We start from the raw sequence: 72,089 nt of genomic DNA on the forward strand, positions 1-72,089 counted from the left end.
CAAATCAAATCAAAATGTATTCGTCACATGCTTCGTAAACAGCAGGTGTGGACTAAGAGTTAAATGCTTACTTAACCACCCTTCCCAACAATGCCGAGAAAGCCATTAGAAAATGTAAATGAGTCATACAATAAAATCGTTATCACATCATTCATATTAAATTGTCAATTTCATGCTTTCTTGCATATGGAATGAGATAGATCGTCCCCTTCCTCTCCCTTCCTCTCTCTCCTCCTTTCTCCCCCCCTCCTTCCCACCCTCTATCTGAAAGGACGCAAGGAAGCGCAGAAGTCATTTTAACAACGAGATGTGCAGGAAAGCTCATATGGAGGTTTGATCAGAGGAGCCAGACTTGGGGAGGTGTTGCGGAGTTCGAAGTTTCAAACACGGGCTGACAATTTTGCGTGACGACATACTCGTGAACTATGAAGGAACTTGCGCGCGCGTGCTTTCAGTGAATTTGGATAATTATGGTTTGCCACAGACATTCATCACCCAGCTGAGATATCATTGAATGCATCTGAATCGTGTGTGTGGGATCTTTATTCAAGACGTGATGGATACAAATTCTTTGGCTGTGTTGAAACTTCTACTTGTTGGAATTTTGGGTGAGGTTTCTATGGTATTTTATTAGCATATTATGTAGTCTAGGATAGTTTTCTAGATTATTAAAATAAACTATTTCTTAATGATTTAATAGTCTATTTTTTAGCATGTTGCGTCTGTTTTAAATGGGTTCATATCATGGAATAAATGAATGAAAAATGCATTATAATAATTTCCAGATCCTTTTGATTGAAATCTGCTGTCATTGTTCATTCTGTAGCCAATAACACATTTTAGTTGCATGACCTATCATCTTTAAAAAGGCTGATAATAAATATGAAATGAAATGGATGTTGATCAATCACTTCATGAATTTCATATAATTTCATCATATATTTGATCAAATATAGTTAATAGCCAACCTAACACCATCTGTCTCTTGACCCTGGTGGATATGTAAATGACTGTAGGCCTATGATAAAATGCCATTAAAATTCATTAAACAATATAAGAAGCTCCATACCAGTATGCTGTTCAGAAAATATTTCTTTAAAGGAAAATTCCACCCCCAAATGATATTTTGGTATTTGTTTCTTTAGTCCATTGTTGATATAGTCCCAAAATGTTTTGCATGTCAGCAATCAAGTTTTCAAGATATATAACTTTCATAATGCAGAAATACAGCCGATATGATAGATTTTGCATCAAAGGATGTTCTGTTTTACATCATATGATGCAAAATGCATCCTACCGGCTGTATTTCTGTATTTTGAAAGTCATATATCTTGAATTTTCCTTTAACGGATGATGACGATGGATGTCGATTGAAAGGGGCTAATGCAGCCTATACGATTGTCTATAATGACAAGCAATCATTCATATCTTTCAGTTACCACAAATTCATGTTTATATTTGTAACATATGTTACAAAGATAAACTTTGTTGTCCCGGTGTTGAGATTAATTCTTCTTTGGGGAGGATTTTTTTCTGGTTCTCTCATCAGGGGGAGACTTGGACAGGAACCCACCTCCATATACCCAATAGCTTATATTCAAAGCTGAGGCCCAAAGATTATGGGTCAGGGATATACTAAAGTCCCGCAAAATAGCCGATGTACAGTGGAAAATGGCAGGTTTTGAGGTTTACAACCCAAATGGGACCTCTTACATGCATGCATGATATCCTCAAAAGCTGCATGAATCCAACTGTACGGGGCACAGGGGGACTATGATTTATATGTTGTAAAATGTATTAACGAACGATTATGTCATTACATCAGTGCTGCAGCACAATTAGCATTGCTCCACTGAGTAAGGTCGGTTTACTTGAATTAGCAGATAATAATGGTTAGGCTATAAAGGGGCATCGAAATTCCGTAACCAAGGAAAAAGCCTTAGGCTCTTCAGTTCTGCAGGTTGTGGCTCCTGTATTTGCATGAGCAGTGTCTTTCGCCTTGAGTTGGCACTCAATCAATAGCACTGCTCTGTTAATGGGTCACCGCCTCCGATAATGTAATAGTGCTGATGAGCGAAACCCCCAGTTGGAACCCAGGCCTCTGGCTTGGCTTCCCACTGTCACAGCAAGAGGGCAGAGTTGGAACAGTGTTGTGGCTCAGCCAAGGATAGTGTAGAATGCTCTTTGTGTGTGTGTGTTTGTGTGCGTTTGTGTGTCTGTGTGTGTGTTTGTGTGTCTTTGTGTATGTGTTTATGCATGTTTGTGTGTGTGGTGTTTGTGTGTCTGTGTGTTTGTCTGTGTGTTTGTGTGTGTGTGTGTGTGTGTGTGTGTGTGTGTGTGTGTGTGTGTGTGTGTGTGTGTGTGTGTGTGTGTGTGTGTGTGTGTGTGTGTGTGTGTGTGTGTGTGTGTGTGTGTGTGTGTGTGTGTGTGTTTTTGTGTGTTTGTGTGTGTGTGTGTTTTTGTGTGTTTGTGTGGGTGTGTGTTTTTGTGTGTGTTTGTGTTTGTGTTTGTGTGTGTGTGTGTGTGTACGTGTGCCGTGGCTTTCCTCTCACAATCCTGAGGATAAGCAAGTAACACATACTGTCGTATCTCTCACAATAAGCCAACATGTTTAGCATTATTATTCTCTGCTTACTGGTACAGTCAGTAGTTTGAATATATGGGCCAGGAATAAATCCAGGTTTCGTTTGCATGTGTCTGTGTGATGTGGAAGTGGGGTACGCTCACTTGGATTGTGTGGGTGTCTGAAAGAGAGTACTCTGTGTGAATTGAAACTGAGGTGAACCTTCATTGCACCTCAATAAGGGTTTTAAGTACACTGTAAAAACAAATCCTGTTGTTTTTACAGTAACTTACTGGCAGCAAATGACCTGTAAATTACTGTAAAAAAGGTACAGTATGTTACCATAAATTCCAAATAAATGCTGGTTTAACAGTACATTAATGTAAACTTTACAGTAATGTAAATCAAATCAAATGTTATTTGTCACATGCGCTGAAAACAACTTGTGTAGACTTTACTGTGAAATGCTTACTTACGAGTATGTGGAGTGTATATATAGACTAGTGAGTGTGCGTAGGGTCAGTGCAAGATAAGAGTTAGTGCAGATAGTTTTGGTACCATTAATTGACTATTTAGCAGTCTGGCTATTTAGCAGTGTTATGGCTTGGGGGTAGAAGGCATGTACTGTTAAATCAAAGTTTATTTGGAATTTACGGTAACATACTGTACGTATTTTTACAGTAACTTACAGGTAACTGGCTGCCAGTAAGTTACAGTAAAAACAACAGGACCTTGTTTTAACAGTGTACTGAAATGGAGTGCTGTGCTGTGTAAGTTTTCTGTGCCTGATTTCAAACTCTAAATGGGGTGGCCATACCTGTGTCCTCTGTCTCACTTACACGCACACACACACGCATACACTTTCTGCTCTTTGTCTCCCTTCCTATCACTCTTATACACAGCAGGCCACAGAGCCACTTTGGCAATGGGCTGTCCTCCTGCATGACAAGGGTCATTGGCACTAAAACAGATTTTCTAAATGAGCATGGCTGACAAAAAAATTAATTTCCATTAATTAACTCTTGTGCTGTGACTTACTAATAAGGCTGACACAGATTACGCCTAGTCTTACATTTACATTTACATTTAAGTCATTTAACAGACGCTCTTATCCAGAGCGACTTACAAATTGGTGCATTCACCTTATGATATCCAGTGGAACAACCACTTTACAATAGTGCATCTAACTCTTTTAAGGGGGGGGGGTTAGAAGGATTACTTTATCCTATCCTAGGTATTCCTTAAAGAGGTGGGGTTTCAGGTGTCTCTGGAAGGTGGTGATTGACTCCGCTGACCTGGCGTCGTGAGGGAGCTTGTTCCCTTCTTAGTCTTGGACTAAGAAGACATTTCGGAAGAGAGAACCGCCATTGAACTTGTTTTTTAAAGTCTAGGTCTAGGCTTAATGTGTTAGAGATAAGATTCAGTGGTGTAAAGTACTTAAGTACAGATAATTTAAAGTACAACGGTTTTTTTTTTACTATTAATATTTTTGACAACTTTTACTTTTACTTCACTACATTCCTAAAGAAAATAATGTTATTTTTACTCCATACATTTTTCCTGGCACCCAAAAGTACTTGTTACATTTTGAATGCTTAGCAGGACAAGAAAATGGTCGCTATCACTCACTTATCAAGAGAACATATCTGGTCATCCCTACTGCCTCTGATCTGGCGTACTCGCTAAACACACGTCTGAGTGTTGGCTATCCGTATTAAAAAAATCTTTAAAATGCTGCCGTCTGGTTTGCTTAATGTAAGACATTTGAAATGATTTATACTTGTACTTGTACTTTTTACTTTTACAGTTGTACGGGGAGACAGATATCGATGCTGGTTCTCATGGAAACCATAGCCTTGCCAGCTCAACTGTTTGAAATCTCCCTAAACGACTTTCTTTTGACTTCCGGGTCCCTTGTACGTCAATGCTTCTGGTGGATTTAAAGCATTGTCATTGTATTATGTCGCCATGCAACTGCTAGAATGCCTATGGTATTTTATTTTTTTCTTAGTATTTAAGTTCATGTGCTAATAGACTGCCTTGCAATACCAGTGTTGTTTAAAAATATATATCTGCCAGACATATTATGTGTGGTATTTGGAGAGAACTGAAGGCAGAAGGAGGCTGGAGGATATTTTTTCATTTTTCATGAATGGAATAGTTGACTTGAAGCAGTGACTTTCAACTAAATGCCTCAGTGACTTTTCCCCACTGTATTTTCTGTTTGTTTTCTCTTCCCCATATTGGAATGAGTTTAAATTTCAAGGGCTTTTATTGAGTGGCTCAGAGGCTTCCGCTCCAGCCAATTTACCATGTTGTCATTTTAAGATTCTTTATCTGTAACCAACAGTCTGCATTGGTAATATTGACTGATCATGGTGATGTTGTCACACACCCATTGTATTTTCAGTTAACAAAAGGAAAGCATTCCCATTTGGTTGTGAGATGACATTATCTAATCCTGTCTGAATATTATTGGAATGGTGTCAGGTATGATATTCCAGAAACATCCTCAGCACGTTCAAGCAACATCTCCATGGCTTTTTGAGAATGATTGTCACTGCAATGTTTTTTCAAATGGGACATTCTCAGAACAATTCCATCCTAGACAATTAGATGTTAGAGGAAAAGGATCATTATGTGAACCCAAACATGTTTTTAAGCTAAAACAGAGAAAATACGCATGATATTTGGTCAGGTATCTGTGTTTACATGTGTCCCATTGTCTACACTCCCCACAATAACTTTCCTCTCCAAACAGGAATGGGTTAATGCTATAGCCTCTTTGGAATGTCCCTCCTTGCTTGTAGTGACCATCCCTCACATGATTTTAATTCAGGCTTTCTCTTTCCCCCGGCTATGCAGCGTTTATTTCGGTCCCTTTTCAACATGGCCATTCATGACAACCCCTTCCTGCTTTTGTTTGCGAAATCCAGAGAGCCTCTCTCTGTCTTCAACATCCGTGTCAATCCTCAGTCTGTCACGCCCTGACCTTAGAGATCCTTTTTATGTCTCTATTTTGGTTTGGTCAGGGCATGAGTTGGGGTGGGTATTCTATGTTCTATGATTTGTATTTCTATGTTTTGGCCGGGTAGGGTTCTCAATCAGAGACAGCTGTCTATCGTTGTCTCTGATTGAGAACCATACTTAGGTAGCCCTTTTTTCCACCTGTCTTTGTGGGAAGTTGACTTTGTTTAGGGCACATAGCCTTTAGCTTCACGGTTTGTTTTGTAGTGTTTATTGTTTTGTTCGGAGTCACCTTTTATTCAATAAAAGAAAATGTACGCTCACCACGCTGCACCTTGGTCCTCCTCCTTCAACAGCCGTGACACAGTCGCCTCTTCCGCTCCACTTTCTCATCCAATCCCCCTGGCCCAGTATCACAATCCCACTTTGAACCTTACCCTATGACTTCGGATTGAGGTTGTGGTTGCCAATCCACAACATCCACGTAATCTTGAGCCTTTAGTGGTTCACTGGTCCACTTAGTGGTTCATTCCCTCAGTCAAAGCAGAAGTCGTGCACAAGGTACAGATGTAGGGTCCTAATTTGAGGCAGTTTGCTACAGCAGGAATATAATCTTGGAGCAACAGGAAATGGTCATTATTATGTGGATTATAATTAACTGACATTAACTGACAAGGGTTGATACGTTTTCCGTAAGGAAAAATCTAGTCAAAGTGGAAATTACAAACTTCACAAGCCTTTATAAACCTCATACAATACAAGTTTTACATTTGCAATGCAGGAACGTTTTCCTGCAACAGGGTGATCAAATTAAGATCCTAAATCTGTAGTCTAATAATTCAGAACCTCTTGGGGCTAAATGGAAGACATGTATTAGCAGTTAGCAATTAAGAACAATTTCATAATATGTACTTTTGTTCATTATTTAGGCGAATGACTGGGGCATTCTAGGGCATTTTGTGGTGTTAAGTCATTAGATGTTATCACGTCTGCCCAGTTTAATTTAAGTAAAGTTGATTGAGTTGACTTAAAAGATCACACCCACCATGCTCAGAGGTACATTTTCTATTTGGATTGATGCCTGTCTTCCACCAAGGTGTAGTGGCCTGATTGAAATGTAAATTATGTTGTCCAAGGGATTTGATATGTGTGATAAAAAATTATCAAAGGGCTTTGATCAAAGCATTCATGATGAATGTTTAATGTGTATAAATCATCTAAGAAGATCTAAGAAGACGATCATAACATCGATGTTGGTCATTAATGTTGGAAATGTATGTTTTACTGGTCCTCTTGAATTAGTTATCTACTCTTTTTGCAGCAATAGGTTTTGTACCTATGTAATTAGCGAGCAAAACTGGCTGCAATGATGTATTAAGACTTCATGGTCAGGTTGTATACTGGTTTTAAAAGGACAACCAAAGTAGTATTTATTTCCTATGACATCTTGATGTCGTTATGAAAAAGACATCTTTACCTTGTCTTAACAGAGACCAGTTTGTTGTAATCCAGTTATGTGGCCAATAACCAGCACAATTTTAAAATCACAGCAGAGGTAATTTCAACGTTCTCTTGCAAAGCTGAAATGACGGAATCCAGCCCTCCAATTCTCCCAAGTGCAAATCAATAAATAAGACAGGTCTGGGAACATTGCTACACTACTCTGGTAGCTTATCATTCTTTTATACCATTACTGCTCTCAACACAATAGTGTGACAATGAAAAATGTGCTTTTAAAAGTATGTGACTTTAGACACTATGTGACTTTAGGTGTAACAGTATAACTTTAAACCGTCCCCTCGCCCCGACACGGGCGCGAACCAGGGACCCTCTGCACACATCAACAACTGACACCCACGAAGCGTCGTTACCCATCGCTCCACAAAAGCCGCGGCCCTTGCAGAGCAAGGGGCAACACTACATCTAGGTTTCAGAGCAAGTGACGTAACTGATTGAAACGCTACTAGCGCGTACCCGCTAACTAGCTAGCCATTTCACATCCGTTACATAGGCATGGAACAGGACTTAAGTCAATTGGCTGCTTCTATTGGGTTGTATGTGAGCATAGGTCTAATAACAAATGTAAATAGGATATTTGACTTATGTGCGGGTATAGTATTTGGCTTAGTAAGACTGCAAAGTTGGCAATATAACAGAAGTAAAATGTATTGCAATAGCTATAGTACAGTACTAAAACATTTAATCTGGATTGATGCCATCCGCTTATTATAATTTATTTGTTTTTCAACAAATCAACCCCAATTTTCATCTAAAGATTGAGAATGAATTGCAAGAGATATCAATCCTAGTCCACATAGAGAGTTTCTCTATCTATCCCAACATGGCCAGCACTAAATGACAGCCTTTTTAACCTTTAGAGCACAACCTTAGCAGGAAGAGGTGTGTACTTCAATGAGTGACAGACAAGCTTCAAATAGATTGTAGAATGACATTGGGGAACCTTGGCCAGTCGAAGTTAGTATCACAACTACATCCTCCCATTGTTGCTGTGACACAGGGTGCATGCTAGTTTCTGCGCCTGTGGTGAGAGTCCATTTATTAAAATCACAGTTAATGACAGCAATTTGGACAATGGCAAATTTAAGAGCAGACTATTTCAGTTACCTGCACTAATGGCTTCTATATTTTTGATGAAGTCATCGAGGACCGAAATGTCAATATTATCAACCAAAATGAATTGATAAACGTCCCGGTTTGTTTAAAAAGTGACAGTGGTACCTTTATCCTCTCCATTTTTGCTCTGTATTTTTTGCACCCAGACAACCTGTACTCAAATAGGATCTCATTTGAAACAAACACCCCCTTTTGCAATTGACTTCAATGAGCTCATTCTATGACATAATTTATTCATTGAGGAATTGCAAATGACCTCAGACCATAAGAGTGGTTTGAATGTAATGTAAGATGCAATGCAATGTATGATGAGAACCATGTACTTGATTAGAACTGCATCATGGACTTGACAAGTCAAACACCCCCCCCCCTCTCAATCTCTCTCTCTCTCACTATGACACCTCCACATGCATCCCAGCAGATCATTTGCCTTCATTGATATTTTTGTCTCCGCTGAACTGTTTGTTTCAAGTTAGCAGCCGCAGAGCTCGAGCAACTTCAAAGTACCAACTCAACTTGAAATTAATAGAAACGCCACAGGTCAACATTAGCATTGATGATGTTTAGCACTAACAGAAGCATACAGTGAGTTGAGATCGAGCCGAAGAGCCTTGCTCTCTGCAAAGAGACAGCCATACTGCCAAGGGAACAGGGAGCTGTAGCGTTGTCCTTTTTTTGACAGCTGAGGCTATACTTGAGAGGCTGAGTAAGTCTCCTCGCTCCATTTGTGAAGTGGACTCCAGTGCCCGGCGAAGCATAACGTCTTGACCCCTGCAGATAGATGACCTTGGACTGCTATCGAACAGAGTACAGACTGGTTATTTTCTGATTACATTTGGTGTCTGGCCCTGTGTTAACCTCTTGCAGCCTCAAGGAAATTACTGGGAGATTAGAAGTATCACATCTGAGAAATTAGCACTTTTAATTAAGCCTGGATATGGTCTCCGAGAAATTTCTCCCATTAAACGTTCCTTGGCTAATTACAAGGAAGCTATCAAGAAGGATATAGAGCAGGGGTGTCAAACATATGGCCCGTGGGTAGTTTGAGTAAAAACAAAAATCTCTATGTAATAATAATCTTTAAAAATTAGCTCGATATACTTTAAAATGACTAAAACCAAATTGAAACTGTGTAGAAATGAGAATGGCCCTACATTCTTCACTGTGTCCAGCTCGCTAATATTCACAGTAATATAAGCTATACAGTGGATGCAGGACTATGTCTTGCCAATTTTGATGGTAAGGAAACATAAAAAGGTTCAATGTGGCCCTCTGACCTCATTGAAGACCGAATGTGGCCCTTGGGGCAAAATGTGTTTGACACCACTGATGTAGGGGAACATATCATACTGACGATATGTTACCCCCCTGGAACAGGAAAGGGCCTGCCATGCCGAAACAGGAAAGGGCCTTCCCCAAACTGTTGCCACAAAGTTGGAAGCACAGAATTGTCTAGAATGTCATTGTATGCTGTAGCATTAAGATGTCCCTTCACTGGAACTACAAGGTCTAGCCTGAACCATGGAAATCAGCCCCAGACAATTATTCCTCCTCCACCAAACTGTACAGTTGGCACTATGCATTGGGGCAGGTAGCGTTCTCCTGGCATCCGCCAAACCCAGATTTGTCCACTGGACTGCCAGATGGTGAAGCGTGATTCATCACTCCAGAGAACGTGTTTCCACTGCTCCAGAGTCCAATGGCGGCGAGCTTTACACCACTCCAGCCAACGCTTCGCATTGCTCATGGTGATCTTAGGCTTGTTCCACCATGGAAACCCATTTCATGAAGCTCCCGACGAACAGTCCTTGTGCTGACGTTGCTTCCAGAGGCAGTTTGGACCTTGGGTGTGAGTGTTGCAACCGAGGACAGACGATTTTTAGGCGCCACATGCTTCAGTACTTGCCGGTCCCGTTCTGTGAGCTTGCGTGCCTAGCACTTCGCAGCTGAGCCGTTGTTGCTCTTAGACATTTCCACTTCACAATAACAGCACTTACAGTTGACCGGGGCAGCTCTAGCAGGGCAGAAATTTGACGAAATTACTTGTTGGAAAGGTGGCATCCTATGACGGTGCCACGTTGAAAGTCATTGAGCTCTTCAGTAAGGCCATTCAACTGCCAATGTTTGTCTATGGAGATTTCATGGCTGTGTGCTCTATTTTATACGCCTATCAGCAACGGGTGTGGCTAAAATAGCCAAATCCACTAATTTGAAGGGGTGTCCACATACTTTTGTATATATATAGTGTATCTAATTGTTTCAACCACAAGACTATATCAGGCATATGGAGAGTTGAGGTGGGGGCATGCGCGGAGGTGTTGACAGTCACAGCATTGTTCCCATATGAAGATAAAACCCAATGAGAAGTCTTATGCTTGATGGCCCTGCACTTGGCACAATGCTATGCTTCTATTTTTATTTTCAGAAACTAGCATGTTGGTTCTATAGCTTCCCTAATAGCCTACAAAATTGATTATGTGGTTGCTAGGAAGCGACTAATTCAAATAATGTCTCTTCAATTTGAAATAGCCTTTTCTTTTTCTTTTTTTTTAGGCTCCAGAAGAATGTTTATTTTCGAGTCAGGATGCAAATGAATTTCTCAGCTTTCTGAATGATATCCTTGTAGTGTGGAAGAGAGACTGACATGGGTTTACTAGCTCCAGTCTTATAAAAGCTGTGTTTTAATTTATCTATTTAATGGATGGATTTGGCCCTTTGACTCACTGCTGTGCAAATGTAAACCAGGAATATAACTCAAGAGACACCTCATTGGTTAATGTGAGACTTCAGATTTCTAGTTGCTGCTTCTCATAAACCCTGTCATCCTATTGCCAAGTGAGAGGGAACAAGGCTGTAATTAAACAGTCTCAACAATCTCAACTCACATATGCATTTGTAACCGATGTGAAATGGCTAGCTAGTTAGCGGTGGTGCGCGCTAATAGCGTTTCAATCGGTGACGTCACTCGCTTTGAGACCTTGAAGTAGTGGTTCCCCTTGCTCTGCAAGGGCCGCGGCTTTTGTGGAGCGATGGGTAACGATGCTTCGTGGGTGACTGTTGTCGTTAACAGTTAACCCACTGTTCCTAGGCCGTCATTGTAAATAAGAATTTGTTCTTAACTGACTTAACCTTTAAATAAAGGTTTAAAAAATATATGTTTTTCTACTTTCCACAAGAACAGCCGTCAACTATTCAGTGTACCCAATGTGACAGTCAAAGCTGCATTTAAACTGATCGTGGCAGGGCTTTGGCATTCCCCAGCCTCCACTATCTACCTCAGGGAAGGCTGTGTACCTCTGACACTATCAAATGGTTATGCAGGCAGCTCAGCGGTGTGTTGTCGCCTTGGCCCGCTTGGTTTACCAGAGAGATTTCATATTCATGGTGTGTGTTCAGAGCTAACTCATGCTGGATTGACTGTTGGATGTTATTTTGGTCCTGGCGTATGTTTGCAAAACCATCGCTGAAGTGTGACACAGGAGGGAAAGAGTGAAATACCTTCCTCTTCCTTATTAACCTACAGATACAGTGCTTTCCATGACATTGAGTGTGTTATGAGTGTGTTATCAATGTGTTACCAGTTTGTTATTAGTGTGTAATCAGTGTGTAATCAGTTTCAGTGTGTTATCAGCAGTGATGTAAAGTACTTAAGTAAAAATACTTGAAAGTACTACTTAAGTCGTTGTTTTGGGTATCTGTACTTTACTTTGCTATTTATATTTTTGACAACTTTATACTTTTTCTTCACTACATTCCTAAAGAAAACTATGTACTTTTGCTCCGTACATTTTCCCTGACACCCCAAAGTACTTGTTACATTTTGAATGCTTAGCAGGTCAGGAAAATGGTCTAATTCACACACTTATCAAGAGAACATCCCTGGTCATCCCTACTGCCGCTGATCTGGCGGACTCATTAAACACATTTTGTTTGTAAATTATGTCTGAGGGTTGGAGCGTGCCCGTGGCTATCCGTAAATTGAAAAAACAAGAAAATGGTGCCGTCTGGTTTGCTTAATATAAGGAATTTGAAATGATTTCTACTTCTACTTTTACTTTTGATACTTAAGTATATTTGAGCAATTACACTTACTTTTTATACTTAAGTATATTTAAAACCAAATACTTTTAGACTTTTACTCAAGTAGGATTTTACTGGGTGACTTTCATTTTTACTTTTCTATTGTGTTATCAGTGTGTTATCAGTTTGTCATCATTGTGTTATCAGTGTGTTATCAGTGTGTTATCAGTTTGTTATCAGTGTGTTATCAGTTTCAGTTTGTTATCCGTGTGTTATTTGTGTTTCCATTCCAGACTTTTCATACGAGATGCAAAGGCCCCCATAGCAATTTCCAGAAACTAAAACTGTCAATTGAAACCCATAATAGCCAAACTCTTTAAGCTGGGGAGAAAGTGAGCTGTGAGCCACCTATACAATCGTGGGGGAACACTGTGTGGGTATAAGGGAAGCTGAATGCCTTTGTGTCTGGGATGTACATAGTATTGAAGGTTTGTCAGGAGAGGGGGGGACTGATTTGTGAAAACACTCATTGTGACGACCCTGTATTTGTGTCATGCCCCGATACCGTTTGAACTTATCACACGTAGCGATCACAGACCCCTCTGCTTTGAACACATATCCTGCGGGAGGAAATTTCTAAATTTAGCGTAGTTATCCCCCGGGTGAGACTGAACTAAACAGCATAGTTTTTGTAATCACAGATCAAGTAAAAACAACTGTGGGTTCACTCAGAATGCTTACATTGTATTTGTGGTTTCGAGTCAATATCCAACAATGACGAAGTCTACGAGACTGTCCGTTTTAATGTGATCAGCACCTTTGATACATCATAGACATTCTGAGTGATTCCGCAGTGTGGTTTACCTGTCTGTGATTGATTGAATTTGGGCATAAGACTGTCACTTGAAGGAAAAAACAAGGAACATAGTAAGAAAATGGGGGGAGAGTGAGACAAAAATCAAAATCAAATCAAATCAAGTTTATTTTATATAGCCCTTCGTACATCAGCTGATATCTCAAAGTGCTGTACAGAAACCCAGCCTAAAACCCCAAACAGCAAGCAATGCTGGTGTAGAAGCACGGTGGCTAGGAAAAACTCCCTAGAAAGGCCAAAACCTAGGAAGAAACCTAGAGAGGAACCAGGCTATGAGGGGTGGCCAGTCCTCTTCTGGCTGTGCCGGGTGGAGATTTTAACAGAACTATGCCAAGATGTTCAAAATATTCATAAGTGACAAGCATGGTCAAATAATAATCATGAATAATTTTCAGTTGGCTTTTCATAGCCGATCATTAAGAGTTGAAAATAGCAGGTCTGGGACAGGTGGCAGTTCCATAACCGCAGGCAGAACAGTTGAAACTGGAATAGCAGCAAACCCAGGTGGACTGGGGACAGCAAGGAGTCATCATGCCTGGTAGTCCTGACGTATGGTCCTAGGGCTCAGGTCCTCCGAGAGAGAGAAAGAAAGAGAGAATTAGAGAGAGCCAAGATTTTCAAAATGTTCATAAATGACAAGCATGGTCAAATAATAATCAGGAATAAATATCAGTTGGCTTTTCATAGCCGATCATTAAGAGTTGAAAACAGCAGGTCTGGGACAGGTAGGGGTTCCATAACCGCAGGCAGAACAGCTGAAACTGGAATAGCAGCAAGGCCAGGCGGACTGGGGACAGCAAGGAGTCATCATGCCCGGTTTGCCGTGACGTATGGTCCTAGGGCTCAGGTTCTCCGAGAGAGAGAAAGAAAGAGAGAACGAGAGAATTAGAGAGCATACTTAAATTCACACAGGACACTGGATAAGATAGGAGAAGTACTCCAGGTATAACCAACTGACCCTAGCCCCCCGACACATAAACTACTGCAGCATAAATACTGGAGGCTGAGACAGGAGGGGTCAGGAGACACTGTGGCCCCATCAGAAGAAACCCCCGGACAGGGCCAAACAGGAAGGATATAACCCCACCCACTTTGCCAAAGCACAGCCCCCACACCACTAGAGGGATATCTTCAACCACCAACTTACAATCCTGAGACAAGGCCGAGTATAGCCCACAAAGTTCTCCACCATAGCACAATCCAAGTGGGGGCGCCAACCCAGACAGGAAGATCACGTCAGTAACTCAACCCACTCAAGTGACGCACCCCTCCCAGGGACGGCATGAAAGAGCACCAGTAAGCCAGTGACTCAGCCCCTGTAATAGGGTTAGAGGCAGAGAATCCCAGTGGAGAGAGGGGAACCGGCCAGGCAGAGACAGCAAGGGCGGTTCGTTGCTCCAGAGAGGGAGCAAAAAGCGATCAAGGTGAAAACTTAACGAATGCGTGAGAGAGAGAGAGAGAGAGAGAGAGAGAGAGAGAGAGAGAGAGAGAGAGAGAGAGAGAGAGAGAGAGAGAGAGAGAGAGAGAGAGAGAGAGAGAGAGAGAGAGAGAGAGAGAGAGAGAGAGAGAGAGAGAGAGAGAGAGAGAGAGAGAGAGAGAGAGAGAGAGAGAGAGAGAGAGAGAGAGAGAGAGAGAGAGAGAGAGAGAGAGAGAGAGAGAGAGAGAGAGTGTGTGTGTGCTCGTGTGTATTCTCTATTAGGTCCTTCAGTGATACTCTGGTTTTGAAGAGGTGCGAAATAGGCTTCAAATTCCCACGTAACAGGATTGCTACACAAACTCATTGAGGGAGTAACATGCAGCTGGGTCAGAGAGGAGGATAGAAGATTGATTATGTGTGTGTCCCACACTTGGCAGTGCCAGCGCCAAACAACCGACATGGCATGAAGTCGGATTGGAGGTTTCACGCTGAACCATATCGCCTCTCCTCCCTCTCTGTCCTGTGCTGTGGTAGTGTATGCACTCTAAGCAGCGTTTCTCAACCTTCTCCTCCCTCTCTGTCCTGTGCTGTGGTAGTGTATGCACTCTAAGCAGCGTTTCTCAACCCTCTCCTCCCTCTCTGTCCTGTGCTGTGGTAGTGTATGCACTCTAAGCAGCGTTTCTCAACCCTCTCCTCCCTCTCTATCCTGTGATGTGGTAGTGTATGCACTCTAAGCAGCATTTCTCAATCCTCTCCTCTGGGATGCCCGTTCCATGAATTTGAAAACCGAGCACCGTCTTCCTGAGAGCTACAAGTACCATCTCCCGACAACCAGAAGGTGCTTCTGGAGTATGTTGTGTTACAGTGCAGAGGGTTGTCAATTTCCACTCTGTCAAACAAGCACACCTGATTGAACTTGTCAGCTAATCATCAAGCCCTTAGTCGAATTAGTCGAATTAGGTGTGGTAGTCAGGTGTACTAGTTAGGTGTTCTAGTCAGGTGTTCTAATCAGGTGTTCTAATCAGGTGTTCTAGTCAGGTGTTGTAGTTAGGTGTTCGAGTCAGGTGTTCTAATTAGGTGCTCTAGTCAGGTGTTCTAGTCAGGTGTTCTAGTCAGGTGTTCTAGTTAGGTGTTCTAGTCAGGTGTGGTAGTCAGGTGTGGTAGCCATGTGTGGTAGTCAGGTGTGGTAGTCAGGTGTGGTAGCCATGTGTGGTAGTCAGGTGTGGTAGTCAGGTGTGGTAGCCATGTGTGGTAGTCAGGTGTGGTAGTCAGGTGTGGTAGTCAGGTGTGGTAGTCAGGTGTGGTAGCCATGTGTGGTAGTCAGGTGTGGTAGTCAGGTGTGGTAGCCATGTGTGGTAGTCAGGTGTGATAGTCAGTTGTTCTAGTCAGGTGTTCTAGTCAGGTGTGGTAGTCAGGTGTGGTAGTCAGGTGTGGTAGCCAGGTGTTCTAGTCAGGTGTGGTAGTCAGGTCTGATAGTCAGGTCTGATAGTTCAGGGCAACAACAACATTGTGAAACATATGGAGCTCCACAAGGAGAGGTTTGACAAACACTGTATTAAAAGCTCTGAGAAAAGTTCTACCTCCTATCCTATCCTATACTCCCGCCATACGCTGAGAGTCAGATGCGACATTGCTGTATTAGTAATCACGGCAGGGGGTGGACTCTTGATGGAGTAAATATTCATCAGAGAGAGCCCCCTCGGGGTGGGGGCACAGGTTCAGCCGAGAGAACGAAAGGTGTCCTACGAGACAGAAAGGAGCTCTGAGCAGTGGCAGTCACCATTTCTTTATCCTTCCCTTATCACTAAACTCTATCTGAGATACTGCCACAGACAGCCACCGCAGCACACCGTTAAGGGCTTTTCACAATACTGAGCCGATCCAAGCAGAAAAAAACTAAGCTGTACTGAGCTGGCCTGTTTACGCATCCACCTTAGTTGCTGGAATCGTGCTTAAAAAATTACAATGTGAAAAGTAAAAATCCTTGCATGGTTTGGTTCAGTTCAGAACGATAGTGTGCAAAGGAATACTAGCTATAGCCATCTCCTCAGCTTCAACATTATATGATTATTTGTCACATGTGCCGAATACAACAGGTGTAGACCTTACAGTGAAATTCTTACTTACAAGACCTTAACCAACAATGCTTTAATTAAGAAGTTAAGAAAAAATAGATATATATGTGTTAAGTAAAAAATAGATAAGTAAAACATTTAAAATAAAAGTAACAAATAATTAACAGCAGCAGTAAAATAACAAGGGAGGCTATATACAGGGGGTACTGGTACAGAGTCAATGTGCGGGGGCACCGGTTAGTTGAGTTAATTGAGGTGATATGTACATGTAGGTACTATGCATAGATTAAAAACAGAGAGTAGAAACAGCGTAAAAGAGGGGTCTGGGTAGCCCTTTGATTAACTGTTCAGGAGTCTCATGGCTTGGGGGTAGAAGCTGTTAAGAAGCCGTTTGGACCTTGACTTGGCGCTCCGGTCCCGCTTGCCGTGTGGTAGCAGAGAGAACAGTCTATGACTAGGGTGGCTGGAGTCTTTGACAATTTTTAGGGCCTTCCTCTGACACCGCCTGATATAGAGGTCCTGGATGGCAGGAAGCTTGGCCCCAGTGATGCACTGGGACGTATGCACTACCCTCTGTAGTGCCTTGTGGTCAGAGGCCGACCAGTTGCCATACCAGGCAGTGATGCAACCAGTCAGGATGCTCTCAATGGTGCAGCCACCCATGCCAAAACTTTTCAGTCTCCTGAGGAGGAATAGGCTTTGTCGTGCCCTTTTCACGACTGTCTTGGTGTGTTTGGACCATGATAGTTTGTTGGTGATGTGGACACCAAGGACCTTGAAGCTCTCAACCTGTTCCACTACAGCCCCGTCAATGAGAATGTGGGCGTGCTCGGTCCTCCTTTTCCTGTTGTCCACGATCATCTCCTTTGTCTTGATCACGTTGAGGGAGAGGTTGTTGTCCTGGCACCACATGACCAGGTCTCTGACCTCCCTATAGGCTGTCTCATCGCTGTCGGTGATCAGGCCTACCACTGTTGTGTCATCGGCAAACTTGATGATAGTGTTGGAGTCGTGCATGGCCATGCAGTGTGCGCTTGTGCATGACAACAGCAGCAGCAGCAACAACTGACATCAGACAGCTTGGCATTGTTCCAGAAAACTCTTTAATGAATTTGTTCTTCTCGCCATCATTTACTCAATTAGCGATTCTCAGACAACTGTTTCATAAACTGTGGATTCATGTTTCTTAATTATTTTGTCAGCCAGGATGTGTTTAAAATGGGAAAGGTAAGGGCCATGTAATGGCTTTCGTTGGTGGAAGGAGAGGAGGACCAAAATGCAGCGTTGTACGTATCCATAATAACTTTTAATGAGAATGAATACAAAAAGAACAAGAAAATCAAAATGAAAACCGAAACAGTCCCGAATGGTGAAAACACTAAAACGGAAAACAACTACCCACAACCCATAGTGGGAAAACAGGCTACCTAAGTATGACAACGATCGACACCTGCCTCTGATTGAGAACCATACTAGGCCAAACACATAGAAATATAACGTATAGAACAAAACATAGAAAAACAACATAGAATGCCCACCCCAACTCACGCCCTGACCAAACTAAAATAAAGACATAAAAAAGGAACTAAGGTCAGAACGTGACAGGCCAGCTGGGCAGAATTGTCAGTTTAATGTTAAAGGGTCTATATATGTTTCAGTTGTGTTTTGACAACAACGTTTAAAACTGCAATATGTAGCTTTTTCGGCGACCCGACCAAATTCACGTAGAAAATTGTGTTCTAGATCTGTCATTTTCATTGAAAGCAAGTCTAAGAAGAGGTACATCTGTACTATTTGCACTTTTTCTATGCTTCCCATTCTTAAGTTTTGTTTTTGCATCTTTTACTTTCGGTTTTGCACACTAGCTTCAAACAGCTGAAAATACAATATTTTGGGTAATTGAAAATATATTTCAGAGTGATTTAGATGATACAATGGTTCTCTACACTATACATTGCTTGTTTGGTCACATCATTTTAAATTAGGCAAACTATTAGAATTTTAGCAACTAGGAAATGGCAGAGTGATTTCTGCATATTGCATCTTTAATGTTGGTCCCAAAAAGTCATGCTTCAATGAGACTGTTGTCATGACTACTAACACTGTTTCAAGTCTCTGTGTGATTTTGTCTTTGACAGTGAACTCTTGGATGACAAGAGGATTGTCAGGTAAGTTAAGCTTACATCTCCTTCTGAAGACATGAAACACTGTGGAACACAGCTTACAAATGCTGTACTTTTAATGTTTTTATAAGAAGTCATTTTAACCCTGTGATAACAATAATAGTCAAAATGGACAAAATTCAGATTTCCTGACTTCTGACAAACCCTGTGCCAGAAGTATATTCAGTTCTGGGTTGTGTTCATGAGGCAATGGAAAGAAAACTGACTAAAACAGGGAACTATCTGGACACTAATTTTCGTTTTCAGTTGCAGAACTTTTTCTGTTGCTTGACCTAATGAACACGACCCTAATGTTACTGTGGAACATTGAAGGTCATGTTTCTTTCTGTAATTTGGACCTTTTTATGTCCTGCAGCCACCGAGAATATCAATGTTGAGTCTATACCACGAAGGCCTAGTGTGGCTCTGTGCAACGAGACCCAGCTGCTGTCGGAGATGGAGGTGTGTGGAGAGGGTTTCAAGCGAGAGATGGCTTACGTGGATCCCCAGAACTGGTGCAACTTAACACACTTCATCAGGTAAAAGACTCCCCTGCCGTCTCTTGCCCTTTCAGTCTTATCAGAACAAGCCAGTGTCCTATCAATTCACTGACCCAGTTCTTAAAGGCACTCAGTATAATTTCTGAATAAATGTGTGTGAGAAGCGAAAGGTGGGATTAGTTCCAGACAGAAAAACATGTGTAGCCCCACTCTACCTGTTGGTAAACTTTTTGCTTTTGGAGGCAGTCTAAGATTTGGATCTTAAAGCCAAAATAAAACATATTTCCACTAAAATTATAATTTCTGCACAATAATTATTTTACAACATCTTGGGGAAGCTCATAACAGTTTTCCTACTTAAAAAGTTGACTTAAGAAACATACTGTAGGATAAATCAAAGAATACTGTATTGCAGTGTAGGTAGTCTAGTAAAATAAAATAAAATGTGCCCACTGTGTGTGAATGCATGCATCTGCCTGTTTGTGTATGAACAGGCGATTGGCATCCAAATGCTAGTTGGCATTGCAGATCCAGGGGGCTGTTTGCCTGGCTGTGCCTGCCCAGTGATAATTTCCCCCTCACCAATGAGTGGCATCTGTGCCTGCTGGCTGACCCAGTATGGTTCTCTAACACCCTTCAACCGTCCACACACACAGATAAACACACACATGGACACACACATCCACAGGCATACTCACACACCCATACAGTATTCAGACCCCCTGACCTTTTCCATACTGTGTTATGTTACAGCCTTATTCTAAAATGGATGAAATCGTTTCCCCCCCTCATCAATCTACACACAATACCCCATAATTACAAAACAAAACCTGTTTTTTAGATATTTTTGCGAATGTAATTTAAGTATTCAGACCCTTTACTCAGAACGTTTTTGAAGCGCCTTTGGCAGCGATTACAGCCTCAAGTCTTCTTGGGTATGACACTAAAAGCTTGGCACACCTGTATTTGGGGAGTTTGTCCCATTTTTCTCTGCAGATCCTCTCAAGCTCTGTCAGGTTGGATGGGTACTGTTGCTCTACAACTATTTTCATGTCTCTCCAGAGAGCAGGTTATCATCAAGGATCTCTGTACTTTGCTCCGTTCATCTTTCCCTCGATCCTGACTAGTCTTCCAGTCCCTGCCTCTGAAAAACTTCCCCACAACATGATGCTGCCACCACCATGCTTCACCGTAGGGAAACACTGTGCCAGGTTTCCTCCAGACGTGACGCTTGGCATTCAGGCCAAAGAGTTCAATCTAGGTTTCATCAGACCAGAGAATATTGTTTTTCATGGTCTGAAAGTCTTTTAGGTGCCTTTTGGCAAACTCCAAGTGGGCTGTCATGTGCCTTTTGCTGAGGAGTGGCTTCCATCTGGCCACTCTACCAAAAAGGCCTGATTGGTGGAGTGCTGCAGAGATGCTTGTCCTTCTGGAAGGTTCTCCCATTCCCACAGAGGAACTCTGGAGCTCTGTGAGAGTGACCATCGAGTTCTTGGTTACCTCCCTGACTAATTCTTCTCTGCGATTGCTCAGTTTGGCCAGGCGGCCAGCTCTAGGAAGGGTCTTGGTGGTTCCAAACTTCTTCCATTTAAGAATGATGGAGGTCACTGTGTTCTTGGGGACCTTCAATGCTGCAGACATTTTTTGGTACCCTTCCCCAGATCTGTGCCTCGACACAATCCTGTCTTGGAGCTCTATATAGACTATACTCTGAGCTATGCCAGGAGATACCTATTTGATATTATGTTTTGAAAAGAGATAGGCTATTCTATGATGGCATCTAATCCAACTTGATGGCCTGATACAACATCATTCCACTCTTTAGCAGATTAGGCTGATTATCACACCCCTGAATGACTCCCTATTGCATTCTCTGTCATTCATGCTGAGTTTTATTGAGGCTTAATCGGATCCAGTAGGGCAAAAAATCTGAATCCCCAGCACAATTATTTATTTACAAAACACTGAAATTCACAGAGGGACATTTTTCTAGTGTTGATTTGGCATATACAGTGCATTCAGAAAGTATTCAGACCCCTTGACTTCTTCCACATTTTGTTACGTTACAGCCTTATTCTAAAATGTATTAAATAAATGTTTTCCTCATCAATCTACACACAATACCCCATAATGTCAAAGCGAAAACAGGTTTTTCAACATTTTTGCAAATATATTAAAAATAAACAAAGAAATACCTTATTTACATAAGTTTTCAGACCCTTTGCTATGAGACTCGAAATTGAGCTCAGGTGCAGTATGTTTCCATTGATCATCCATGAGATATTTCTAGAACTTGATTGGAGTCCACCTGTGGTAAATTCAATTGATTGGACATGATTTGGAAAGGCACACATCTGTCTATATAAGGTCCTACAGTTGACAGTACTTATCAGAGCAAAAACCAAGCCATGAGGTCGAAGGCCTCGAAGGCCTCAAGTTGGATTAGATGCCATCATAGAATAGCCTATCTCTTTTCAAAACATAATATCAAATAGGTATCTCCTGGCATAGCTCAGAGTATAGTCTAATGAGTAATACAGTGAGGGCTTTCGAAAATTTCAGTTGACTACATTTATGAAAGAATTGAGCCATTGACCAAAGACAAAAACATTTATTTCTCTCCTTAATATGTGTTATTTGAGGATTCAAGACATTATTTTTTATAGTAAATATATTATATGTCCAGGTATAGTACCAGTCAAAAGTTTGGACACACCTAATCAATCAAGTGTTTTTCTACTTTGACTATTTTCTACACTGTAGAATAATAGTGAAGACACCAAAACTATGAAATAACAAATATGGAATCATGTAGTAACCAAAAAAGTGTTAAACAAATCAAAATATATGTTATATTTGAGATTCTTCAAAGTAGCCACCCTTTGCCTTGATGACAGCTTTGCACACTCTTGGCATTCTCTCAACCAGCTTCACTTGGAATGCTTGTTGGCTGCTTTTCCTTCACTCTGCGGTCCAACTCATCCCAAACCATCTCAATTGGGTTGAGGTCGGGTGATTGTGGAGGCCAGGTCATCTGATGCAGCACTCCATCACTCTTCTTCTTGGTCAAATAGCCCTTACACAGCTTGGAGGTGTGTTGGGTCATTGTCCTGTTGAAAAACAAATGATATTCCCACTAAGCACAAACCAGATGGGATGGCGTATCGCTGCAGAATGCTGTGGTAGCCATGCTGGTTAAGTGTGCATTGAATTCTAAATAAATCACAGACAGTGTCACCAGCAAAGTACCCCCACACCATCACACCTCCTCCTCCATGCTTCATGGTGCGAACCACACATTCGGAGATGATCTGTTTACCTCTTCTGCGTCTCACAACGACACAGTGGTTGGAACCAATAATCACAAATTTGGACTCATCAGACCAAGGACAGATTTACATCGGTCTAATGTTTCTTGGCCCAAGCAAGTCTCTTCTTATTATTGGTGTCCTTTAGTAGTGGTTTCTTTGCAGCAATTCGACCATGAAGGCCTGATTCACACAGTCTCCTCTGAACACTTGATGTTGAGATGTGTCCATTACTTTTATTTGGGCTGCAATTTCTGAGGCTGGTAACTCTAATGAACTTATCCTCTGCAGCAGAGGTAAATCTGGGTCTTCCTTTCCTGTGGCGGTCCTCATGAGAGCCAGTTTCATCATAGCGCTTGATGTTTTTTGCGACTGCAGTTTAAGAAACGTTCAAAGTTCTTGACTTTTTTCGGATTGACTGACCGTCATATCTTAAAGTAATGATGGATTAGTGTTTCTATTTGCTTATTTGAGCTGTTCTTGCCATAATATAGACTTGGTCTTTTACCAAATAGGGCTATCTTCTGTTTACCACCCTTACCTTGTCACAACACATTATGAAGGAAATAAAGTCCACAAATGAACTTTTAACAAATCACACCTGTTAATTTAAATGCATGCTGTAAGCTGGTTGAGAGAATGCCAAGAGTGTGCAAAGCTGTCATCAAGACAAAGGGTAGCTACTTCCATCTAGGTACCTCTCTATTACCAACTGGCCAGATGTTTATGTGAGAGACAAATGATCTTTACAGGGTGTAACAGCCATTTCCACCAACCCTTCCCTCCCCCTCTGTACCTTGTACAATACCTCATATTATGTCCAGTAGTTCGTATTGTCAAGACATTGCTTAAGTTTTCTCTAATCAAGCCATCCGTTACCAAACATACCAGCTTGAAAATGATATTTACAGTGCTTGTTAACATGTTATTCATGAGACATATGTCTTCTCATGGACATCCCCAGGGAATCTGTGGCGCTCTGTTTAGAGAGAGAGAAAGAAATAGAATGAGAGAAAGTGAAGGACCTTTGATCCTCGTTTATGTTCTGCGCTGAGAGAAACAAAGCATGTCACCATGTCAGCGAGTTAGATGGAACTCTCTCCAAAATGCACGGCCATCTACACATGTAAGATCTTCATTTGACCAGTTTCTCAGAGCAGTATCCTGCAGCAACAGGAAATGTGAATTATTGTGTGGATTATAATTAATTTAAATTTTTGTAGGGGTTGATAGAAAATCAAGTCTGACATTTTTAAGGGGAAATTACAAACTTTTACTTTTTAAACCTTGAATACGCTACGATTTTACATTTCCTGCAACAACATGGTGATCAAATGAAGATCCTAAATCTGTATATTGATTCAAATGAGCAAATCTGAATCTCACCACGGGTACACAGTCAAGAGAATGGGACAGCCGAGGAGGCATGGCCCAACTGCAGAACATCAGCAGAGACTGATTGCCAGGCACGGTGCCGTCCACTGCTAATGAATATTAACACAGGGACATTATCAACAGCAGGCCTAGGGACAATATCACCAGCAGGCTTGGTCTGCTTTATAACTAACAGATGCTCCTCCAAGGTCAACAGTGCATGTTAGAGTGGCCACAAATGGCCATTTGCAAACGCAATGAGAATTTACTGTCTGTGTAATTTAGTAGAACAGAACATTTGGTAATTACAGTACCAGTCACAGAGGACATACGGAGAGGAGAGTTGGAAATAAAATCAATTTACCACAACTTGAAGGGAACCGTTTTTTTTCTCCAGGTCCCAGGTCGATCCCTTGGGATTGCTAGTGTATACCACTTGAATGAAGAAGTGAAATGCAATTTTTGTCAACTCCGCAAAACATAAACTCCGTCAGATTTTTGTCTAGCGTCAACTCCGTCAGAGTGCTGAAAGATCTGATAGAATGGTTATGTTTTTATTGGGATTTTCAAATGAATCATTTTCCATATTTTACAAAAATGTTGTAATACAATTACATTTTTAGAGGCAAAAATATTTTAATTACTGTTCTGCAACATATGCTTAAACAATTGAATTATTTGCTGTGCTAGACCTAAGAGATAATGTTCCTTTATAAATGTTGTTTCATGTACTAAATCTAGAAAAACTTGCCAAAATGCTAACAAAATTATCCTTGGACCATTTAATAGTGGTCTAAAACAAAACAAAAAGAAGTTTGGAGATTTGTATTACATATTTGAATAATGTAATGTTATAATTAAACAATCAAGGCCTTTAAGCACTTGTTGGACAATACTTGTAAAAATGAAATGCCTTTTAGGATGTCTGATGGAGTTTACATAAATCCAGCAAAACTTCGCTATGCCACTGTCCCTTGGGTCGAAAAAAAATGACCTCAACAACCCTAATCCAAAACAATCCAGCAAAAAGCCATCTTGGATGACACTGATAAATTTGTTGTAAAGTCTATGCATTTCACTGTACCATTTACACCCTGTATCCTGTGGACGTGACCAATAAACTTTGATTTGATTTATGTCCTCTCCTCCCCCAAGTATGCCTGTCTGTACATATCCTTTATTACATTTTTTTAAGAGCAGTGCAGACTATGATGAATTTTTCTGCAGCATAGCTTCTTCTGACAACCTAATGGACTCATTGACTCTACACAATCAGACATAATGATCTTTTTGTTATGTTTCTGACAAGCTGGACTCAAAACACTTTAAAACAGGATCCCATTGGACAATCAACACTTTATAAAGCCTTTTTAGAACACTCATAAAGTCTTCATAAGCAATACATGGATACTTCACAAATTATTTATAAGCAATATTATCCAGCATAAACGGTTATATAAAAAGGGACTAGCGTGTTGTTTGCTGATGAATGATTCCTGAAGCATTTTTATAGACCTTATAAAGAGTATGAGGCTTCATTAAATACATTTTTTCCTTGCCCTGAAAGTATTGTTTGTGGCCCAAAGAGACAGTGATCCACTATTCAGATATGTTTCAAAAGCCACTGCTAACATAAGCTACTTAAACTGACCCAAAAGGCTTTTTTCAAGTCTTCTGCCATTTCTGAAGAATATTTGTGCAGGCAATGTTTGGCAGTGAAGTTGACCTGTAATGTTGGCATTGTGGGTTGGTTTTGTTTTGCGATTGGGAAGCTTTGAATTTTCCTTACATGAAAATACATCTGAGAAAACATTTAAAATATGCCTAAGCTCTTCTCGTGCACCAAATGTACAGCTGCTGGAAATAATGTAGTTTTTCCAGTTATTACTTTATCTGAAGCACAGCAGATTTAAAAAACAAATTTGCCAACGCTAAGGCTCAGTGCACAACTTGTGTAATATTTTTTATGTATATATTTTTTTAATTCACATTTTTCAGGGGGTGCTGCAGCACCCTCAGCACCACTACTTCTCCCAAGTGGCGCAGCGGTCTAAGGCACTGCATCTCAGTGCTAGAGGCGCCACTACAGACCCTGGTTCGATTTCAGGCTGTATCACATCCAGCAGGGCATTGGGCGGCTCATAATTGGCCCAGCGTTGTCTGGGTAGCCCATCATTGTAAATAAGAATTTGTTCTTAACTAACTTGCCCAGTTAAATAAAGGTTAAATAAAAATAAATATGACTTAATTCGTCTAAAATGTACCCTTGTTAACCTAGAGTTGATGTCCGTGCCCCCGCATAAATCTAATTAGCATAATAAAAAAATCCCCATCAAATTCTGTTTAAGCTAGATATATCTGTTTTATTTGCATGGCTGCGTCTCAATCCACCACATCCGCCGATGTCGCCCTTCCGCATCTGCGGTGAAAGGTGGCAGAGCTAGAGCTGTGTTTGTCAGGCCATGAGACATCCTGAAAATTGGTCTTCTCATGAAAACGTCTGTAGTGTCCGAATGGTTTAGCCTACAAACTATTTTGACCCCTCTATAGAAAGATGAGACTCTCACAAACATGATGGTGTTGATCTAGGACGACCCCAAGCCTCACAAGAATAGTCTGAAGCCGGGTACCAGTTTAAAAAAATTAATGGAAGCATAGATGGAGATAGTTTAGTGCCTAAGATAAGGGGTTAAATACATGTAAAAAAAGTATATATATACACATAGGACAGACACTTCAGAACAAACTTCCTTTAGATTATTATTTTTTACTATCTGTTTATCCATGTATGAATGTCACGATCGTTGTAATGATGAGACCAAGGCGCAGCGTGCATAGAGTTCCACATAATTTTAATAAAGAGAAACTCACTAAACAAAACAACAAAAGCACAAACGAAATGTGACGCTACTGGAGTGCACAAAGGCAACTTACTGTAGACAAGATCCCACAACTAACAATGGGGAAAATGGCTAGATAAATATGATCAGAGACAACGATAAACAGCTGTCTCTGATTGGGAACCATATCAGGCCAACATAAACATACAAACACCTAGATGACCCACCCTAGTCACTATCACGCCCCAACCAACACAGAGAGAAACAGCTTACTATGGGCAGGGCGTGACAATGAAGCTGTTATTAAATGTGTTTCTATGAGCTAATAGTAGTAAGGTCAAATTCAATGTGTCATCCCCCCCCAAAAATGGTATATAGTTTTGATACCTTAAGGGGTCCTAAAATTCCAAATCAAATAGCGAAATGATACTTGGTATGACCATTTTAAAACAATTCCATATATTAGCTTAGTAGAACCCCTTCCCCCAGCTTAGATTTTTAAGGATTTTTAAGCAAGAGACAATTAGCTTTTATAAGAATGTATTTGTCCTTTTAATGATGGGTAAGCTTTTGCAGGTTTTAAATGATAAAAGAAAATAACACAGCACACAGCTAAATATAAATGGTAACTTCACGTATTCCATCAAATTTTCAGTCGGGGGTCAACATCTTGTACCATCGTTTTTTACAATAATATACAAGCCAAAAAGCTCTTCCAGAGTTACCATACAATTAATCCATTAATTTACAGCAGCCTCCCTTATGTCCGTATGGAGACACAGTCTACACGCTTGACCGAGACTCATTCGATTTGCAGCACTTAGGCGGAGGTCGTCTGAAAGCAATGATGGGGATTGGCTGACGTCAAACCACACCGCTAGTATGAAAGGCATAGGAGGGGAAACTGATGTTTGTTAAATATAGAGCTAACCACTTTGGTCTTGACTAGTTTGACTTAATGTGGTCTGATAGGATCTGTTTTGCTAGGTAAGCATCATGGCTGGGACCCCATGTTACCCAGAGTGCTATTATATTAACTCTAATCACCCATTTAGCTCCTAACTGTGTAATGTAACAAGCCTGGGAAGTGCAGGTAATTTGTGTCATACTGGAAGAAAAACTGTGTGTGTTATAATGGGTTGCTTTTAGTGCAGTTTATAGACATAGTACATACAGAAATTCACCCTAATGAGGCAGCCTGTGTCCAACTCATAGCTAATGATGTAAACTTGATGAGGAGGACACACATGGCATATGGCTACTCCATCAGTTTCCAAAGTGACATAAAAACATTGGTCCTACTTTGAACAAAAACAATGTTACAAGGGCTTTATAACACATTCATAAAGCATTCATAAGCACTACATAGATTCTTCAAAAATCATCTATTTAAATGTGTCATACCATATAAATTAGGACATCTTTAAGCAGTGAAGGCTTTATGAATGCTCTATCAATTGTGGTTCATTTAAATGTAAATAAGTGAATTGTTTTGCCCTACAGTTAGCCATGATGATTAGCTAGCCAGCCAAAATGGTTTACAGTTACTGTAGCTAGCAATCACCTATACACTATTTTGCTAGCCACAGTAGCGCTACCGTGCCTCCAAAAATAACGTCTTCAAAAATTATGTGTTTACATTTTACCATTGTGACGCACATCCATTCATATTGATTTTCTATGCATATTATGACAAAAGAGGCATGACTTGAGCCTCTTTCTATATAGATTGACACCGGGCTGAATTTATTTTTGCAGAGTAAGAATTTTAGGGATAAACCCTCCCTGTTTATCAGTTTAGACACATCCTATGTGTAAGGTTCTGTATTTATTTTCTTAGTCAACCTTGTGTTCTGTTTCTTTGTGTTCTTGAACCTAGCCCTGTTTCTTTGTGTTCTTGAATGTAGCCCTGTTTCTTTGTGTTCTTGAATGTAGCCCTGTTTCTTTGTGCTCTTGAACCTAGCCCTGTCTTTCATTTTTGTTCATTGATTTCACCTGGGTAAGTTACTCACCTGGTCTCATCAACTCCTTATTTAGTTCAGTTCATTCTGTTTGTGCATTTGTGAGGTATTGTTCGCTTTGACTCTACTAAGCCTTTTCCTAGTTCGTTTGTGAGATCCAGTTATAGCCTTCAGTCCTAGTTTTCTTTCACCTGCCTATTTATGACCATTGCCTGCCTGTGTCCATGATTCCTGCCTTCTGCGAAGGTGAAATAAACACCTGTTGTGCTCTGGGGGTGAATCCACACCTTTTTCTCCCTGATTATTCATTACACTAAGTAGCTGTGCGTATGGTAACAGCTAAGTTGCAAAATCTGCTACGTAGACACCTTATCTCTTCTCCCCTGAAATAGAAAATAAATACAGAGATACAGAGAACATGATTTTCAATCTAATCCATGGCCCCAGATTCCCTGCCTTCTGATTGGCTAAACACTTTGTGTTCCTCTGCCATCTGGACCAGGGATTGGCCAACCCTCCTCCTGGATAGCTACTTTTGTTCCAGCCCTGCCACAACACCTGAATCTACTGATCAGCTGCTCAGGGGCTGTTAGAGCAGGGCTGGAGCAAAAGCCTACTGTACATGCCCAGAAGGAGGGTTGGCCAATCCCTGCTCTAGGCTGGGAGTACCAGAGCCATATATTTACACCTCTATGGCTCTAGTGAGTACTAGCCCTTTCTCAACCTGACTGTTTATTTGAAACATTTGTGTTTCTCTGCTCTCTCCGCAGTGTGTACCACGTCTTCTCGCTGTGCACAGAGACCAACGCCGGGCGCATCAACTGCTACTGGCCCAACCCGCTGGTGGAGAGCTACATCATCCGCATCCACAAGCACTTCTTCTCCAACTGCACCCTGGAGAGGGTGATCCTGGTGGACCCACCAGATGACACACTCACCATCCTCATCCTCATCCCTGTCTTCCTCACCCTGGCTATGATCGCGCTGGTGGTGTGGTGCAGTAAGCGCAGTGACATCCTGGCTTAAGTTGGTTGTTTTGTTGGTTTGGTTGGTTTGTTTGGTTCCCATATGGCTGTCCAGAGACCCATGAACTTCTTTGAATGAAAATACTTTATTGATCCCCAGAGGGGAAATTGGATTAGACAGGTAGCCTGGGAAGACAGGTAGGGAACCTACGAAGGGAACTTTTGTTTGTTCATTGTGTCATTTCAGGATTTTGGTGGATTGAATGGACCAAAAGAAGTTACTTAACGCCTTTGAGGGAGATGCATCCTAAATCCATTTTGCTAGCTTGAGACGGTCCAAGCCCTTTTGAGAGATATACAAGGACTCAAGGCACAGAGCTACAAGACATTCAGGATTGTTGATCCTTGGTGTGAAAAGGGACAGACGCCCAGGGACTGCCTCAACATCATCACCTATCAGACGCCGTTTAAGCTTGTGGGTATATATTCTGGTGAAGAGTCTTCTCAATGGGAGAACACGGACAAGTTGACACCTGAACATGTACAATACTTTTCTGTACCAGTGCCGTCTACTGTAAAGACCCTGAATTTTCTTTCCTTTATCGCCTGCCATTCTTTCTCAACAGCAGTGTTCCTGGCACCATGGCCTTCTTCACGCTTCCTCGTCTGTTATGTGTTGTCACTATCAGTTCAAGCTGCAAAGATGGATACAACAATTTCTTTCCAAAAAATACCTAACCCTGATTTAACTTACCTTAACCACACCCCTAACCATATGCCTAACCAAAACCTTAATTTAAGACCAATGCTAATTTTCATGTTCATGATATAGGCAATTCTGACTTTGAAGCTTGGCCATAGAATGGGAACAAGCCCTATATGTGTCGCTTAGACTAGAGAACTTGGTTTGTTTCTTGAAGTGAAATGGTTGTTTGACTTCATTATTTATCTTGTCTCTGGGTTGTCATTGCAATGGCCCAAAAGTTGTTATCACTGATTGCACTGCTCATGTGGTGAAACCTCAGCAGGAATTCTGCTCACTCTAATTGTAATTTAATTTCACAGTTTAATCGTTCTGGGAGGTATTGGCGGTAGGAACATAAATCACTGTCAAGATTACGGACTCGTTTTGAGAGAATTTCGTTGTGCCAGAACTTTTGGTATTGAGGAGCTATTGAATTATTTACTGTAATGCTATTTAATGTTTTAATTAAATTACTTAGAATTAGTCAATGCTTTGGTTATTAATCAACATGTCCATAGTGCAATGTCATTTGCCCCTTTTTGTCCTCTGCCGTTTCGAAACCATTCCTACCTCTACTTCAAACTACATCCATCTCGATGTAACTCCAATTCAACTGAAACATCCTTAGTATGGTGGTCATAAAATAATTATATTGTTTTGACATTTCAGTGTGTAAATGTAGTTAAACAGTCAAATCCGCAAAAAGAAATTCTGACGTTTAGGTTAATTTCAAGGTAAAACTCAACAATGCTGTATGATACATTACCATATGGGCAAAGCTACTAACAAGGCCGTATGAACGTTTCAGAAGGGATTGGGGGGATGTTCATATTCGTCACCAGTGGTGTAAAGTACAAAAGTAAAAATACTTTAAAGTACTTCAGTTTTTTTGTGTATTTGTACTTTACTATTTATATTTGACAACTTTTACATTTACTTCACTAAAGTAATGTACTTTTCTCCATACATTTTCCCTGACACCCAAAAGTACTCGTTACATGTTGAGTGCTTAGCAGGACAGGAAAATTGTCAAATTCACATACTTATCAAGCGAACACGTGGACATCCCTACTGCCTCTGATCTGGCAGACTCACTAAACACATGCATTGTTTGTAAATGATTAGTGTTGGAGTTTACCCCTGGCTATCTGTACATTTTAAAAACAAGAAAATGGTGCCATCTGCTTTGCTTAATAGAAGGAATATGACATTTTTACTTTTGGTACTTAAGTATATTTTACTAATTCCATTTACTTTTGATACTTAAGTATATTTAGAACCAAATACTTTTACTCAATATTTTACTGGGTGACTTTCACTTTACTTGAGTAACTTTCTATTAAGGTATCTGTACTTTTACTCAAGACAATTGGGTACTTTGTCTACCACAGTTCCTCATATTCCAATTTAAGACAAAGTCACTTTATAAAATGGAGACTATTTCCCCATTATTATGCGATCAAAACAAACATATGAATCTAAAGATGTTGACATTCAGCTCTGATCATCAGGATGTCAAACGGAGTGATATACACTGTGTAAAAAACATTAGGAACACCTTCTCGTTCCATGACATAGACTGACCAGGTGAATCCAGGGGAACGCCATGATGTCTTATTGATGTCACTTGTTAAATCCACTTCTTTCCGAGTAGATGAAGGGGAGGAGACAGGTTAAAGAAAGATTTTGAAGCCTTTAGACAATTGAGACATGAATTGTGTATGTGTACCATTCAGAGGGTGAATGGGCAAGACAAAGTTTTAAGTGCCTTTGAACGGGGTATGGTAGTAAGTGCCAGGCACACTGGTTTGAGTGTGTCAACAACTGCAACGGTGCTGGGTTTTTCATGCTCAACAGTTTCCCATTGTGTATCAAGAATGGACCACCACCCTGTCGTAACTCTCCTGTGACGATCTGAAGGATCAGGTTACAGTGGGTCCGCTATACAGCGTGCTCTCTCTCGTAGAGGGGGAGAGTGGGAAGTCGGCTGTTTTATGGCGGTCGTAAAATACGCTGCCGCTATGCTCTGTGGTGTTCGAGATTGGAATGTAAACTGTGAAACACCGAGAGACACTTGGACATCAAAAGTTTGAATAGTTAAACAATATTTATATTTTTGAGAATGTGGGAATGGTCCATGGGTATTTAAAGAACAATCCTGTCGAAGTTGTTTTATTTTGTGACATCAGGAAAGGCAGTAGGACAAGATAACGGTATCTATGGAAGTGCACATTCCTCAGTTATTAGTTTTCTTCCTGAATGTTGTATAAAATGAATGAGTAAATATGAAACTATTTGTGAAAAGATGTAATGTGATGTTAGCCTTCTAAATGAGAAACTGTCTCTTCATATAAAAGGGTTTAACTAAGTCGGTGGCCATGCCCACGTGACCAGACATCTCATTAGGCATCATGGAATCGCCACTTCTTCCACAGAGTATAAAACCCACTTCCGACAAAATTTACATCAAATCAGAAAAAATGAAGCTGTAGCTATGTTGAAATGGTTGGCAATTTAAACTAGAGTCAAGATGACGCCGGGATTAGGTCCCCACATTGGAATGGCTGTCACTCGAGACCAAAACATGCCGGGTGAAGCTGTTGTGTGAAGTGGTTCAAACTACAACTCTACCAAAGGACAAGATTAGAAAACATGAAGCGGTAGCTACATGTTGAAATGGTTGGCAACTCTACAAGAGATAAAAACGCAGGGATGAGGTCGCCACATTGAAATGGCGAATAAATATACAAACTAAAGAACAATTATTCAGACTGCAGCTGTTTAAATACTTTAGTCTGGTAAACGCATCCGATCCTAAGAACATTCCAGAATGGTACTCTGAAGTATCCATTCTAACAACCTACGACTTTAATCTCTGGTGGACAAATCAAAGACTCTGTTGACTGACTATCCAGCAGACTGACCGGCAATCGCAGAGAGGGACAACAAAGGCAGACACTCGTAAATATGTAAATTGCAATTTATTTTCGAATGAGCAGTTGTTCATGTTCAAAGTATTAGCAGTTTCTATGAGTGTAGTAATCGTCTGAGTTTCCCGCTCTTGAGTGGTCCCTACCCCCTTTTCTTTGTCTACCAAGTCATCATATCGGTTTCGTCCACTAGGGACTTTTTCTTTGTATCATGTAGTAACCGATGTATGAACTATTTGTGTGTGTTTATGTAATTCTGTGATTGATTGAGTTAGTTAGTAAATAAATAAATAAATAAGCAAATTTGTATATCGCTGATTCATGATCTAGGCTAGGATTCATGCAGATATGCAAGGGTTTGCAACATTCAGTAATGAGACTGATGAGGTAAAATTCATTAATAAGCGACTGTTTTGATAAGATATGAAAATATCTGAAGAGTTATATTCGGGAAATTTAAACTCTATAAACAACATGTTCCCATGGTGCCCGGACTTCCTAGTTAATTAAAGTTACATGATTAGTTTAATCGCGTAATTAAATCACACATATAGAATTGATTTGATAATATACAGTCTTCACATTTAATGATAGGCAACGACACGACAACCCAAAGAACATCCAGCCACAACTGACACAACTGTGGGAACCATTGGAGTCAACATGGGCTAGCATCCCTGTGGAACACTTTCGACACCTAGTAAAGTCCATGCCCCAATGAGTTGAGGCTGTTCTGAGGGCAAAAGGGGGTGGAACGCAATATTAGGAAGGCGTTCCTAATGTTTTGTACACTCGGTGTACAATGAGAAATTATTATTATCATAATTTTGAGGGATAAACAAAGAGGGACAAGACAAGCATGATTTATATGACAAAAAACAGCCCGGCATTGTATGAGGGTTTAAGACGCAAACAAAAAGACAATAGTTCATGCCCTCAAGGATGACTTGCCAGTGCCTCTGCAGCACAAAAGTTGGACTGCAGGAAGGATGTACAATTGTTTCCCAGAGCCGGCGAAGAATTAAAGGAAATGGGCTGGCTATGATTTTAACCAAAAGAGGTACAGGAAGTGCAAAGAGTGCCATACTTCCTCATACATGCATTGTTATGACTGGGTCCGCCAACGGCACTGTTCAGCTCTGAGAGTTTGCCTGTCTCCACCCACCCCCCCTTGAGACCCCCACCCCCCCTCCACCCTCCAGTCGTTGATTACAATTTGTAGAAAATATGAATGGTTACAGTATGAAAGGTTACAGTAATGATTCATGAAAATGTCAAGTTACACGTGTGTTCCATAAAGAGAGAGAACCATAGGGAGGAAGAGAGTCCAAAAGCTGCCAACTGCGGGAAAAAACGTGTGTAAGCACCCTATTCCCACGGAGTCCCTATAACATGCAAGACTCCAACAGACTCACTTACAACAGAGGCCCTGCTTCTCTCTCTCTCTCTCTCTCTCTCTCTCTCTCTCTCTCTCTCTCTCTCTTTCTCTCCATCTCTCTCTCTCCTCCCCTTTCCCACACTAACTTGCTCCAGTGCACATGACCTAAACAAGACATCCCCTCCCCTAACCCCTCTCACCCTTACCCTCCCCTATCCTTCAGCAGCACTCGAGTGGTCTGTAGTATTTAATCTGTCACTGATAAGCATGGTACAGACACAAACATGGCTTACAAACCTGCAAATCATCCTCTCAGGCACACTGGCCAGTCCACAGGGACTCTCCAGAGCTCATTTCATAACGTAATTCATGAGCAGGGCTTTTTTTGTTGGTTTGTTACCACAGCCCACTCCACTCGGCAGCTGGACTTATTCATGTGGATTTTGCAACGACTTGCATCATTTTATGATTGCGTTTCTAATGATATTCAATAGAATCATCCCAGCAAGTCTTTCGAATGTGCTTCCCCCCCCCCCCCCCCCCAGAGTTAGCAGTGAGTCAAAAGTCCTGACGTTCGAGTTAGATCTTTTCCTCCTCCTCTGTGATTTATTAACACACATTGTGGGAGTACTTACATAATTTATTAATTGTAAAATCCTCCGCTGGCACATAGCTCTCAATGATTTGTGTAATTCATTTCTACAGTACTGAATTTTAGTCTCTGGATTGCTTTGATCGTTATCAAGTTTTACATCTAGCGTTACATAAAGTTGCCCTCATGCCATGCAATTACTCTCATTTAATACACCTACATAGATCTCAGAAAATAATTACTCAACTGCACATATGGCAAATGTAGATAATGTATAGCTATAAAACAATTACTAAATTGTGTAGTGATAGGAAAACTGGCCTAATATGAGTTAAGACTTGTATAGTTACTTTGAAGTTATATTCCATGTAGATGCATGTTATATGTGGGTAACTGTGGTGTACATTTGTATTTTGGGTGTTCCATCCTGACAGTACAAGTACAAAAGGAGCATTTTCTAAAAGCTGAATGCCCTCGAGCACTACCTTACTGTTTACCCAGCGTATTCCACTCTGCTGCGTGAGTTCATAAGCTCATGATATTTTTTTGTTGCGTGGACGCATAGACCACAGCTTTCCCTAGCAGAACACACTGACGATTTGTTATCGCTAAACTTCAGACGTCATGAATTTGGGGTTGTGGTGAAATATACAGTAGCTTGTATCCACTGTCCCATATGTCAAATATGAATGTAGCCAGCTGCGCAACTGTGGCATTTGATAGTCTTTCTCTTATGTAGGGCCTACTGACAGATGCTTTAATTGACAAAAAATAGACGTGTGAACTTTCAGTTTAATCAGATAGCTAGACGCTGGAAAGTGAGATGAATTGCTGACATATTTTAACCAATGATGTGTATAAACCCTGGATTGCTGATGTTATGTAATAGCTAATGAGAGGCTTTGAATCCATCGGCCGCCACATTGATACTCCTCAGAAGGAGGAGGAATGAATGGAATTCTACAGTATTTCAATAAAATGTCTCAAGGACAAAATTACATGTATTTAAGTATTTATTTGTTGTTGTGGGGACAGTAAAGTTGGTAGATTAGTAGGGGGTAACTGCCCCCCCCCCCATAATTTACATGAAGATCACAAGATGTCACCAAATTATTTTCCCAACACTTTCCCTGGCTGTCACTGTTCATGTTGAACAAAATGATTGTGGGAAGTTTATAATTTTTTTTTACATTAAATAAAAGTTGTAGATGGATATTATTATTATTTTTATATATATAAGTAGTTTAGAGAGAAAATGTAGATACTTTTGTAATAAATAGTAATATGTTGAATGAATGTGTTGGGAGCAACTCGACCCCCCTTTATGGTTATGAATGTGTTTGTACCTGTCATTTAGACAATGACTAGCCCAGTTAGCGCTACTGTAGTTTATGCTAACTCGCTAGCTAGCAACTTCACTAGCCGTAAATGCTAGCCAGCTAGTTAGCATAAGCTGCTAGGAGTACTAGCTAGCAACCTTACTACTAAAATACATACAAAAAAATTACTTAATTTCAGTTGTAAATGTTTCCACTAGTGACTGATAGTTTTACAGTTAATGCAACTTTATAGCCTTTTAGCTATTTTACACAGCATTTTATGTCATATATCTATCTACATTTTTAAGAGAGTTTTCAATTGGCATCTCTCCCCCTGTTTTCAGTCACAGGTGGGTACTGGATTAGGTGTGAGTAGTGCAGGAGGTGGGCTCATGAGTTGTGCTCCAATTTTACTGGGGATAGCTTTATTTGTGACCTACAGGTACAAATTAGAATTGTGCAATAGCAGAGTATAAGAGAGTTGCCACATCAATGTTACACTGAGTTAAGTTAGTTAAGTTATTGTTATTAAATATTATTATTTATTCTCCATTCCAATATTATATTCCATTTTTTTTTGTGAATTAAAAACTATTGAAAACCTTTTTCTCCTGAAAGTAATTTTAAAGACTGCTGGGATTTAATAGCTTGCATTATTCAAATCATATTTAGTGCAATTGTACATAATTGATTACATGGAAAAGTAACAAACAAAGAAAATGAATGTGCAGGTGAGTTAAAAAGTGGAACTTTACATCAAATCTCCTCATAGAGCAGATATTAATGGTGACATGTGCAACACCATTTCTCCCCCATATTTTATTTAAATCATTAAAATTGTAAAGGCAGTCATTGTTGTTCTCCTCCGACGAGGAGGAGCATGGATCGGACCAAGATGCGGATTGGTGATTAATCATCCTTTTAATGAAAACAGCAAACAAGACACTACAAAACAACAAACGTGACTAACCTTCAACCGTCCTGTGTGGCCCAAACACTGACACAGGAACAAACACCCACAAAACCCCAGTGAAACCCTGGCTGCCTTAGTATGACTCTCAATCAGAGACAAACGATACACACCTGTCTCTAATTGAGAATCATACCAGGCCGAACACAAAACCCAACATAGAAATACAAAACATAGACTACCCACCCAACACTCACGCCCTGACCAATAAAGACATACAAAACAAGAGAAAACAGGTCAGGAACGTGACAGAACCCCCCCCTTAAGGTGCGAACTCCGGGCGCACCAGCACAAAGTCTAGGGGAGGGTCTGGGTGGGCGTCTGTCCACGGTGGCGGCTCTGGCGGTGGACGAGGTCCCCACCCCACCATAGTCACTCCCCGCTTCCGTATCCCCCTCCCAATGACCACCCTCCAACTCAACCCACCTAAATAAAGGGGCAGCATCGGGATAAGGGGCAGCAGCTCCGGGATAAGGGGCAGCAGCTCCGGGATAAGGGGCAGCAGCTCCGGGATAAGGGGCAGCAGCTCCGGGATAAGGGGCAGCAGCTCCGGACTGACTGGCAGCTCCTGACTGTAGGGCAGCTCCTGACTGTAGGGCAGCTCCTGACTGTAGGGCAGCTCCTGACTGTAGGGCAGCTCATGACTGTAGGGCAGCTCATGACTGTAGGGCAGCTCATGACTGTAGGGCAGCTCATGACTGTAGGGCAGCTCATGACTGTAGGGCAGCTCATGACTGTCTGACGGCTCCGGCAGATCCTGTCTGGTTGGCGTCTCTGGCAGATCCTGTCTGGTTGGCGTCTCTGGCAGATCCTGTCTGGTTGGCGTCTCTGGCAGATCCTGTCTGGTTGGCGTCTCTGGCAGATCCTGACTGACGACTGGCTCTAGCGGCTCCTGACTGACTATCGGCTCTGACGGCTCGGGACAGACGGGCGGCTCTAATGGCTCGGGACAGACGGATGGCTCAGACGGCACTGGGCAGACGGATGGCTCAGACGGCGCTGGGGAGACGGATGGCTCAGACGGCGCTGGGGAGACGGATGGCTCAGACGGCGCTGGGGAGACGGATGGCTCAGACGGCGCTGGGGAGACGGATGGCTCAGACGGCGCTGGGGAGACGGATGGCTCAGACGGCGCTGGGGAGACGGATGGCTCAGACGGCGCTGGGGAGACGGATGGCTCAGACGGCGCTGGGGAGACGGATGGCTCAGACGGCGCTGGGGAGACGGATGGCTCAGACGGCGCTGGGGAGACGGATGGCTCAGATGGCGCTATGGAGACGGATGGCTCAGATGGCGCTTGGCAGACGGGCAGTTCAGGCGCCGCTGGGCAGACGGGCAGTTCAGGCACCGCTGGGCAGACGGGCCGTTCAGGCACCGCTGGGCAGACGGCAGACTCTGGCCGGCTGAGACGCACTATAGGCCTGGTGCGTGGTACCGGAACTGGAGGTACCGGGCTGAGGGCACGCACCTCAGGGCGAGTGCGGGGAACAGGAACAGGGCACACTGGACTCTCGTGGCGCACTCTAGGCCTGGTGCGTGGTACCGGAACTGGAGGTACCGGGCTGAGGGCACGCACCTCAGGGCGAGTGCGGGGAGAAGGAACAGTGCGTCCAGGGCTCTGGAGACGCACAGGAGGCTTGGTGCGTGGTGCCGGAACTGGAGGCACTGGGCTGGAGACACGCACCATAGGGAGAGTGCGTGGAAGAGGAACAGGGCTCTGGAGATGCACTGGAAGCCTGGTGCGTGGTGTAGGCACTGGTGGTACTGAGCTGGGGTGGGAAGGTGGCGCCGGATATACCGGACCGTGAAGGAGGACACGTGCTCTTGAGCACCGAGCCTCCCCAACCTTACCAGGTTGAATGGTCCCCGTAGCCCTGCCAGTGCGGCGAGGTGGAATAGCCCGCACTGGGCTATGCAGGCGAACCGGGGACACCACCTGTAAGGCTGGTGCCATGTACGCCGGCCCGAGGAGACGTACTGGAGACCAGATACGTTGGGCCGGCTTCATGGCACTCGGCTCGATGCCCAACCTAGCCCTCCCAGTGCGGCAAGGTGGAATAGCCCGCACTGGGCTAAGCACGCGTACTGGGGACACCGTGCGCTTTACCGCATAACACGGTGTCTGACCAGTACGACGCCCTCTTACTCCACGGCAAGCCCGGGGAGTTGGCTCAGGTATCCAACCCGGCTTCGCCACACTCCCCTTTAGCCTCCCCCCAAGAAATTTTTGGGTGAGCCTCTCGGGCTTCCAGCCTCTCATACGTGCTGCCTCCTCAATCCACCGCTCCTGGGCTGTGGCTGCCTTCTTCTCCTCCCGCGAGCGGCGATTCACACCAACCTTAGCCCAGGGTCCTTCTCCGTTGAATATTTGTTCCCAACTCCATTCCTCTTCTCTCCATTGCTTTAGTTCCTTTCCTCCGGCTCCAATCCGCTTGGTCCTGTTGTGGTGGGTGTTTCTGTAAAGGCAGTCATTGTTGTTCTCCTCCTCAGACGAGGAGGAGCATGGATCGGACCAAGATGCGGATTGGTGATTAATCATCCTTTTAATGAAAACAGCAAACAAGACACTACAAAACTACAAAACAACAAACGTGACTAACCTTCAACCGTCCTGTGTGGCCCAAACACTGACACAGGAACAAACACCCACAAAACCCCAGTGAAACCCTGGCTGCCTTAGTATGACTCTCAATCAGAGACAAACGATACACACCTGTCTCTAATTGAGAATCATACCAGGCCGAACACAAAACCCAACATAGAAATACAAAACATAGACTACCCACCCAACACTCACGCCCTGACCAATAAAGACATACAAAACAAGAGAAAACAGGTCAGGAACGTGACAAAAATACTTAAAAGCTAAGTATTAATTACTAAAGAATTTCTAAATAGAAGTGATTAAATGGATTTTAACACTTGTCTGAAACCCTATGTCAGTTTCCTCATGGGTGGGGGGCGGGGGGGGGGGGGGGGGGCAGTTACCTCGGTACAAAAGAAAAAAACGTAATAAACATCCCTTTAAAAAAAAAACATTTCATGAAATAACAAAAAAAATTGTAAACTGTAGCCATTTCCCTTTATAGTTTATTTGCCTAAGCATGACCTTCATCCACATACCAATTCTTTTCCAAACGTTGTTTTTTGTGTCAGCAATTAGGCATTGTTCTTAGGGGGGACTAGTTGTCCCCTAGTACCCTACTGTTATGCTCAGTTCACATAAAATAATTTAAAAGTATGTGTAAAGGTGTCTGAAATAGAATATACTTTTATAGAAATAGAATATACTTTAAAGAAATGAATGTAAGCATAAGCATAAATATAGCTTCCAAAATCTTTTTTACAATGGAGTACCAAAGTGGCTTCAAAACAGCGGCCCGTTAGTCATCTAGGGTTAATACATAACATTGGTTTCAACCGTTCTCACTTGCATTCAAAATGGTATACAACATAAAAAGAAATACAAAAGGTAGAGGAATACGAAAGTAAGGTGTGCCCGAATATATATTTTTTTACAGCCCTTCTTAAATGAACAGGTGCAAACAATGCAACTGTGCAATCTTCCCACTGCAGTACACGCTTAGTAAATGATTCCCCATGTTGACAGAGTCCTATGAGACAGCAGGTGAGGATAGAAGACCCCCCTGGGTTGCATCCCTCCATTACCGCCCTATAGAAATCTCATGAAAGTGTGTTACCAAGTGACCGTGGAGTAAATTGGCTTGGCCATTACGCCAGCTAGTCTACCTGCACAGTAAGCCATACCAGTTCCCGAAGCAATAAGCTCCCTAGTTTGTTTGAAGACCATCTCAACTGTTTTTATTGTTTGATGATGGTTCAAGTAACCATAGAGAACACTGAGTCAGCTGTACACAATCCAAGTGCGGTCATAAAAGCAGGCCATATAAGCCCTAAATATGCTGTCTACCAACTTGAAAACGGGCTTAAAAATGAAGAAAAATATGTAATATGGAGTTGTAGATTAACCTGGGCCACATTCAGCCAGAACAAAGAGGAAACAATCTTGAAACAAAACTAATATGGACAATACTTTTTTATGACAATACTCAGTTTAAAAACACACCTTCCCCCATTCCATGCCTTCTGAATGGGACTCAGTTGTGTTTATCGGCCTGAAATATTACCTTGCCTTTCCCGGTCGAATGCCCAGATTCAATAAAGAGCTGTATTACTCCTCATTACGCTCTGTCGCAATCACAAACCATATGAGAAAATCCTGATGAAATTGGCCATTTTAGGCCCTTTTTAGTACTATACATGCCTCCTGTAAGACCCTATGATCTTTGAACTGTACATGACACAGACAACATCCTGGTGTCATTATACTCCTTATAGTGTGCTCTAACAAATGGAGTATGTGTAGATTCTGAAATACACATTTTCACATGAATTTATTCAACATGAATAATATGAATATCTCAAAACAACTCTTTGATTGTGTTAATTTTAAGATAGATTGTTTGGAACTGTTAGATTGTAAATAATTGTCGTTTGTGAGATTAATAGCTTTTGTGTTTTCACAGATCATAGGGTCTTACAGGAGGTATGTATGCAGTGCCTTCAGAAAGTATTCACACCCCTTGACTTTTTCCACATTTTGTTGTGTTACAGCCTGAATTTAAAATGGATTCAAGTGAGATTGTGTCACTGGCCTACACACAATACCCCAATATGTCAAAGTGGAATTATGTTTAGAAACAACTTAATAAAAAAATGTAAAGCTGAAATGTCTTGAGTCAATAAGTATCCAACCTCTTTGTTATGGCAAGCCTAAATAAGTTTAGGAGTAAGGATGTAAATTGGTGGGGCCCCCCAATATTTTGTTGTTGTTAGATGCATGCCAGCAAAGACACTACACAACACTAAACAACACATTAATTGCACTTTAACGGCGACAAGCGGTGCCCACAAACTGTTAGGGTCTACATAAAGCTGTCCCAACAGCAGAGCTTTCTTTCCAGCACCATGGAGTGAATCCTTACCACTGCTACATCTGGCTATCAGCGTAGCCTTGTCTGGCGGCGAAACAACGAATTCAGCCTTGTTTACTGCCTTTTTAAAAAACATAGCTGATATGGCTGACTTGCTTATTACAAATGTGGTTTCTACTGACAATTGAGATGTACACACTATGGTATAAGGGAACGATGAGCGGATAAGAGGCATTCCGTAATTTCGTTTAAGACATTAAGGAGCGAGCGATGACGGACGTAGTCTAGGTGTTCAGCACTTTGAAATATATGGCGACAGAATGCAGAACAACGGCTGCTCTTACAGTATTTTCTCTGTACACCAAGTCAGAACTGTAGGATAAATAAAAGGGTCATATAAGCAGACAATGAATCCTCTCACAATATTAGATGCCATTTCTCAAAAACAGGTTATGGGCTATATGTGCAGCACCACCACCATGTCAGAACAGTAACGTTAGGCGAAATTAAGAAGTGAAAATAGACCAAATTATTAGGGTGAGGCACATGGGCTACTAACAGCTTACTACACAACATACTTAGTATTACTTTCTTCGCTGCAGCATACATATCTCCCTTGCATATTACATCATTTATGCAGCAGCATACCAGACATTTTTGGACTCCTCTTGGCTTGTGATGTGCTCACTTAAATATGAAGGTGGCACGGCGGTCCAAACTTCGTCAAAGTCTGTCATTCTCTGGATTTATGGTGGGAACTCTGGAAAAAAAAGCCACTCCATTGAATAGCAGGCTACTGGTTGCTTTGCAATGGTTGTAGTAAGCCACTGATTCCTTCCAAACCACTCATTGTTGAATTTGCGATTACACACGTTGGAAATCTTTGTCCAATGGCCGATGAGCACATGTGTTTTTTATCTATTATTTGTCTTCATGTGACAAAGATTAAAAAGGATTTGCCCGTAGATTGTTGACTTGATTCATGATGACTACTGGCTAAGACTTTGAAAGTAAGATGTTGATATGATCAGTCCAATCAAAGCTACTGTAAAATTTGATCTAATTTTATCTGTGGCCAATGACCTTGAGCCTTCTTGGAATATAACTCTATGGCAGGACCCAAAGGGCAGAAATGTTGGATGTCTACCTTTACTAAGGACTTAAACTTGACGATGATGTAGAGTCCCCATGAGTGACAGAACACTGAGCCAATCACGGCGCAATGCTCCTATTTTTTGCTGGCTCGTCCCACCAAAGAAAGCACTGAGCTAGGCTGAAACACCAGCATTTTGGAGCTGCCTTACTCAAGAAAAGAGACCATGTGTATGTGGCATTATTAACTGAATTATATATTCTTATATATTGTTTGCAAACCGATGTGACACATTAATGCCGAAATATCATGCAAAACAGACAAGCCCCCCACAAAAAATATATTTTTTGCTAAAAATGTGGGGCTCACACCTGCGCTGAATGACAGGTCGCAAATGAGGGGGGGGGGGGCATCTATCCCAGCCCCCAAAGGAGGCCTTTTGCGTTCTGGTAGGCTGTCATTAAGAATTTGTTCTTAAATGACTTGGCTAGTTAAATATTAGGGGTATCTATTTAATTCAGGCTGTAATACAACAACATGTGGGGTATGAATACTTTTGGAAGGCACTGTAGGTCTAAAATGGGCCTAAATGGCCACTTTAATCATGATGTTGTGATAAAATGTAAAAAGCATTTCAAACATCCTTCATCCCAATGAAATTTCTTTGTGAGATTTGACAAAACAATCTGATACCCAAAATGTCTTCCGCGGAATCGCCCATATTCTGTAGTTTGCAGAGCATAATGTTACGTAGGTCAGATTGGAGGTAAGCACACTTGTCCAGGCATTCTGGGGTGCAGGTCAGGGGCAGCTTGCTGGACACCAGGTGCGGAGGCTGGAATGATAGGGGTTGAGACAGGGTAAGCAGGTCCGGGGGGGGGGGGGGGGAGGATCCAAGGGAGTAGTAGAGTGGGGAATCCAGGACAGTACCAGGATGACGAGACTTGGGACAGGGACCAGAGTCAGAGCGGGCAGAACTGTAGCGGAGAGGAAAACAGCCTCAGGCAGGGAAACAGGCACAACAGGATCTGAATAGAGGTCTTGATTATGGAACAGGTTGCAGCTGGTGGGGATCTGCTCTGACTCCAGCACACCCGTCTCCGCCCACACAATCACACACACACAGAGAGAGAGAGGGAGGGGGAGAGAGTACTGGGGGAGTGGCAGCAGGTCAAGGAGACACAGGCTGAGCAGTAGAGGGCTTTGCAGGAGCAGATGTGACACATTCAACAAGTTTATATTGTGTGAGAGAATTCATCTCATGTGTGCTACGATTGGCCAGCTCAAAGTCAACAAACCTGTAATAGGTACTTTACTGAGCATGAGCTTGACATTTACCACGGCAATAGTCTGGAATTTCATAAACGGTCAATGGCTTAGGCGGGAAAGCCTGACCGTGAAATATCTGTCATCACCCACTCCATGTTTTCATTTTAAACCAAACAAGCCAAAAAAATGGCAAGACTGGCTGTACTGTACACTACATTGCTTAGGGATGTTATAATATTTATTTTATTGTTGTTACAAATGTCACTGAATGGTTTAGGGGACTGGTTTAACATTTGGCTGTTCAGGTTTTCCAGAGAGCCCCCTGCTCCTGATCCAGGGTGATTTGAGCGATGTGGCATGAAACCACAGGGGTGCAGGTCGGAGCCCTGGTGAGCTCACAGAGACCTGGACGTCAAGGAGACGGAATGTTTCAGTGACACACTTAATTCTTCTTCTCAGGAATCTTCAAAGTACTACAGTAAACTCACCGCACCACAGCCATGTATACTCCGGAGCAAGAGCTGGATCTGGAGATGTTGCCAGCTATTGTTGACACTTTCTAAACCAAGGAACATCTCATACCATTCTTCCTTTCATAGTCCCTAATGATGGTTTTGATCTGCCTGACTGGCTTTTCCTCTGGCACTGGTTAAGCAAGCTTCAGCTCATTGGTCACTCACTGTGTCCGTAACCATTTCTTTCCTGTGTCCTCATGACCAGGTTCACACAGCAGCCTGGTGTTATCCTGTCACCTTGCTTTGACACTCGTTCCAAGGCCACACTCTTCAAGGTCTGTCTGGTGCCATTCTTTTCCCTGAATAGAAAGCGTTGCAGCAGGTGGGTATTGTACTTGGTTAAAAGCATAGCACACATGCTATCATTAACCAAGCTACCAAACCAGGTTATGTTTATCAACAAAAACTTTGCTCTGTGGGTCAGGGTGGGGGGAGTTTGCTGTTATACATCGTAGAGACCTTAAGGTTAATATCTGTTGCAGGTAAGGCTACCGGAGAAAAAAACACACACACACACACACACACACACACACACACACACACACACACACACACACACACACACACACACACACACACACACACACACACACACACACACACACACACACACACACACACACACACACACACACACACACACACACACACACACACACACACACACACACACACTCATGGTATGTGGACACCACTTCAAATTAGTTGATTCGGCTATTTCAGCCACACTCGTTGCTGACAGGTGTATAAAATCGAGCACACACCCATGCAATCTCCATAAACAAAAATTGGCAGTAGAATGGCCCGTACTGAAGAGCTAAGTGACTTTCAACGTGGCACCGCCATAGGATGCCACCTTTCCAACAAGTTAGTTCGTCAAATGTCTGCCCTGCTGTTATTGTGAAGTGGGTCGTATAGGAGCTTGTGTGGTAGGCCAAGCTCACAGAATGGGACCGGTGAGTGCTGAAATGCGTAGCATGTAAAAAAAAAAAAAGTCTGTCCTCGGTTGCATCACTCCAAACTGCCTCTGGAAGCAGTCAGTACAAGAACTGTTCATCCGGAGCTTCATGAAATGGGTTTCCATGACCGAGCAGCTGCACACAAGCCTAAGATTACCATGTACAATGCCAAGCGTAGGCTGGAGTGGTGTAAAGCTCGCCGCCATTGGACTCTGGATCAGTGGAAATGCGTTCTCTGGAGTGATGACTCACACTTCATTATCTGTCAGTCTGAAGGACGAATCTGGGTTTGGCCGATGCAGGAAGAACGCTATCTGCCCCAATGCATAGTAACAACTGTATAGTTTGGTGGAGGAGAAATTATGGTCTGGGGCTGTTTTTCATGGTTTGGGCTAGGCCCCTTAGTTCCAGTAAAGGGAGATCTTAACGCTACAGCATACAATGACATCCTAGACGATTCTGTGCTTCCAACTTTGTGGCAACCATTTGGGGAAGGCCCTTTCCTGTTTCGTCGACTGCAAGCCAGGACTAATCGCCCAACATCAGTGCCCGACCTCACTAATGCTCATGGCTGAATGGAAGCAAGTCCCCGCAGCAATATTTCAACATCTACTGGAAAGCCTACCGAGAAGAATGGAGGCTGTTAGAGCAGCAAAGGGGGAACCAACTAGATACTAATGCCATGATTTTGGAATGAGCTGTTCGACGAGCAGGTGTCCACATACTTTTGGTCATGTAGTGTGTGTATTTAAACATAGCTCTCAATGATTTGTGTAATTCATTTCTACAGTACTGAATTTTAGTCTCTGGATTGCTTTGATCGTTATCAAGTTTTACATCTAGCGTTACATAAAGTTGCCCTCATGCCATGCAATTACTCTCATTTAATACACCTACATAGATCTCAGAAAATAATTACTCAACTGCACATATGGCAAATGTAGATAATGTATAGCTATAAAACAATTACTAAATTGTGTAGTGATAGGAAAACTGGCCTAATATGAGTTAAGACTTGTATAGTTACTTTGAAGTTATATTCCATGTAGATGCATGTTATATGTGGGTAACTGTGGTGTACATTTGTATTTTGGGTGTTCCATCCTGACAGTACAAGTACAAAAGGAGCATTTTCTAAAAGCTGAATGCCCTCGAGCACTACCTTACTGTTTACCCAGCGTATTCCACTCTGCTGCGTGAGTTCATAAGCTCATGATATTTTTTTGTTGCGTGGACGCATAGACCACAGCTTTCCCTAGCAGAACACACTGACGATTTGTTATCGCTAAACTTCAGACGTCATGAATTTGGGGTTGTGGTGAAATATACAGTAGCTTGTATCCACTGTCCCATATGTCAAATATGAATGTAGCCAGCTGCGCAACTGTGGCATTTGATAGTCTTTCTCTTATGTAGGGCCTACTGACAGATGCTTTAATTGACAAAAAATAGACGTGTGAACTTTCAGTTTAATCAGATAGCTAGACGCTGGAAAGTGAGATGAATTGCTGACATATTTTAACCAATGATGTGTATAAACCCTGGATTGCTGATGTTATGTAATGGCTAATGAGAGGCTTTGAATCCATCGGCCGCCACATTGATACTCCTCAGAAGGAGGAGGAATGAATGGAATTCTACAGTATTTCAATAAAATGTCTCAAGGACAAAATTACATGTATTTAAGTATTTATTTGTTGTTGTGGGGACAGTAAAGTTGGTAGATTAGTAGGGGGTAACTGCCCCCCCCCCCCATAATTTACATGAAGATCACAAGATGTCACCAAATTATTTTCCCAACACTTTCCCTGGCTGTCACTGTTCATGTTGAACAAAATGATTGTGGGAAGTTTATAATTTTTTTTTACATTAAATAAAAGTTGTAGATGGATATTATTATTATTTTTATATATATAAGTAGTTTAGAGAGAAAATGTAGATACTTTTGTAATAAATAGTAATATGTTGAATGAATGTGTTGGGAGCAACTCGACCCCCCTTTATGGTTATGAATGTGTTTGTACCTGTCATTTAGACAATGACTAGCCCAGTTAGCGCTACTGTAGTTTATGCTAACTCGCTAGCTAGCAACTTCACTAGCCGTAAATGCTAGCCAGCTAGTTAGCATAAGCTGCTAGGAGTACTAGCTAGCAACCTTACTACTAAAATACATACAAAAAAATTACTTAATTTCAGTTGTAAATGTTTCCACTAGTGACTGATAGTTTTACAGTTAATGCAACTTTATAGCCTTTTAGCTATTTTACACAGCATTTTATGTCATATATCTATCTACATTTTTAAGAGAGTTTTCAATTGGCATCTCTCCCCCTGTTTTCAGTCACAGGTGGGTACTGGATTAGGTGTGAGTAGTGCAGGAGGTGGGCTCATGAGTTGTGCTCCAATTTTACTGGGGATAGCTTTATTTGTGACCTACAGGTACAAATTAGAATTGTGCAATAGCAGAGTATAAGAGAGTTGCCACATCAATGTTACACTGAGTTAAATTAGTTAAGTTATTGTTATTAAATATTATTATTTATTCTCCATTCCAATATTATATTCCATTTTTTTTTGTGAATTAAAAACTATTGAAAACCTTTTTCTCCTGAAAGTAATTTTAAAGACTGCTGGGATTTAATAGCTTGCATTATTCAAATCATATTTAGTGCAATTGTACATAATTGATTACATGGAAAAGTAACAAAGAAAATGAATGTGCAGGTGAGTTAAAAAGTGGAACTTTACATCAAATCTCCTCATAGAGCAGATATTAATGGTGACATGTGCAACACCATTTCTCCCCCATATTTTATTTAAATCATTAAAATTGTAAAGGCAGTCATTGTTGTTCTCCTCCGACGAGGAGGAGCATGGATCGGACCAAGATGCGGATTGGTGATTAATCATCCTTTTAATGAAAACAGCAAACAAGACACTACAAAACAACAAACGTGACTAACCTTCAACCGTCCTGTGTGGCCCAAACACTGACACAGGAACAAACACCCACAAAACCCCAGTGAAACCCTGGCTGCCTTAGTATGACTCTCAATCAGAGACAAACGATACACACCTGTCTCTAATTGAGAATCATACCAGGCCGAACACAAAACCCAACATAGAAATACAAAACATAGACTACCCACCCAACACTCACGCCCTGACCAATAAAGACATACAAAACAAGAGAAAACAGGTCAGGAACGTGACAGAACCCCCCCTTAAGGTGCGAACTCCGGGCGCACCAGCACAAAGTCTAGGGGAGGGTCTGGGTGGGCGTCTGTCCACGGTGGCGGCTCTGGCGGTGGACGAGGTCCCCACCCCACCATAGTCACTCCCCGCTTCCGTATCCCCCTCCCAATGACCACCCTCCAACTCAACCCACCTAAATAAAGGGGCAGCATCGGGATAAGGGGCAGCAGCTCCGGGATAAGGGGCAGCAGCTCCGGGATAAGGGGCAGCAGCTCCGGGATAAGGGGCAGCAGCTCCGGGATAAGGGGCAGCAGCTCCGGGATAAGGGGCAGCAGCTCCGGACTGACTGGCAGCTCCTGACTGTAGGGCAGCTCCTGACTGTAGGGCAGCTCATGACTGTAGGGCAGCTCATGACTGTAGGGCAGCTCATGACTGTAGGGCAGCTCATGACTGTAGGGCAGCTCATGACTGTAGGGCAGCTCATGACTGTCTGACGGCTCCGGCAGATCCTGTCTGGTTGGCGTCTCTGGCAGATCCTGTCTGGTTGGCGTCTCTGGCAGATCCTGTCTGGTTGGCGTCTCTGGCAGATCCTGTCTGGTTGGCGTCTCTGGCAGATCCTGTCTGGTTGGCGGCCCTGGCAGATCCTGACTGACGACTGGCTCTAGCGGCTCCTGACTGACTATCGGCTCTGACGGCTCGGGACAGACGGGCGGCTCTAATGGCTCGGGACAGACGGATGGCTCAGACGGCGCTGGGCAGACGGATGGCTCAGACGGCGCTGGGGAGACGGATGGCTCAGACGGCGCTGGGGAGACGGATGGCTCAGACGGCGCTGGGGAGACGGATGGCTCAGACGGCGCTGGGGAGACGGATGGCTCAGACGGCGCTGGGGAGACGGATGGCTCAGACGGCGCTGGGGAGACGGATGGCTCAGACGGCGCTGGGGAGACGGATGGCTCAGACGGCGCTGGGGAGACGGATGGCTCAGATGGCGCTATGGAGACGGATGGCTCAGATGGCGCTTGGCAGACGGGCAGTTCAGGCACCGCTGGGCAGACGGGCCGTTCAGGCACCGCTGGGCAGACGGCAGACTCTGGCCGGCTGAGACGCACTATAGGCCTGGTGCGTGGTACCGGAACTGGAGGTACCGGGCTGAGGGCACGCACCTCAGGGCGAGTGCGGGGAACAGGAACAGGGCACACTGGACTCTCGTGGCGCACTCTAGGCCTGGTGCGTGGTACCGGAACTGGAGGTACCGGGCTGAGGGCACGCACCTCAGGGCGAGTGCGGGGAGAAGGAACAGTGCGTCCAGGGCTCTGGAGACGCACAGGAGGCTTGGTGCGTGGTGCCGGAACTGGAGGCACTGGGCTGGAGACACGCACCATAGGGAGAGTGCGTGGAAGAGGAACAGGGCTCTGGAGATGCACTGGAAGCCTGGTGCGTGGTGTAGGCACTGGTGGTACTGAGCTGGGGTGGGAAGGTGGCGCCGGATATACCGGACCGTGAAGGAGGACACGTGCTCTTGAGCACCGAGCCTCCCCAACCTTACCAGGTTGAATGGTCCCCGTAGCCCTGCCAGTGCGGCGAGGTGGAATAGCCCGCACTGGGCTATGCAGGCGAACCGGGGACACCACCTGTAAGGCTGGTGCCATGTACGCCGGCCCGAGGAGACGTACTGGAGACCAGATACGTTGGGCCGGCTTCATGGCACTCGGCTCGATGCCCAACCTAGCCCTCCCAGTGCGGCAAGGTGGAATAGCCCGCACTGGGCTAAGCACGCGTACTGGGGACACCGTGCGCTTTACCGCATAACACGGTGTCTGACCAGTACGACGCCCTCTTACTCCACGGCAAGCCCGGGGAGTTGGCTCAGGTATCCAACCCGGCTTCGCCACACTCCCCTTTAGCCTCCCCCCAAGAAATTTTTGGGTGAGCCTCTCGGGCTTCCAGCCTCTCATACGTGCTGCCTCCTCAATCCACCGCTCCTGGGCTGTGGCTGCCTTCTTCTCCTCCCGCGAGCGGCGATTCACACCAACCTTAGCCCAGGGTCCTTCTCCGTTGAATATTTGTTCCCAACTCCATTCCGCTTCTCTCCTATGCTTTAGTTCCTTTCCTCCGGCTCCAATCCGCTTGGTCCTGTTGTGGTGGGTGTTTCTGTAAAGGCAGTCATTGTTGTTCTCCTCCTCAGACGAGGAGGAGCATGGATCGGACCAAGATGCGGATTGGTGATTAATCATCCTTTTAATGAAAACAGCAAACAAGACACTACAAAACTACAAAACAACAAACGTGACTAACCTTCAACCGTCCTGTGTGGCCCAAACACTGACACAGGAACAAACACCCACAAAACCCCAGTGAAACCCTGGCTGCCTTAGTATGACTCTCAATCAGAGACAAACGATACACACCTGTCTCTAATTGAGAATCATACCAGGCCGAACACAAAACCCAACATAGAAATACAAAACATAGACTACCCACCCAACACTCACGCCCTGACCAATAAAGACATACAAAACAAGAGAAAACAGGTCAGGAACGTGACAAAAATACTTAAAAGCTAAGTATTAATTACTAAAGAATTTCTAAATAGAAGTGATTAAATGGATTTTAACACTTGTCTGAAACCCTATGTCAGTTTCCTCATGGGTGGGGGGCGGGGGGGGGGGGGGGGCAGTTACCTCGGTACAAAAGAAAAAAACGTAATAAACATCCCTTTAAAAAAAAAACATTTCATGAAATAACAAAAAAAATTGTAAACTGTAGCCATTTCCCTTTATAGTTTATTTGCCTAAGCATGACCTTCATCCACATACCAATTCTTTTCCAAACGTTGTTTTTTGTGTCAGCAATTAGGCATTGTTCTTAGGGGGGACTAGTTGTCCCCTAGTACCCTACTGTTATGCTCAGTTCACATAAAATCATTTAAAAGTATGTGTAAAGGTGTCTGAAATAGAATATACTTTTATAGAAATAGAATATACTTTAAAGAAATGAATGTAAGCATAAGCATAAATATAGCTTCCAAAATCTTTTTTACAATGGAGTACCAAAGTGGCTTCAAAACAGCGGCCCGTTAGTCATCTAGGGTTAATACATAACATTGGTTTCAACCGTTCTCACTTGCATTCAAAATGGTATACAACATAAAAAGAAATACAAAAGGTAGAGGAATACGAAAGTAAGGTGTGCCCGAATATATATTTTTTTACAGCCCTTCTTAAATGAACAGGTGCAAACAATGCAACTGTGCAATCTTCCCACTGCAGTACACGCTTAGTAAATGATTCCCCATGTTGACAGAGTCCTATGAGACAGCAGGTGAGGATAGAAGACCCCCCTGGGTTGCATCCCTCCATTACCGCCCTATAGAAATCTCATGAAAGTGTGTTACCAAGTGACCGTGGAGTAAATTGGCTTGGCCATTACGCCAGCTAGTCTACCTGCACAGTAAGCCATACCAGTTCCCGAAGCAATAAGCTCCCTAGTTTGTTTGAAGACCATCTCAACTGTTTTTATTGTTTGATGATGGTTCAAGTAACCATAGAGAACACTGAGTCAGCTGTACACAATCCAAGTGCGGTCATAAAAGCAGGCCATATAAGCCCTAAATATGCTGTCTACCAACTTGAAAACGGGCTTAAAAATGAAGAAAAATATGTAATATGGAGTTGTAGATTAACCTGGGCCACATTCAGCCAGAACAAAGAGGAAACAATCTTGAAACAAAACTAATATGGACAATACTTTTTTATGACAATACTCAGTTTAAAAACACACCTTCCCCCATTCCATGCCTTCTGAATGGGACTCAGTTGTGTTTATCGGCCTGAAATATTACCTTGCCTTTCCCGGTCGAATGCCCAGATTCAATAAAGAGCTGTATTACTCCTCATTACGCTCTGTCGCAATCACAAACCATATGAGAAAATCCTGATGAAATTGGCCATTTTAGGCCCTTTTTAGTACTATACATGCCTCCTGTAAGACCCTATGATCTTTGAACTGTACATGACACAGACAACATCCTGGTGTCATTATACTCCTTATAGTGTGCTCTAACAAATGGAGTATGTGTAGATTCTGAAATACACATTTTCACATGAATTTATTCAACATGAATAATATGAATATCTCAAAACAACTCTTTGATTGTGTTAATTTTAAGATAGATTGTTTGGAACTGTTAGATTGTAAATAATTGTCGTTTGTGAGATTAATAGCTTTTGTGTTTTCACAGATCATAGGGTCTTACAGGAGGTATGTATGCAGTGCCTTCAGAAAGTATTCACACCCCTTGACTTTTTCCACATTTTGTTGTGTTACAGCCTGAATTTAAAATGGATTCAAGTGAGATTGTGTCACTGGCCTACACACAATACCCCAATATGTCAAAGTGGAATTATGTTTAGAAACAACTTAATAAAAAAATGTAAAGCTGAAATGTCTTGAGTCAATAAGTATCCAACCTCTTTGTTATGGCAAGCCTAAATAAGTTTAGGAGTAAGGATGTAAATTGGTGGGGCCCCCCAATATTTTGTTGTTGTTAGATGCATGCCAGCAAAGACACTACACAACACTAAACAACACATTAATTGCACTTTAACGGCGACAAGCGGTGCCCACAAACTGTTAGGGTCTACATAAAGCTGTCCCAACAGCAGAGCTTTCTTTCCAGCACCATGGAGTGAATCCTTACCACTGCTACATCTGGCTATCAGCGTAGCCTTGTCTGGCGGCGAAACAACGAATTCAGCCTTGTTTACTGCCTTTTTAAAAAACATAGCTGATATGGCTGACTTGCTTATTACAAATGTGGTTTCTACTGACAATTGAGATGTACACACTATGGTATAAGGGAACGATGAGCGGATAAGAGGCATTCCGTAATTTCGTTTAAGACATTAAGGAGCGAGCGATGACGGACGTAGTCTAGGTGTTCAGCACTTTGAAATATATGGCGACAGAATGCAGAACAACGGCTGCTCTTACAGTATTTTCTCTGTACACCAAGTCAGAACTGTAGGATAAATAAAAGGGTCATATAAGCAGACAATGAATCCTCTCACAATATTAGATGCCATTTCTCAAAAACAGGTTATGGGCTATATGTGCAGCACCACCACCATGTCAGAACAGTAACGTTAGGCGAAATTAAGAAGTGAAAATAGACCAAATTATTAGGGTGAGGCACATGGGCTACTAACAGCTTACTACACAACATACTTAGTATTACTTTCTTCGCTGCAGCATACATATCTCCCTTGCATATTACATCATTTATGCAGCAGCATACCAGACATTTTTGGACTCCTCTTGGCTTGTGATGTGCTCACTTAAATATGAAGGTGGCACGGCGGTCCAAACTTCGTCAAAGTCTGTCATTCTCTGGATTTATGGTGGGAACTCTGGAAAAAAAAGCCACTCCATTGAATAGCAGGCTACTGGTTGCTTTGCAATGGTTGTAGTAAGCCACTGATTCCTTCCAAACCACTCATTGTTGAATTTGCGATTACACACGTTGGAAATCTTTGTCCAATGGCCGATGAGCACATGTGTTTTTTATCTATTATTTGTCTTCATGTGACAAAGATTAAAAAGGATTTGCCCGTAGATTGTTGACTTGATTCATGATGACTACTGGCTAAGACTTTGAAAGTAAGATGTTGATATGATCAGTCCAATCAAAGCTACTGTAAAATTTGATCTAATTTTATCTGTGGCCAATGACCTTGAGCCTTCTTGGAATATAACTCTATGGCAGGACCCAAAGGGCAGAAATGTTGGATGTCTACCTTTACTAAGGACTTAAACTTGACGATGATGTAGAGTCCCCATGAGTGACAGAACACTGAGCCAATCACGGCGCAATGCTCCTATTTTTTGCTGGCTCGTCCCACCAAAGAAAGCACTGAGCTAGGCTGAAACACCAGCATTTTGGAGCTGCCTTACTCAAGAAAAGAGACCATGTGTATGTGGCATTATTAACTGAATTATATATTCTTATATATTGTTTGCAAACCGATGTGACACATTAATGCCGAAATATCATGCAAAACAGACAAGCCCCCCACAAAAAATATATTTTTTGCTAAAAATGTGGGGCTCACACCTGCGCTGAATGACAGGTCGCAAATGAGGGGGGGGGGGGCATCTATCCCAGCCCCCAAAGGAGGCCTTTTGCGTTCTGGTAGGCTGTCATTAAGAATTTGTTCTTAAATGACTTGGCTAGTTAAATATTAGGGGTATCTATTTAATTCAGGCTGTAATACAACAACATGTGGGGTATGAATACTTTTGGAAGGCACTGTAGGTCTAAAATGGGCCTAAATGGCCACTTTAATCATGATGTTGTGATAAAATGTAAAAAGCATTTCAAACATCCTTCATCCCAATGAAATTTCTTTGTGAGATTTGACAAAACAATCTGATACCCAAAATGTCTTCCGCGGAATCGCCCATATTCTGTAGTTTGCAGAGCATAATGTTACGTAGGTCAGATTGGAGGTAAGCACACTTGTCCAGGCATTCTGGGGTGCAGGTCAGGGGCAGCTTGCTGGACACCAGGTGCGGAGGCTGGAATGATAGGGGTTGAGACAGGGTAAGCAGGTCCGGGGGGGGGGGGGGGGGCGGATCCAAGGGAGTAGTAGAGTGGGGAATCCAGGACAGTAGCAGGATGACGAGACTTGGGACAGGGACCAGAGTCAGAGCGGGCAGAACTGTAGCGGAGAGGAAAACAGCCTCAGGCAGGGAAACAGGCACAACAGGATCTGAATAGAGGTCTTGATTATGGAACAGGTTGCAGCTGGTGGGGATCTGCTCTGACTCCAGCACACCCGTCTCCGCCCACACAATCACACACACACAGAGAGAGAGAGGGAGGGGGAGAGAGTACTGGGGGAGTGGCAGCAGGTCAAGGAGACACAGGCTGAGCAGTAGAGGGCTTTGCAGGAGCAGATGTGACACATTCAACAAGTTTATATTGTGTGAGAGAATTCATCTCATGTGTGCTACGATTGGCCAGCTCAAAGTCAACAAACCTGTAATAGGTACTTTACTGAGCATGAGCTTGACATTTACCACGGCAATAGTCTGGAATTTCATAAACGGTCAATGGCTTAGGCGGGAAAGCCTGACCGTGAAATATCTGTCATCACCCACTCCATGTTTTCATTTTAAACCAAACAAGCCAAAAAAATGGCAAGACTGGCTGTACTGTACACTACATTGCTTAGGGATGTTATAATATTTATTTTATTGTTGTTACAAATGTCACTGAATGGTTTAGGGGACTGGTTTAACATTTGGCTGTTCAGGTTTTCCAGAGAGCCCCCTGCTCCTGATCCAGGGTGATTTGAGCGATGTGGCATGAAACCACAGGGGTGCAGGTCGGAGCCCTGGTGAGCTCACAGAGACCTGGACGTCAAGGAGACGGAATGTTTCAGTGACACACTTAATTCTTCTTCTCAGGAATCTTCAAAGTACTACAGTAAACTCACCGCACCACAGCCATGTATACTCCGGAGCAAGAGCTGGATCTGGAGATGTTGCCAGCTATTGTTGACACTTTCTAAACCAAGGAACATCTCATACCATTCTTCCTTTCATAGTCCCTAATGATGGTTTTGATCTGCCTGACTGGCTTTTCCTCTGGCACTGGTTAAGCAAGCTTCAGCTCATTGGTCACTCACTGTGTCCGTAACCATTTCTTTCCTGTGTCCTCATGACCAGGTTCACACAGCAGCCTGGTGTTATCCTGTCACCTTGCTTTGACACTCGTTCCAAGGCCACACTCTTCAAGGTCTGTCTGGTGCCATTCTTTTCCCTGAATAGAAAGCGTTGCAGCAGGTGGGTATTGTACTTGGTTAAAAGCATAGCACACATGCTATCATTAACCAAGCTACCAAACCAGGTTATGTTTATCAACAAAAACTTTGCTCTGTGGGTCAGGGTGGGGGGAGTTTGCTGTTATACATCGTAGAGACCTTAAGGTTAATATCTGTTGCAGGTAAGGCTACCGGAGAAAAAAACACACACACACACACACACACACACACACACACACACACACACACACACACACACACACACACACACACACACACACTCATGGTATGTGGACACCACTTCAAATTAGTTGATTCGGCTATTTCAGCCACACTCGTTGCTGACAGGTGTATAAAATCGAGCACACACCCATGCAATCTCCATAAACAAAAATTGGCAGTAGAATGGCCCGTACTGAAGAGCTAAGTGACTTTCAACGTGGCACCGCCATAGGATGCCACCTTTCCAACAAGTTAGTTCGTCAAATGTCTGCCCTGCTGTTATTGTGAAGTGGGTCGTATAGGAGCTTGTGTGGTAGGCCAAGCTCACAGAATGGGACCGGTGAGTGCTGAAATGCGTAGCATGTAAAAAAAAAAAAGTCTGTCCTCGGTTGCATCACTCCAAACTGCCTCTGGAAGCAGTCAGTACAAGAACTGTTCATCCGGAGCTTCATGAAATGGGTTTCCATGACCGAGCAGCTGCACACAAGCCTAAGATTACCATGTACAATGCCAAGCGTAGGCTGGAGTGGTGTAAAGCTCGCCGCCATTGGACTCTGGATCAGTGGAAATGCGTTCTCTGGAGTGATGACTCACACTTCATTATCTGTCAGTCTGAAGGACGAATCTGGGTTTGGCCGATGCAGGAAGAACGCTATCTGCCCCAATGCATAGTAACAACTGTATAGTTTGGTGGAGGAGAAATTATGGTCTGGGGCTGTTTTTCATGGTTTGGGCTAGGCCCCTTAGTTCCAGTAAAGGGAGATCTTAACGCTACAGCATACAATGACATCCTAGACGATTCTGTGCTTCCAACTTTGTGGCAACCATTTGGGGAAGGCCCTTTCCTGTTTCGTCGACTGCAAGCCAGGACTAATCGCCCAACATCAGTGCCCGACCTCACTAATGCTCATGGCTGAATGGAAGCAAGTCCCCGCAGCAATATTTCAACATCTACTGGAAAGCCTACCGAGAAGAATGGAGGCTGTTAGAGCAGCAAAGGGGGAACCAACTAGATACTAATGCCATGATTTTGGAATGAGCTGTTCGACGAGCAGGTGTCCACATACTTTTGGTCATGTAGTGTGTGTATTTAAACAGTACCAGTCAAAAGTTTGGACACACCTACTCATTCCATGGTTTTTCTTTATTTTGACTATTTTCTGCATTGTAGAATAATAGTGAAAACATCAACACTATAAAATAACACATGGAATCATGTAGTAACCAAAAAAGTGTCAAACAAGCCAAATATATTTTACATTTGAGATTCATCAAAGTAGCCAACCTTTGCCTTGATGACAGCTTTGCACACTATTGGCATTCTCTCAACCAGTTTCATGAGGTAGTCACCTGGAATATATTTCAATTCACAGGTGTGACTTGTTAAAAGTTAATTTGTGGAATTTCTTTCCTTCTTAATGCGTTTGAGCCAATCTGTTGTGTTGTGACAAGGTAGGGGTGGTATACAGAAGATAGCCCTATTGAGTAAAAGACCAAATCAATATTATGGCAAGAACAGCTCAAATAAGCAAAGAGAAACGACAGTCCATCATTACTTTAAGACATGAAGGTCAGTCAATCTGGAAAATGTCAAAAACCATCAAGCGCTATGATGAAACTGGCTCTCATGAGGACTGCCAGAGGTAAGGAAGATGCAGAGTCACCTCTGCTGCAGAGGATTATTTATTTCATTTTTTATTTAACCTTTTTTTAACTAGAAAAGTCAGTTAAGAACAAATTCTTATTTACAATGACGGCCTACCAAAAGGCAAAAGGCCTCCTGCGGGGACGGGTGCCCGGGATTAAAATAAATACATAAATACAGTATAAATATAGGACAAAACACACCTCACAACAAGAGAGACAACACAACACTACATAAAGAGAGACCTAAGACAACAACATAGCAAGGCAGCAACACATGACAACACAGGATGGTAGCAACACAACATAACAACAACATGGTAGGAACACAACATGGTAGCAGCACAAAACATGGTACAAACATTATTGGGCACAGATAACAGCACAAAGGTCAAGAAGGCAGAGACAACAATACATCACACAAAGCAGCCACAACTGTCAGTAAGAGTGTCCATGGTTGAGTTTTTGAATGAAGAGATTGAGATAAAACTGTCCAGTTTGAGTGTTTGTTGCAGGTCGTTCCAGTTGCAAGAGGAGCGACCCAGGGATGTGTGTGCTTTGGGGACCTTTAACAGAATGTGACTGGCAGAACTGGTGTTGTATGTGGAGGATGAGGGCTGCAGTAGATGTCTCAGATAGGGGGTAGTGAGGCCTAAGAGGGTTTTATAAATAAGCATCAACCAGTGGGTCTTCCGACGGGTATACAGAGATGACCAGTTTACAGAGGAGTATAGAGTGCAGTGATGTGTCCTATAAGGAGCATTGGTGTAAAATCTGATGGCCGAATGGTAAAGAACATCTAGCCACTCGAGAGCACCCTTACCTGCCGATCTATAAATTATGTCTCCGTAATCTAGCATGGGTAGGATGGTCATCTGAATCAGGCTTAGTTTGGCAGCTGGGGTGAAAGAGGAGCGATTACGTTACAGGAAACCAAGTTTAGATTTAACTTCAGCCTGCAGCTTTGATATGTGCTGAGAGAAGGAAAGTGCACCGTCTAGCCATACTCCCAAGCAGTTGTATGAGGTGACTACCTCAAGCTCTAAACCCTCAGAAGTAGTAATTACACCTGTGGGAAGACGGGCATTCTTCTTACCAAACCACATTTTGGAGGTGTTCAGAACAAGGTTAGGGGCAGAGAAAGCTAGTTGGACACTAAGAAAGCTTTGTTGTCGAGCATTTAACACAAAATCTGGGGTGGGGCCAGTTGTGTATAAGACTGTATCATCTGCATATAAATGGATGAGAGAGCTTCCTACTGCCTGAGCTATGTTGTTGATGTAAATTGAGAAGAACATGGGGCCTAGGATTGAGCCCTGGGGTACTCCCTTGGTGACAGGCAGTGGCTGAGACAGCATATTTTCTGACTTTATACACTGCACTCTTTGAGAGAGGTAGTTAGCAAACCAGGCCAAAGACTGTATCAAAAGCTTTGGCCATGTCAATAAAACAGCAGCACAACATTGCTTCGAATCAAGGGCAATGGTGACATCATTGAGGACCTTTAAGGTTGCAGTGACACATACATAACCTAAGCGGAAACCAGATTGCATACCCGAGAGAATACTATAAACATCAAGAAAGCCAGTCAGTTGATTATTGACAAGTTTTTCCAACACTTTGATAAACAGGGCAAATTAGAAATAGGCCTATAACAGTTAGGATCAGATTGATCTCCTCCTTCAAATAAAGGACGAACTGGGGCTGCCTTCCAAGCAATGGGAACCTCCCCAGAATGGAGAGACAGGTTAGGCTTGGCAATGATAGGGGCAGCAACCTTAAAGAAGAAAGGGTCTAAACCACCCAGATGTTTTTTTGGGGTCAAGTTTAAGGAGCTCCTTTAGCACCTCAGACTCAGTGAGAAACTTTGTAGCGGGGCAGGGGAAAAGGAGGGAGAAGCATCGGGATAGTCGCATTAGAAGGGGTGGGAAATGAGGAAGCGTTGGACGGGCAGGGAGGCATGGCTGAGTCAAATAGGAACCCTGACTTAATGAAGTGGTGATTAAAGAGCTCAGCCATGTGCTTCTTGTCAGTAACAACCACATCATCAACATTAAGGGACTTGGGCAGCTGTGAGGAGGAGGATTTATTCTCCAGGTCTTTAACTGTTGATGAACTTCTTGGGGTTAGACCCACAGAGAGAGAACTGCTCCTTAAAGTAACTAACTCTGGCCTTCCGGATAGCCTGAGTGCACTTATTTCTCATTTGCCTGAACAATAGCCAGTCAGCTTGAGTATGCGTGTGCCGAGCATTTCGCAAATGCAATTCTTGTGGTCGAGTAACTCTGCAAGATCACGGTCGAACCAGGGGCTGAACCTGTTTTTAATTCTCATTTTCTTTATGGGGGCGTGTTTGTTAACAATAACACTGAAAATATCAAAAAAGAAGGTCCAAGCATCTTCGACAGAGGGGTTCAAGCTAATTCTATGCCATTTTACAGAAGCCAGTTCACAAAGGAAGGCTTGCTCATTACGGCCTTTAAAAATTCTAAACTTGGATTAGTTAACACAACGTGCCATTGGAACATAGGAGTGATGGTTGCTGATAATGGCCCTCTGTACCCCTATGTAGATATTCCACAACAAATCTGCCGTTTACAGCTACAATAGTCATTTACAACATTAACAATGTTTACACTGTATTTCTGATCAATTTGATGTTATTTTAATGGACAAAAAATGTGCTTTTCTTTCAAAAACATGGACATTTCTAAGTGAGCCCAAACTTTTGAACGGTAGTGTATATATACACAGTTGAAGTCGGAAGTTTACATACACTTAGGTTAGAGTCATTAAAACTCGTTTTTCGACCACTCCACACATTTCTTGTTAACAAACTATATTTTTGGCAAGTCGTTTTTTTGACATCTACATTGTGCATGACACAAGTAATCTTTCCAACAATTGTTTACAGACAGATTATTTCACTGTATCACAATTCCAGTTGGTCAGAAGTTGACTAAATTGACTGTGCCTTTAAACAGCTTGGAACATTTCAGAAAATGATGTCATGGCTTTAGAAGCTTCTGATAGGCTAATTGAAATAATTTGAGTCAATTGGAGGTTTACCTGTGGATGTATTTCAAGGCTTACCTTCAAACTCAGTGCCTCTTTGCTTGACATCATGGGAAAATCAAAAGAAATCAGCCAAGACCTCATGAAACAAATTGTAGACTTCCACAAGTTTGGTTCATCCTTGGGAGCAATTTCCAAACGCCTGAAGGTTCCACGTTCATCTGTACAAACAATAGTACGCAAGTATAAACACCATGGGACCACACGGCCATCATACCGCTCAGGAAGGAGACGTGCTCTGTCTCCTGGGGATGAAAATACTTTGGTGCGAAAAGTACAAATCAATCCCAGAACAACAGCAAAGGACCTTGTGAAGATGCTGGAGGAAAAAGGTACAAAAGTATCTATATCCACAGTAAAACGAGCTCAGAAAGGAAGAAGCCACTGCTCTTAAACCGTCATAAAAAAAGCCAGACTACGGTTTGCAACTGCACATGGGGACAAAGATCATACTTTTTGGAGAAATGTCCTCTGGTCTGATGAAACAAAAATAGAACTGTGTGGCCATAATGACCATCGTTATGTTTGGGGGAAAAGGGGAGGCTTGCAAGCCGAAGAACACCATCCCAACCGTGAAGCACGGGGCTGGCAGCATCATGTTGTGGGGGTGCTATACTGCAGGAGGGACTGGTGCACTTCACAAAATAGATGGCTTTATGAGGAATGAAAATTATATGGATATATTGAAGCAACATGTTAAGACATCAGTCAGGAAGTTAAAGCTTGGTCGCAAATGGGTCTTCCAAATGGACAATGACCCCAAGCATACTTCCAAAGTTGTGGCAAAATGGCTTAAGGACAACAAAGTCAAGGTATTGGAGTGGCCATCACAAAGCCCTGACTTGAATCCTATTGAAAATTTGTGGGCAGATCTGGAAAAGTGGATGCGAGCAAGGAGGCCTACAAACCTGACTCAATTACACCAGCTCTGTCAGGAGGAATGGGCCAAAATTCATCCAACTTATTGTGGGAAGCTTGTGGAAGGCTACCCGAAACGTTTGACCGAAGTGAAACAATTTAAAGGCAATGCTACCAAATACTAATTGAGTGTATGTGAACTTCTGACCCACTGGGAATGTGATGAAAGAAATAAAAGCTAAAATAAATAATTCTCTCTACTATTATTCTGACATTTCACATTCTTAAAATAAAGTGGTGATCCTAACTGACTTAAGACAGGGAATTGTTATTAGGATTAAATGTCAGGAATTGTGAAAACTGAGTTTAAATGTATTTGGCTAAGGTGTATGTAAACTTCCGACTTCAACTGTATATTAACAGTATATTTCATAGGTCATGCAAATAAAAATATAGTACAATGAAATAAATATTTATTACATAAAAATGTATTTCCCTCAAAACTTTTTTTCTTCTTTTCAATCAAATCAAATCAAATCAAATGTATTTATATAGCCCTTCTTACTGATCAGCTGATATCTCAAAGTGCTGTACAGAAACCCAGCCTAAAATCCCAAACAGCAAGCAATGCAGGTGTAGAAGCACGGTGGCTAGGAAAAACTCCCTAGAAAGGCCAAAACCTAGGAAGAAACCCAGAGAGGAACCAGGCTATGGTTCAATGAAAAAGGAAATAGCCATAGGATTAGTGCCAGGTCCAAATTACATTTACAACAATGGACCGCTTTGACTGACGCAGTGCGTCTTCTAAAATCACTACGCCTGAACAGGGAGATCTACTATACTGACAGCTTTATGCATTTATCGAAGCGTCCACCATTACCCTCATAACTGGCACACAGCACCCGTGGTATCCCTGCATCTATTCTCCAGTAATCGTGATTGATGACGCCTTTATCACAACAGCCACTTCAGACATTCTCTCTGGGTTTATGTTATAAATCTGCTGTTCTGTGTAAGGGAAGGCTGTTATGCAGTCCCTGTTGCCTACAGGAGGAATTCATCTCTCCAGCAGTTGTATGTGGAAGGGCCACGATTTGATTTGCATTCACTTGTCAATGGTAATCACTGGTTTCTCTCATCTCTGACGGCAACTTCATTGGCCACTTTATCATCGTTGAGTGGAAAACCGGGTTCAAGTAAGAGGAAAAAGCAATCCAGAGAAAAATGTATTTGTTTCTTAGAAGGTTTAAGAGGTTTAAGATTTATAGTATATCCTCACCATCCTTCAGAAATGGAAATGGAACGATTCCATCTTTGTGTGCGAAGATAACACATTAATTAAATTTAATAAATCAAATCACATTTTATGTCACATGTGCCATATACACAGGTATAGACCTTACAGCGAAATGCTTACTTACAAGCCCTTAACCAACAATGCAGTTTCAAGAAAATCCCTAGAAAAGCAAGAGATAAGAATAACAAATAATTAAAGAGCAGCAGTAAATAACAAAAGCGGGGCTATATACAGGAGGTACTATCTGCTCTTCCACCCACACATAATACCCCTTGCATGTAATCACTATAGATATGTGCTCAATGTAATTTCACTTTAAAAAATATAACACTGAATCATATATATTCACATGTGTTTATTTGGATCAAAGTGTGTTCTTACAGTCATGCTGTCGGTGGAATAGCAGATAGCTAGCTCGACAAGGCTTTGATGTAATAGAATATTGCTTCAAACACTTGGAGTATATTCAAAAACCAGGCAAAATGTTTTAAAATGAAATGTTAAACTTTTTGTCAATACAGGGGCGCTGTTTTCACTTTGGAAAAAATCGTGGCCAGATGAAACGGCCTCGTACTCTTTTCTAGATCATACAATATGCATATTATTATTACTATTGGATAGAAAACACTCTCAAGTTTCTAAAACTGTTTGAATTATATCTGTGAGTAAAACAGAACTCATTTTGCAGCAAACTTCCATACAGGAAGTGAAATATCTGAAAACGAGGCTCTGTTTCAGGGCCTGCCTATTCAACTGGCTTTTATTTATCGATATGCATGCACTTCATACGCCTTCCACTAGATGTCAACAGGCAGTGGAAGGTGGAATGGGGTGTCTAGCTTGATCTGAGGTCGAATGAGAGCTTTTGGAGTGACAAGACCGGAATTTTCTTTGTCTTCTAAGGCGCGCGGCGGAGCTCGACACTGTCTTCTGAAAAGCGTTCGGTTTACACGGCGAATATCTCCGGCTCTGATTTTATTTGATACATGTGATAATAACATCATAAAGTAGGTTTTTTCAGCCGAGTTTTATCAGTTTATTCAATGTTTATTGGGACTTTTGGAGTTTTCCGTTCTTTGCGTCAAGAGAGGATGGGAATGTTAGCAACCTTGGCTAGCATTGTGGCGCAAATTCGACAGAAGAAATGGACATTCTAAAACCAAACAACGATTTATTCTGGACCAAGGACTCCTTGTACAACATTCTGATGGAAGCTCAGCAAAAGTAAGAAAAAATGTATGATGTTATTTCGTATTTCTGTGTAAAATGTTGAGTCCTATTCTCCGCCGTTTTGGTGAGCGCTGTCTCGCAATAACGCAAGCTGTATGTTATGGTAAAGTTATTTTAAAAAATCTAACATAGCGGTTGCATTAAGAACCAGTGTATCTTTCATTTGCCATACAACAAGTATTTTTATGTAAAGTTTTTGATGAGTTCTTTGGTCAGATTAGGTGAGTGTCTAAAATATCTCCGGAGATTCTGGTGAATCGATGCTACGTATTCACAATGTATAACCAGGATTTGTAGCTATAAATATGCACATTTTCGAACAAAACATAATTGTATTGTATAACATGATGTTATAAGACAGTCATCTGATGAAGTTGTCCAAAGGTTAGTGATTCATTTTATATCTTTTGCTGGTTTTTGCGAAAGCTACCTTTGCGGTGAATAAATCCGTTTGTGTGTTTGGCTATTGTGGTAAGCTAATATAATTCTATATTGTGTTTTCGCTGTAAAACACTTAAAAAATCTGAAATATTGGCTGGATTCACAAGATGTTTATCTTTCATTTGCTGTACACCATGTATTTTTCATAAATGTTTTATGATGAGTATTTATGTATTTCACGTTGCTCTCTGTAATTATTCTGGCTGCTTTGGTGCTATTTTTAATGGTAGCTGCAATGTAAAACTATGATTTATAACTCAAATATGCACTTTTTCGAACAAAACATAAATGTATTGTATAACATGTTATAAGACTGTCATCTGATGAAGTTGTTTCTTGGTTAGTGACAAATTTTATCTCTATTTTGTCGGTTTTGTGAAAGCTACCTATGCGGTGGAAACATGGTGAAAATATGCGGTTGTGTGTTTGGCTATTGTGGTTAGCTAATAGAAATACATATTGTGTTTTCGCTGTAAAACATTTTAAAAATCGGAAATGATGGCTGGATTCACAAGATGTTTATCTTTCCTTTGCTGTATTGGACTTGTGATTTCATGAAAATTATATTATATGATATCCCTGTCCCGTTAGGCTAGGCTATGCTAGTCAGCTTTTTTGATGAGGAGGATCCCGGATCCGGGAGAGAGAAGCGGTAGAGGTTTTAAGCTCCTCAGTCAAGCAGGAAAATCATGAATACAAATGTGTTTCCAGGAGACAAAAATGTCTGGTCATATGTGCTGTATAATCCTTTTGGTTTGGACTAGATAGAAATTGTCAATTATTTTCAGTTTCTCTAATACAGTTTAAATTTGTGTGTGTGTGTGTGTGTGCATGTGTGTGTGTGTGTGTGTGTGAGTGTGTGATCTTTATGGAAACTCACCCCTGGCTAGTATGGATTGTTTAATTTTGATTTATTTATCATGCACAATCTTCTGTGTTGTGCATATATTATAATACAATTATAACATTTTAATCGGGGACACACCCATTTAACATCTGTATACATTATTGACCAATATCATGAGCACATAAACTGTGTGAACAACGTTTACTCGTAGTTAAATTATTGTCACGCCCTAATCTGTTTCACCTGTCCTTGTGCTTGTCTCCACCCCCTCCAGGTGTCGCTCATCTTCCCCACTTATACCTGTGTTTTCTGTCTGTCTGTTGCCAGTTTGTCTTGTTTGTTCAAGCCTACAAGCGGTTTGTGTCTCAGCTCCTGCTTTTTCCAGTTTCTCGTCCTCCTGGTTTTTGACCCTTGCTTGTCCTGACCCTGTACCTGCCTGATTACTCTGCCTGTCCCTGTCCCTGAGTCTGCCTGCCGTCCTGTACCTTTGCTCCACCTCTGGCTTACCGACCTCTGCCTGACCCGACCCTGAGCCTGCCTTCCGTCCTGTACTTTGGCTTCAACTCTGGATTATCAACCCCTGCCTGCCTTGACCTGTCATTTGCCTGCCCCGGTTGTTACATTAAACATTGTTACTTCACACAGTCTGCACTTGGGTCTTACCTTGATTCCTGATAATTATAGCTGGGAACTGAATGGAAATGTTGTTTCTATTAATTAAACATTAATGTGCTGATGAAGCAACATATTTTGTCAAAGTGAAATCTGTATTGGGATGACGTAACATCTTGACCTTGACAGATCAATATCGAGATAACATGATGAGAATATAAAAAACATTGTAGTAGGCAATGTCACAAACGCATATTAACTTACAGTATATACTTCTGTTTGGTACCAAGTCTGATTCTGGCCAGATCTTGGACACTGAGGTGGAGATAAACACTATCCCCAATGGCATTGCAGTCAGTGGCAACCACCGCAGTCATCTGTCACCCATATCCCCACAACATGTCATGCTAGGCTCACACCATGGCCCGGACGCCATTCTGTATCCTCTAAGAAAGAACGAGCTGTCCGACCGCTCTTTGACAACCAAGCGAGAGCATCACTCAAGTCTCCACCAGACAGGCACATACATTAAACAGTGTCAATACTTCATCAAGCTGCCATAGTGTCGTTTCAGAAAGGTCGTTTTCTATAATTCGAGAGCTTCTGTGTTTGTATATTTTGACAGGGGAAGTCTTTAAAATTGCCGATAAGACATTGCCAACAACTCTGTACAAAGTTTGTTGTAATGACATTTTCTTGTACAGTGAGTTTGCGTGCAAAATAGTCAGACTGAGGCGGACTGGGACAAAAATTCAGCCTGGCATTTTAGCCACACCAGCCCCCTTTTCCACATTTTGTTGTTCACAGCCTGAATTTAAAATGTATTAGATTTAGATGTTTTGTCACTGGCCTACACACAATACCCCATAATGTCGAAGTGGAATTATGTTTTTAGAATATTTTACAAATGAATTAACAATGAAAAGCAGAAACGTCTTTGTGATGGCATGCCTAAAAAAGCTAACGAGTAAAAATGTGCTTAACAAGTTAGATAATAAGTTGGATCAACAACATTGTAGTTACTCCACAATACTAACCTAAACGATAGAGTGAAAAGAACAGAACAGTACAGAATAAAAATATTCCAAAATATGCATCCTGTTTGCAACAAAGCACTAAAGTAAAAATGTTACAAAGCAATATACTTTTTGTCCTGAATACAAAGTGTTTTGTTGGGGGAAAATCCAATACAACAGATTACTGATTACCACTCTCAATATGTTCAAGCATAGTGGGGGCTGCATCATGTTATGGGTAAGCTTGTAATAGTTAAGGGCCAGGGAATTTTTCGGGATAAAAAATAAACAGAATGGAGCTAAGCACAGGCAAAAGCCTAGAGGAAAACCTGTTTCAGTCTGCTTCCACCAGACACTGGGAGATGAATTCACCTTTCAGCAGGACAATAACCTAAAACACAAGGACAAATCTACACTGGAGTTGCTTACCAGGAAGACAGTGAATGTTCCTGAGTGGCCTTGTTACCGTTTTGACTTAAAAATCTATGGCAAGACCTGAAAATGGTCGTCGAGAAATGATCAACAACCAATTTGACAGAGCTTGAAGAATTTTGGAAAGAATAATGGCAAATATTGTACAATCAAGGTGTGCAAAGCTCTTAGAGACTTACCCAGAAAGACTCTGAGCTGTAATCGCTGGCAAAGGTGCTTCTACAAAGTATTGACTCAGGGGTGGGAATACTTACAGTATGTAAATTCGATATTTCTGTATTTCATTTCCAATGAATTTGCTAAAATATCTGAAAACATATTTTCACTTTGTCATTTTCCCTTGCAATATAGCCTAACAAGTTGTTGGATTGGCTTTTATAACAGGTAAGGTAAGGCAATAGACATCGCAGCGGTCTAAGGCACTGCATCTCAGTGCAAGAGGTGTCACTATAGTATCTGCTTCGAATCCAGGCTGTATCACATCCAGCCGTAATTGGGAGTCCCATAGGGCGACACACAATTGGCCCAGCGTCGTCCGGGTTTGGCCAGAGTAGGCCGTCATTGTAAATAAGAATTTGTTCTTAACTGACTTGCCTAGTTAAAGAAATAAAAAAACAGACACGTATAGGCTTACAGTGCTTTTAATTAAACACAAGTTATAATTTATTACAATAAATTACAATTGAAGGAATGCATAAATGCTAAATAATCCTAATTAATCTGTTAAAGGTGAAGTTACATATCCACCACCATTGGAGTCTGGAAAGTCCAGCCTAAAATTTGATTCACTCATCGGAGGGCACATCACTGCTTGGCAGAAGGATTCGCATACTGTCAAACGAAAAACAATGCTGAAAATCTGTTCGCATCCACGGAAACTAGTCCCATCGCTCTATGACAAACAATTTCAATAGAGATTTCAATAGAGGAAAACAGAGAGAGGAAGAGAGACTGACACAGATGTACTGCCAGCTACTTCATGTTTTGGCTGCATATCACAGGAGGTTGGTGGCACCTTAGTTGGGGAGAACAGTCTTGTGGTAATGACTGGAGCAGAATCAGTGGAATGGTATCAAATGCATCAAACACATGGTTTCCAGGCGTTTGATGCCATTCCATTTGCTCCGTTACGTTCTCCCCTCAGCAGTCTCCACTGCTGTATATGTGTCCTAATATTGAACACAGCGACGTGGGCACGGGGAACACATGACATGCTCTACAATTTACAAGGTATTATAAGCCAATGGTCATCTACGGTATAATAACTGAACAGCTAGTTTTCTGTTTTCCCCTCCCCACTCACACCACTCCCAGACAGTCTGAGCAAAATTCTTGCTTGAGAAATGTCTCTTCGCTAAGAAGCAATTTTTGTTTCTTTTTGACCATTTTAATTGAAAACAATCACAGTAAGGTACTTAATTGTATTGGATCTGAAGGCCACTTAGGAACATTCAATGTCGTCTTGGCAAACAACTCTAGTGTATATTTGGCCTTGTGTTTTAGTTTATTGCTGAAAGGTGAATTTGTCTCCCAGTGTCTGTTGGAAAGACTGAACCAGGTTAATTTTGCCTCTACTCCGTTTTCTTAAAAAATCCTTTAAAAATCCTTAAAAATGTCTTTGCCACATTTTTTGCAGTTTTACTTTAGTGCCTTGATGCAAACATATTGCATGCATATTTTTGAATATTTTTATTCCGTACAGGCTTCCTTCTTTTCACTCTGTCATTTCAAATCAAATCAAATTTATTTGTCACATACACATGGTTAGCAGATGTTAATGCAAGTGTAGCGAAATGCTTGTGCTTCTAGTTCCGACCATGCAGTAATATCTAACAAGTAATATAACAATAACAATTCCACAACAACTACCTTATACACACAAGTGTAAAGGAATGAATACGAATATGTACATAAAAATATATAAATGAGTGATGGCCGAACAGCATAGGCAAGATGCAGTAGATGGTATAGAGTACAGTATATACATATGAGATGAGTAATGTAGGGTATGAAAACATTATATGAAGTGGCATTGTTTTAAAGTGGCTAGTGATACATTACATCAAGATGGCAAGATGCAGTTACATATGAGATGAGTAATGTAGGGTGTGCAAACATTATGTAAAGTGGCTAGTGATAAGTTGATTACATCAATTTTTCCATTATTAAAGTGGCTGGAGTTGAATCAGTATGTCGGCAGCAGCCACTCAATGTTAGTGATGGCTGTTTAACAGTCTGATGGCCTTGAGAGAGAAGCTGTTTTTCAGTCTCTCGGTCCCAGCTTTGATGCACCTGTACTGATCTCGCCTTCTGGATGATAGCGGTGTGAACAGGCAGTGGCTCGGGTGGTTGTTGTCCTTGATGATCTTTTTGGCCTTCCTGTGACATCGGGTGGTGTAGGTGTCCTGGAGGGCAGGTAGTTTGCACCCGGCGATGCGTTGTGCAGACCTCACTACCCTCTGGAGAGCCTTCCGGTTATGGGCGGAGCAGCTGCCGTACCAGGCGGTGATACAGCCCGACAGGATGCTCTCGATTGTGCATCTGTAAAAGTTTGTGAGTGTTTTTGGTGACAAGCCGAATTTCTTCAGCCTCCTGAGGTTGAAGAGGCGCTGCTGCGCCTTCTTCACCACGCTGTCTGTGTGGGTGGACCATTTCAGTTTGTCCGTGGTGTGTACACCGAGGAACTTAAAACTCTTCACCCTCTCCACTACTGTCCCGTCAATGTAGATAGGGAGCTGCTCCCTCTGTTGTTTCCTGAGGTCCACGATCATCTCCTTTGTTTTGTTGACATTGAGTGTGAGGTTATTTTCCTGACACCACACTCCGAGGGCCCTCACCTCCTCCCCGTAGGCCGTCTCGTCGTTGTTGGTAATCAAGCCTACCACTGTAGTGTCGTCTGCAAACTTGATGATTGAGTTGGAGGCATGCATGGCCACGCAGTAGTGGGTGAACAGGGAGTACAGGAGAGGGCTGAGAACGCACCCTTGTGGGGACCCAGTGTTGAGG

At 42.3% G+C, this 72,089-nt stretch overlaps 1 protein-coding gene across 1 annotated transcript; it reads left to right on the forward strand.

Annotated features, from left to right (window-relative positions):
• Nucleotides 1-277: 277 nt before the first annotated feature.
• On the forward strand, nucleotides 278-33,646 carry LOC139531699 (receptor activity-modifying protein 3-like). Its single transcript, XM_071328398.1, has 4 exons — nucleotides 278-608; nucleotides 18,689-18,718; nucleotides 19,089-19,251; nucleotides 29,466-33,646. Exons 1-4 carry the CDS (start codon nucleotides 515-517, stop codon nucleotides 29,719-29,721), a joined length of 543 nt encoding a protein of 180 aa, XP_071184499.1. The 5' UTR covers nucleotides 278-514; the 3' UTR covers nucleotides 29,722-33,646.
• Nucleotides 33,647-72,089: the final 38,443 nt, after the last annotated feature.

Source organism: Salvelinus alpinus, chromosome 10 (assembly GCF_045679555.1).
Source record: "Salvelinus alpinus chromosome 10, SLU_Salpinus.1, whole genome shotgun sequence".
Taxonomy (NCBI): domain Eukaryota; kingdom Metazoa; phylum Chordata; class Actinopteri; order Salmoniformes; family Salmonidae; genus Salvelinus; species Salvelinus alpinus.

Bases quoted from the DNA above. Each gene is read 5' to 3' on its own strand.
- LOC139531699 (XM_071328398.1), top strand. From the start codon at position 515: ATGCATCTGAATCGTGTGTGTGGGATCTTTATTCAAGACGTGATGGAT. The intron at 609-18,688 runs GTGAGGTTTCTA...TGTCTTTGACAG, and splicing joins TCTACTTGTTGGAATTTTGG to TGAACTCTTGGATGACAAGA. The intron at 19,252-29,465 runs GTAAAAGACTCC...CTCTCTCCGCAG, and splicing joins AACTTAACACACTTCATCAG to TGTGTACCACGTCTTCTCGC.